General features: G+C 43.7%; 1 protein-coding gene and 1 non-coding gene across 5 annotated transcripts; one reads left to right on the forward strand and one right to left on the reverse strand.

Moving 5' to 3' along the window:
- Positions 1 to 221: 221 nt before the first annotated feature.
- RUBCNL (rubicon like autophagy enhancer) lies at positions 222 to 40749 on the reverse strand. 4 transcript variants are annotated; one of them, XM_057707822.1, is made up of 14 exons: positions 40220 to 40749; positions 24362 to 24964; positions 21450 to 21532; positions 20778 to 20988; positions 16265 to 16366; positions 15749 to 15809; positions 15044 to 15176; positions 13547 to 13692; positions 12010 to 12074; positions 7057 to 7295; positions 6026 to 6087; positions 3641 to 3794; positions 2607 to 2697; positions 222 to 1665 (listed from the first exon to the last, which is right to left on the reverse strand). In XM_057707822.1, the coding sequence occupies exons 2-14, from the start codon at positions 24870 to 24872 to the stop codon at positions 1553 to 1555; spliced, it is 1971 nt and encodes a 656-aa protein (XP_057563805.1). In that variant the 5' UTR covers positions 24873 to 24964; positions 40220 to 40749; the 3' UTR covers positions 222 to 1552. The 4 variants fall into 4 exon arrangements, with proteins under 4 accessions (XP_057563805.1, XP_057563807.1, XP_057563806.1 ...); XM_057707824.1 differs by lacking the exon at positions 40220 to 40749 and adding an exon at positions 39874 to 39981; XM_057707823.1 differs by lacking the exon at positions 40220 to 40749 and adding an exon at positions 26353 to 26500.
- A 25288-nt stretch (positions 40750 to 66037) lies between these two features.
- LOC130836045 (U6 spliceosomal RNA) lies at positions 66038 to 66140 on the forward strand. The gene has a single exon (XR_009049108.1). It is a non-coding gene; the product is annotated as a U6 spliceosomal RNA (small nuclear RNA).
- Positions 66141 to 72089: the final 5949 nt, after the last annotated feature.

Here is a 72089-nt window from a genome sequence, read left to right on the forward strand (position 1 = left end):
CACAAGCCACAATAACTGAGCCTGCGAGCCACAACTACTGAAGCCTGCGCGCCTAGAGCCCGTGCCCCACAAGAGAAGCCACCGCAATGAGAAGCCCGTGTACCACAATGAACAGTGGTCCCTGCTCGCCGCAACTGGAGAGAGCCCGTGTGCAGCACCAAAGACCCAACGCAGCCAATAAATAAATAAATAAATTTATTAAAAAAAATAAATTACACCAAGATTTTTTTTTTAGTTAAAAAAATAAAAAATAAAAGAGACCTAGCTTAAATAATGAATGGGGGCATAGCTCCAGCAGAGGCATCTGGGACAGGCAAACAATTGATAGGATGAGAAGACATCAGATTGATAGGAGACACTCATTTCTTGCAAGTACTCAATAGCATCCCACTGAATGAAACACATGCACACACACACACACACATGACTGGATGGGGTAAGGGAATGACCTGTCCTACTTTACTGCCTGCCTGTGCTGTCTGACAAGTTCATTCCGAGTAGGTTTACTTAGGACGTGAGAATCCCAGGGATATGACACCATGTTCCAGACTAAAGATGTGCCAAGAAGGGACCCAGTGCCTGGGCCCTTTCTCAAGGAAGAGAAAGTATATAGGAGGTAGAAGAAAAAGTAAGCTCACATGTTTCAAGAAAGCATGTAAATAGGAGAAATATTAGGAAAAAGAAATTCATAAAGGTTTAGTGATTCACTTAACCCTGTTAATGGGATATCTGTGATTTTAAAGTTATTACTAGAACCACATTGTTCATTAACAGCATTTCCCCACAGCGTATTTAAGTCTTCACATATCTTATGGTCGATTTTATATCTGTGAGACAAAAACCCTGATGGGCAGGGATAAAGTTCTATTCACTCATGCATCCCTTGACTTTGTGGAATAGAGATGACAAATACAGGTTTGATTTGTGCCGTCTGAAAGAGCACATCTAGAGGCAACTATTTCAAACGGCACCTCCATGCACAGCTAAGCAACTCAAACTCATCTTGACACATGTAACTAGAGGAGTAACACGTACCCTCTATACAAACCTTGGGATAAGTAAAATCTGTAAGACTGATACAATTACAAAATGGAATTTAAGTCAGAAAAAAAAGCCTGAGCACACAGATTTTTGGTTGCATTTTTGTTCATTGAAAGTACCAATCCCTTCCACAAAGCAAGCTTTACGGGAAGAGGAACTCAGTAATTCATCTTGTCAGTTACAATTCATAAAAAATAGGCTCCACCATTAGCTAAATACAACCATGCAAATACAATTTAAGAAGTATCAAAAAAAAAAACCCTTAAAAAAAAACCTGTAGCAGCAAAAACATTGAACAAGTGTAAACAAAATCACCAGTAACAACCCTATGCTTAATAACAAAGAATCTGCATTCTTTTAAAATATTAAATATATATAATAAAGAGAATATTGGCCATCTTTTTTCTTAATGGACAACAGTCAATAATAAAACAATGTTATCAATAGGAGACACAAAAACGACGTGATCATAACGCGTGTTTCACAGTCTTTCTCACGATGGTCAAGGGCATCACGTTGCCGCAGAGGGCAAACTTTCCAGAAGTCTTCTCCTTGCCGTGATCCTCGCACAGCGGGGGCACTCGGAGGACTGGAAGCACTGCTTGTGAAAGCAAGCTCTGCACACTGTGAGCAAGGAGGACAGCCGTCAGCAAACGGGTAGCTGCTTTTCTCAAACATATATAGGTGTTTACCCCCATCCTGGGGAGAGAGAGGATCTGAATCCAGAAATCGGAGTCTTCCAAAGAGAAATCAGGGAGGTTGAAACTCAGAGGGACTATAACGTCTCCAGGAGGCCACAAGGACCAGTGGAACGTGAGGCTCAGAGAGCTTGAAGTAGTGGATGCTGCAGTGCCTCCCGGATCCACCCAAAGACCACCACCCCAGGTGCTAAGAGTATGGGTGGCTCATGGCTCAGGAGGTGGCATCCCTTCTCTGGAAATGGCCCTAACTAAAGAGAGCTGCCTTGATCAAGGGCATGCCTCCTTACTGGCCCCAGCCCGCATCTGGTCAATATGAGGTTTAAAGGCCTGGCTTGCTCTCTGTCCCCAGTTTGGGAAAATACTGAAAAACCATCCCAGCTCCACAGTTCCCCCTGAGATGCACCGAGTCTTCATGGCAACCCCACCACAGTTCAACCTCTCCCTTTGCCCAACCCTGCTGCCTTCATACCCTTGTGGGTGTTGAGCCTGAGAGCATGCCCCAGTGAACTTGGGATTGACTGTGATTCAGTTATAAAACAGGGGCAGCTGTAACTTGCCCTGATGTAGAAGAATTGGAGGACAGGCCAAACAGGGGCCACTTCTTCTCCAAACCCTGTTCCATAAGATATCATCCTTTATCTCTGCCCCATTGAAATACTCCTCCCTGTGCACCCAAAACTTTACTGGCTCCAATTCAACATAGAAGCACACACCAGCATCATTATACTTTAAAGAAATAGTACCATGCTTTAGTTATTAAGCTGTTATTAAGCTTAAGTGAATTTTGTGCTTAAGTCATCAAACTTAACTTTGCACTTGTTATTAAACTACTACGACGCTTATGGTATTATGGTATTAAAATACCTGAACATCTTCTACATGTTGTGGTCTGAAACGGAAAGATGACAGCTGTACTCCGGCAAAATTCACAGATGAAGCCCTTTCCTTGACACAGCTGTAAGAACAGGAGTCAAAAAGTGAGAGTCCTCATCGGTAATGTTTCTCCTGATGGAGAAACTGTTACCCCTTTCACAGAACTTTATAAACACCAGTTTTTTTCCCCAGGCATTGAAATCTCTTATTCTAGCATCCCCCAAATCGACTGCGGAAGTAACACGTTTCTGCATTTAAAAAGTTTATGTAAATTTGTGAATTGTAATTTTCATAGAAGTCAAGAGGAAGTGTTTTGCATAGGACACAAGAGATGCCTAAGTAACCTATCATATTTGCACAAGGCCCCTGAACGTCATGGATGTACATAACAATTAAAAACATCATCTATGGCAAGGTGAAGCCAAGACTGTAGGCCACTCTCACTATACAAGAGTTCTACCGACATACAGTTTTGTAAACACCAATTTTTAAATGTCTACGATTCCAGCCTCTAGAAAGAACGGGATGCTATATCCTGCCACGATGGATAAATCAGAACAGTAAATGTGCGTTTCTTTTGCCTGGAGAAACTGGACATCAGGGCAGTTTGAGGCACCAGCGAAAGAGGCTGACATTAAACATGTGTTCTTAAATGCTCTCATTTGGTTTCTGGTAGCGTCCCTGCAATTCGTCAATCCGTGAAGACACCGAGCTCCGGTTCCACTGGACCTTGAGTCTACAGGGCTGTATTTGGCACGTCAAGGCAGATGGGAGTTGAGGGAGGCCCTGTGCAGGGCTGGGCACCCAGACTGCAAGTTGCTTGGCCCAGGCTTGCATCCCAGTAGGGTGCTCTTAGTCTGGAACGTAACAGCTCTGAACCTCGTTTTTCTTATCTGTAAATAGTGTTGCCATCACTTTCCTCAGAGTTTGTGAGGGTTAAACGAGGTGAGCACAGAACACTCAGCCCAGGCCCGGCCACGCAAGGGACAGCTCAGGGACGCACCTGCCAGGGAGATGAACCTCACCTCACAGCTGGCCACGTGCGCGAGGGAAACTTTCAGAATGTCCCTAAGCAAGGGCGCCAGCAGCCCTTTCTTGACCCGGACCAGGTCCTCCAGGGAGTACAGGTGGAGCTCATCTGTCAAGTGTTCCGGCACCTGCTCAAACTCCTTCAAGGTGCTGCCGGAGAGGAAACCAAGAGGAAATTAAAAACCCACCCACACAGGCTGAGGCAGAAACAGGGGGGTGTTTTTTTTCCTGGTACTCACACTGAATTTTTTGAACTCAACTTTTAAAAAAAATAGCCTCAAGAGCCAGTTAACCTTACTCCCCACTTTACATTTTGCACGTTTGCTTGGAAGCCAGGAAGCTAAAATTCCATAAATGCCGATTTCAAAAAGCTGAACAAGAAGAGAAAAGTGTCTCTGGCACCCTGCCCATGTGCATGTCAAGTGAAAGAAAACTGAAAATTTATTTTTCCAGTCCTGAAAACGTGTACTGAGATAAAAATTACCACTTGATTTATTTCTGCTAAATTTCAAGTCCATCAGCATCACTGAGTGATGTCTCAGGAGGGTAACCATGACTCCCAAACCACTGGTCCAGCGCTGAGATTAAGACTCAGGCATCCAACTGCAGGCTGGTCAAAGGCGCTTGGATGTCCCAAGGGCATTCAAAACTGAACATAATCTTCTCTGGGCCCTCCTGATCTCCTCCTGAATCCCCTAAATCGGTTAGCGGCATCACCACGCATTGCATTCCCAAGCCAGCCACTGCCTACACTGGACTTGACATTCTAGGGATGCCAAACCATGTTTAATTCTCCACCCAGCCTGAGGTCCGCGTTCACACTACTTCCTCAGCCAGAAGATCCCTGACCCTCTGTCTTCACTCTGACTTGCTCTTCAAGCTCCGGTTTTGTCCCCAGGAAGCCTTGTCTGCTCGCTCCCCTACTTTCTCCCATATGAACTACATGCTGCCCCCGCCCCCAGTGCCCACAGGGCACGTGCACAGTGACTGACACACACTCTGGCAAAGATCTCTCGGTGCCAACTTTCTCCCCAGACTCTCCCTTAACATGTGTCCTGTTGCTTGTTTATCTGAAGCAGAGCGGATATTCAAGAAATTTTTGTAGATGGTAAGGATTGTAAATGTGGTTATATGTTACAGAGAAAATTGAGGCCCAGAGAAGAAATTAACCTTTCACCCCAATGCCATGTGGTGAAGCTCAAGGCCAAACGACTGCAGAAGACAAGCTCCTCGCCAAGAAATGTAATTCAAAAGCAATGCAGCATCATTAAATAAAGATCAGAAATGGGAAGCAGCTTTAAAACACAACCAATTTTTTAAAAAACCTATGATCCCATCTATTATAACAAATAACCTTAACTCCTTGAGAAACCTACTCTTCCTCCACTTAAAAATATCTCTGCTAAATGAATTCATGCCTGTACCTTTATGGCCATAGATATTCATCCTCAGGCCATACCTATGGATGTCTCAGAGATTCAGCTGAAGCCTAGTGTTTTTTTTAAACAACAAAAGATATTTAAAGTGTATTAGGTGTTCAATAATAGGACAATACTTAAATTAATATCACATGATAATATAGAAAATTATGCAGCCAATAAAAGTTGACCTGCCTCTCTCTCAGGGGTTTTTAAAGGCCATTGGTACACCCATGAGGGTAGCAATACTAGTCATAATAACCAAGGGAAAGCAACCCACGATGGATGGATGGATCCACCAAATGTGGAATATACCTACGACGGAATGTCATTCAGCCTTTCAAAGGAAGGAAATCCTGACACAGCCCACAGTGTGGGCAAAGCTTGAAGACATGATGCTATGTGAAATAACCCAGTCACAAAATGACAAATACTGTATGATTGCACTCACATGAGGTACTTGGAATAGTCAAAATCATAGAGACAGAAAAGAGAATGGTAGTCCCCACGGGCTAGGGGAACAGAGCATGGGGAATCGTTGAATGGGTACAGAGTTTCAGTTTTACAAGATGAAAGAGCTCCATCCTGTGGATGGATGGTGGTGATGGTTGCCCAGCAACATGAATGTACCTAACACCTTAACTGAACACTTACAAAGGGTTAGGATGGTAAATCTTATGTGTATTTTATCACAATTTAATAATAAGAATAAGAATAGTAAAAGTCCACTGGCTAGTTTTTTCATCCTTATACTGGTCCATTCTTCTTAACATGTTAAATTCCCTGCGAGTGAGTTAGAAGGTTTAGCAACATTCAAGAGAGGGTCTGCATCCCCACGGAGAGACACGAGGTGACTGCTGGGTACTGGAAGAGCTGGACCAGGAGGCACAAAGGATCACCACGTGTGTGGAGGTTACCAGGCCTCCCCATTCACAGGCCACCCACCCCAGCCAGCACTAGTACCTTTCAGCAAACCTGCAGGTCTTCAACAGCTTCTTGATATGAAATAGCTGCTCCTGGATTTCCTGATGTGAGAAACCAAACAAGGGGAAAAGGTAAATGTGATGAATAACACTGGAAATGTATAAGTCAGAATTAAATATTATTTCTAACCCTGAAATACCACAACTCTAGAAAAATAAGCCTTTGAAATACACAGTCTATATAGCAGGGATTCATGACCAAGTCCAGAGAGCGACAGAGGGTCCAGGAGGGACCCAGGTATTGGGGAGCCTGAAGCTTATACAGTGTTGGGGGCCTCCTTTAAGAAAAATACCAAACTATGTACAAAAGAAGGCGATGCTGTGATTTGAGACACCATGGATAAACCTGGAGGTCATTATGCTAAGTGAGATATGCCAACACAGAAAGACAAACACTGCATGATCTCACGTATATGTGGAATCTAACACAGTCAAGGACATAAAAGCAGAGACTAGAAGGGTGACTCCCAGGGTGAGGACGTGGGGAAAATGGGGAGATGCCGAGTACACGGTACACCAGGGTACAGAGTTGCAGTCATGTAGGGTAAGTCTAGAGATCTCGTGTACAGCATGATGACTATAGTTGACAAGACTGTATTAAATACTGGAAATCTGCTGAGAGAGTAAATTTCAGGTGTTCTCACCACACACACCCAACAGGTAATTGTGTGAAGGGACGGACATGTTAACTAGCTTGACTAGTGTTTATGTACATCACCATGTATATGTACATCAAATCATCATGTTGTGTACCTTAAACACATACAATTTTTAATTAAAAGATAATAAAATTCAAAAGCTCTGTATACATGAAAACAATGCCTAAATGTAAAATTCGGTATGGGCCTTTGGAAAGAGCCCAAGCAGGCGAGGGTCTCTGAAGCTTAAGGTCCACCTGCTGGATGGTATATCTGCCCCTCAGCGGGTCTGTCTGGATCCCCTGAGCCGGGGAGATGCCCACAGGACCCTTTCAGCCGCTGGGCTCCCTTCCCGGGAAAGGCAGCTGCTCACCCTCACTCTGTCCAGCTCCTTGGCCTTCGTATACAGGCTGTGGCTGATGTGCAGCAGATTGAAGACGGGCTGGTACCATATGCTGTCCAGCAGCCATTTGGAGAAATTGCTGACGTAGTACTTCCTGAAGTCCCACATCCTGAGGATCCGGGCAGGGATGCAGGACTCTGCATATGAGTGGCAGCAGTCGCAGAAATACTTGCCCAGGTATTCGCAGTACCGGAGCCGCTTCACAAACTCTGCAGGGCGCAAAGGAGGATGAGCACGGATCACCTGACACCAGAAACCCATCCTCGCCCCCTCCCCACCTCCAATTCCCACCCAAGGTCAAGACTCAGATTGCTGTTTTCGTGCTGCTGAAGCTGTGCTGGGAAAGCTCTGGCAGACACTGGAGGCCTGAAATCATGGCCATTCGTGAGCTTTGCTTCCGTGGAACAAATGTTGGAAAATAGAACTCTCCCCAGACACTCCTAGATTTGGAAGATGGGCCTCTTAAGCTGACGTGTGGCCAAAAGAATATGAGATTCAGGGTCTGGGGATTTGGTGGGAGTCCAGACTCAAGCTCTTACTGGCAGGAAGACTCTTACAAGCCCAAACCTCTTCAGGCTAACTGTCCTGAGGCCAGAAAAACAGCTCAGATTGGATTCCGTGATATCACACGTCTGAAAAATGCTTTGTAAATGATGACGTACTCTACGTTCACTGTTAGGAGGTAGCACCTCAAAGCGTTCCTGGATAAATCAGTGAGGAAAAACACAGAAAAATGCACAAAGGATGGGAACACACCAGAAGAGGGGAAACAACCAGTACAGATGTGAAAAACACTGTCTCAGTAACAACGACATGCATGTAAAATGAGTGAAATCCTTGGCTTTGCCTCAGACTGTCACACACTTAGAAGATCCAGAGCCAGTGGGGTGTAGAGGGGTGGGCACTCACTCTTAGGGCTGACAGGAGGGCTACCTTTTAGGACATTTCCATGATATAGCTCAATTCTTAAACATGAGGCAGCAATCTTAATTCTGCAGCATTAGACAGAATGCTAACTTGCACTGGTGGAGATAGAGAAGCATGCTCATTACAGCACATTTATAATAGATGGGGGGTCAGGACAATCTAAATGCCCACTAAGAAGCAACCAGTTAAACAAGCATGGCGCACTCAACAGTGAGATGCCTGAGGGATTTCCCTGGTGGCGCAGTGGTTAAGAATCCACCTGCCAATGCAGGGGACACGGGTTCGAGCCCTGGTCCAGGAAGATCCCACATGCCGCAGAGCAACGAAGCCCGTGCACCACAACTACTGAGCCTGAGCTCTACAGCCCTTGAGCCACAACTACTGAGCCCATGTGCCACAACTGCTGAAGCCCACACACTTAGAGTCCGTGCTCTGCAACCAGAGAAAGCTCGCCTGCAGCAATGAAGACCCAAGGCAGCCTAAATAAATAAATAAACAAACAAACCTTAAAAAAAAAAAAAAAGACCCTTAGAATCAGGTGAACATTGTTTAAAAAAAAAAAAAAAAGGCTGAGATGCCCAAGAACTATGAAATACAGGGAAGAGAACGGGCAGTGGACGTCCAGTTACATGTTTGTACAATGTGGTCTTTTGTTTTTAAAAATAACCATATACAGTCCAAAAAAAAACCCCCACCAAAAGCCATCAATGAATGCTTCTAGAGGGTGGGGGAAAGAAAGGATTTTTGCTCCTTGTGCTTTTTAATTTGCTAAAATGAACATTCATTGCTTTTGGAAATACTGCTAATAAAATATATCGACAAAAATAGGTATAGAAATTAATGCGATCAATGCCTGGGTACCCACCACCCAGTTTAAGAAAGAAAATGGCAATTCAGTTCAGCCTCCTATGGGCTCCTCCCTCACCCCTAGGGTCTAAGATGAGCTGAGGCGGACATTTATCATTCAGAAGGAAGCTTCTCTAAGGCATATATTTTCTCCGTAAGGCATGTCCCAGCCTTCCTGTGCTTAGGAACACTGTCCAGCACTTCAGCACTATGCCTGGGGGACATTTTAAACAACTGAATCACCACCCAGAAGTGCAAAAATGTAAAAACACACGGCACTAAATAAACTGCGAACAGGACTTGTTTTCCAGTATGAGAGCTGAAACGGGAAGGCAGAGCTGCCTTGCTCAACCTCAGCTGGGAGCGTGTGCCTTGGGCAACTCATGTTTCAGGCCGCTTACATTTTTCGGTGCTTTGCACATACTTGTGAATGCCTGTGAAGACACCGTGAGTACTAATTTTGGAGTCACAAGTAAATTTTAGGGAGTAGGCAAAATTGCAAATATGGAATTCGTGAATGACGAGGGTCAATGGTAAGTACACATATACATACACTACTATCAAACTCCAAGTTCACATATGACATCTCTCTAGGGCTGACAAATTATTGTTAAGAACTTATTAATGATTATGTCTGAGCTCTCATATTTGAAACTTTGAAATGTCTATTGTACTGTGTCTGTTTCCCACCTTGGATTAAGATCTCTGATATGAAGAATAATGAGTATTATTTTGCATATGATAGGGTCTCAATACATTTTATATTAAATGGACAAAAAGGCCTGCGCTCTACTTTTCTGATCAAACTTAGCAAGATGCGAAGAGAGAGGAGGACGGAAGGCGCCAATACAGTTTCCTGAGAGAATTCATCTTTCCCTACCATCTAAAATCCTAACCTTTCACTATCCAGTCACTCATTCACCACATTTCATTGAATACATGCTAAGCATTCTGCTCTCAATCCACAATGAATTATGTCCATCTCTTTGGGTTTCCTCGGTCCTGTAATTAAAACAGAACAAAAGAAAGCCCCCTAGGCCAGTGGTTCTAGACCAGGAGTGATTTTCCCCCTAAAGGACATTTGGAAATGTCTAGAGACAGTTTTGGTTGTCGCAACTGGGGAGCTGCTAGAGGCGTCTAGTGTTGTTGCCAAACTTCCTACAACTCACAGGGTACTCTCCCCACTCCCCCCAACACACAACAAAGTCAACATCACTGAGGCTGAGAAACTCTGCTCTGAACTGTAGCTGTTCTCATCTCAGAAAAGTCATTGTCACAGACAAAAAATAAGCGGTAACAATTCTAGAACAGCACTGTACAATAGAACTTTCTGTGAGGACAGAAATGTTCTTGATCCGTGCTGTCTGATACAGTCGCCACTGGTCAGGGGTGGCTACTGAGCCCTTGAAATGTAGCTAGTGAGCCTGAGGAACTGGATTTTTAATGTTAATTAGTTTTAATTTTCAGCAGCCACAGGGGCTAGTGGCTACCAAACTGGACAGTGCGGTTCTAGAATAAAGCTGACTAAAGAGAAATAATGACGAAGGACTTCTTTGCAATAGCCTTGGGCCCCTTGCATGTGGTGACCCCCCGCCCCAACACACACACACATATTCCTTTGGGGACAATCACTTCCTTATGAAACCTTTCCCTCGCAGCCCCCAAGCCCAGATTAAGTTTCCTGGCTGTAGAACTCTTGACTTTCTCTTTCATTGCAGGCATCACCCTGTTATTTACTTGGCTGATGACTTCCTGTCTGCAAGCTCCATGAGGGAAGGGCCATGCTGTTATACATGGTGTAGGCATATGTCTCCACACTTGAATAAACTCTGGGAAGAGCTTTAAAAGTTGGTGGAATCATAGTCATGCATTCATAGTTTCTCACTCATGCATTCAATATTACTGAGGCACAGTGGTTAACCCAAGAGACATGGAGCCCGCTAGACTAGCTGGGAAGGTAGACTCATTCAAAGAAAATTAGGTACCACTGTGATGCATGCCAGGTGTTATCATTCAACACAGTAGAAGGAAGTTCAGATAGATTTCTGCTTCCTATTTTTATTTTTTGAGCTGGAGATACTCAAAGTCTTTTTGCTTCCAAGACTGCCTATCAAAGGCGCAGAGAACCCTTTCCCATAAAGGTCCTCTTCCCAGATGTCCTCAGGTCAGACCTATAGATGCCTTCACAGCACAACAAGTGATTCCCAGTCTCAAGTGAGCAACTTGCCTTTCTGACTGGGTGAAATCTGATTTTCTAGGCCCTGGCGCCACTCCCTCAAACCCTCTCAGAGGAGTCTGGCTAGCTCCTGGGTAAGCCATTCAATCATTCAACAAATATCCTTCTGAGTCCCAGCTGTGTGCCAGGCACGCTTGTAGGAGCAGGAGACAAAACAATGGATAAGAGACCACATATCTGTCCTCATGGAACTTAGAATCTTCTGAGGGAGACAGACAATAGGAAGAAAAATCAGTAAAACAGGAAAGAGTATTTTAGGGAGATAAGGGCTTGAATAAAAAATAAAAAGGAAGGGGAATATAAAGTGTGTTTGTGTATGTGTGTCTATGGCCAGGAGGGTGGTGAGATGGATGGTTTCAATGGGGCAGCCAGGGAGGCCCTGTGAATGAAGATGGGAAGGAGGGAAGGGAACCAGCCAGGGGGGTGTTGCGGGGAGGGCATTCCAGGGAGAGAGAAGCACAGATGCAAATCCCGGAGTCAGGAGTGAGCCTGCCACCTGCCAGGACCAGCAGGGAGGCTGTGTGGCGGCAGCTCAGAGCCCAGGAGAGCGTGAGGAGATAAGAGTCAGAGAGGTAACAGGCAGTCGCAGAGCCTTGCAGCTCACGGTGGCCTCTTCACAAAGGAGAGGGCCGCGTTATAAAGTGCCTACGACAACTTCTCATCAAAGGCATCTCTCACAAAAACGATGCACCGCCCAACTTTGGCTGTATAGAGGGATAAATAGGAAATACCAGAACTGGTTATTTAGGGGGCTTCATTCAATGCTTATGAATCCAATCATTGTTGAACAAAAGATTTGTTGCTGTGTAATTATTGTCTTGCATGCATTTGAGAGAAATAAATATACCCATACATATGTTTTCAGAAAAAAAAATCATCACATAATAAGCAGGCAACCCAATATCCATACGTACTAGGTTCTATCGGAGTTCCACAGCCAGCACAGAAAAAATTTTGGGCTGCTATCATGAGATCCCTCCTGAGGGCAGAAAAGGATAAGAGTTACATTTCAGAAAAGGCCAAGAGAGTATTTTTCACTGATTGGAAGACAAATTGACATCAGATACTTTTCTTGGCATGGCAGCTTAATTTTATCATTTTTCATTTGGGAAAGAAATAGAATTATTCAACAGGGTTTTCTAGTTGAAATCTCTGGGTCTTTTAAAAGCCCCTGCTACCACCAAAGCAGAAGTCAGTACCACAAGTAACTATTCTACCAAGGGGTCTTTAGAGACTTCTCACTGGGCATACACAGAATTCTCTCTCCAGAGAGAACTAGAGGCACGTAATACATGGGAGAAATTTCAGGGGAATAAGACACCAAGAGATGATGCACGTGGGAAGTTTACAGATGGATCCAGAGACATTAAGATGAATAAGAGGCAATATAAGACAACACTACCAAACATTTCTGATGAAAGATAGTCTATTGAAGTATTTGCTATTGAACTGTCAGTGTCACAGTTCCACATACGATGTGGAACTATGGAGAAAGTTGTAAAATTTTAATACCATTTAGGGTCAGCAGAAATGGCCGAAGTAAAAATATGTGGAACTCTACTCATGTGCCTTTGAGAGGACCCAGGGAAATCCCAGGGGAAAGATATCCCACGCCAAGGGAAGTGACCCCTCACAAGGCTTGGAGACGGGGCTCTTCTGGCCAAGCACCCCAGAGAACTTCCCAGCGTTCCCTCCAAAGAAAAAACTAAATAGTCTATAAGGCACCTCCACGGGGCACAGGCAATGACCCTCGCCAGTCCCTTCATATCTCTGCAGTTTGCACACTGTATTAAATGCCAACCAAGAGGAATGAAAAAAATTGTATCTGGTTAAAATATCCCTTTGTCTAACAATGTCATCTACTCTCAGAATAAATTAAACTACTACTTTAAATTATTATTTATAATTATATACAATATATTTATTTCCTTTTTTTCGTACCATCTTAGTTTTTTTGTCTTTTAGGATTTTGTTACTTCTTAGAGGACAAGGTATTTTTATTTGCATTCTGTTACATTTCTCAACTATAGGAGCTCTCCTCAAGGTTAAATTTTCTTTTAAAAAAAAAACTGATTCATTGATTTTTTTAACTTCACATTGCACTGGAAAATAGAGTGGTCTAATCTTAAAATTATTGTGTGTAATTTTTAAGGTTCAATATTAGCCACTTAATATGAATCCATTTACTTTTCAATTGTTATGTAATGTTCATAATTAAGGACACATAAATTGTGAACATCTCAAAACTTACAGAACCCCAAAGCCCATGATAAATGGGGTGCCAAGAAAGTTAACTCAGAAAAATATGCCCAACTTTACTTTTCCTAAAATAAATTTTTCTTGGTCCCTTTGTATGTTATTTTTTGTCTTTACCTATTTTCACGAGTCAGGTGGGACCTATCACAACTTGTTTTAACCAGATTGGAGGGCCAAGCAGCAACCCAGGCTTACTTGAGTGGTGGATGCATATTGAATATGATTTGAAACCTAGGGGGCGCCCAGTCTCCAGTCTCTCTGATCCTTGACTTCAATTTAATTTCCTGTACTACATCCGTGCTGGATTCAAAGTCTTTCTGGACACACTCTTCATTTACAACCTGCATAAATAACCCAGAAGAGGATTTAGGAGCAACTTAAACAAGCACATTTCAGGAACTGAAACAAAAAGAACATTCAAATGTGTTGCCAACATTAAAAGTTACCTTGAAAAATGAAAACTGCTTTCCACTGAAGGAAAGGACCTGGCCAGAGCCCTCCCTGTCTCTAAAACGCTCTGCAGGAGAATTGCTTAAGACACCACCCAGCTGAGATCACTTTGCTTGGTATTTTTAGTTCTTTTGTTTCCAGACTTCAAATTACTGTAAGTAGGTCAGTGTGACCTGGAATGCTTTCCTGCACAGCAGAAGCCTTGGCTGCTTAGTCAACAGTTGACAGATGCTGCCGATCAGAATCCGCTGTTGTAGTCGGACTTTTCCCGGAACAGCTCTCTGCAGACACTGCCCGGCTTCTACAGGTGCAGACTCCCACCCCACCCCACCCACCTCAGCCATTAAACGGTCCTCTTAGCATCAAAAAATCCACATTCCTCAGATGAGCATCTATGTCCTCCATAGTTTGGCCACTTTTGAGCCTTATCTCCCAGGAAGATGAAGATGAACTCTCCCCAAAACACACTCAGCTGCACGCAAACACACGTTTTCCAACCACACCAAATCACTCAGCTCAACAAACACACCATGGGGACTTCCCTGGTGGTCCAGTGATTAAGACTGAGCTTCCAGGGCACGGGGTGCCGGTTCAATCCCTGGTCGGGGAAGTAAGATCTCACATGCCTTGCAGCCAAAAAAAAAAAAAAAGAAAGAAAGAAAGAGAAAGGAAGCACACCTCGCACCACTCTGTTGCTTTTGCCCCAGATGCTCCTTTGCCAAGATTGCCCTTTCACGTGCCCCTACCTGCGACGGTTCTGCCTGGCCTGACACTTAGCTCGAGTTCTGAGATCTCCAGTCAGGCTTTCCAGGTTCTCCTGATGAAAAGGAACACGGCCTCCCCTGCACTTCCAGGGTGCTTTTCTCCTACCCCCACTGTAGCCTCTGCCACAGGGTCGTCTGCCCCCAGTGGGCTGCCTGCTTGGAGGGCAGTGAGCTCTACAAGGCAACCAGCCTGGACTTTCAGATGAGGCAGCCTGAGGCTCAACTCCCATTCTACCACAGACCAGCCCCACCGAGGGTCTGGAACTAACACTTTAAAATTAAAATAACAATAGCATCGACCTAATAGGAGATTTGTGAGGATTAAAACACACAGGCCCTGGTGCATCACAAGTACCCAATAAACATCAGATTTATCAACATCCAGCAACAAAGAAACACAGAAACATCTGATGTGAACAGTAGGCAAAATGAGAATTTAGAAACTTTCAATTCAAGGTCAACTTCTGTCGATACTTACTATGGAGCTAGCTGCATTCAGGGAGGCCGCCAACTGAGAATTAACTTCTGACAGCGTCCAGCACTTCTTGAATACGCGGTATAACTCTTTGGCTATTAGCTCAGCAGAATTAAAGTTTGGCTCATAAACGACACTGAAATGGACGAGGTGCAAAAATGGAAAACAATAATTTTACAAGTGTGTTAAGGGTCTTGTGCTTCCGCTTTTCAGCTATCCTTCCCTCTCTGAAAACCAGAGGAGGCATCATACAACAGACCCTGCATCAACCGCCCACCGTCGGTTATCTTACGCAACTCAATTCCTCCACGCTCAACAGAGCAGCTTGTACTTATTGAGGGTACCAAGGTGGGGAGGGGTGGTGAAAAGAGCACCAGATTTCAAGTCAGGAGACCTGAGTTCGAGTCCTACCTCTGCTACTTAACTGCATGGTGTCCTGAGGCACATCTCCTCCGAACCTCAGTTTCTGCATCCACAAAATGGGGTTTAAAAAACCCTGCCCATCCCACCCATGAGGCTTAAATGAGAATGTGTACAAAAGTCTGGTAAACACTCTAAAAACACTGGAGGAACTTTAGTGGTGATTGTTTCATTTCTAAGCAGTAATCTCTGTTATTGGAACTGGCTGAGTTTGGCCCAGGCTGTCAGAGGCCTGGGGTCCACAGTGCCTCAGAGGTGATGGCCCGGGGGTCTGTGTGCAGATGATACCTCTTAGAGGAGCCGGAGGAACACCCACACGTCTCTGTGGCATTGCTGAAATCTCCCAGTTCTGTGGGAACATCAAAGAAAGGGTCATGAGGCCTTTTAATCTATTTCATTTAATTGTAGTCAAGTTTATAAGAACACAAAAATAGCTTCCTGCATCTCAGAAAGGACCAATAATTCAGCATCTCCAAACTTCACGTTCTTTTGCGTTTCTATTATGAGACTATAGCTAATGACCAAAGATGGGATTTCAAAATATGCCCGTCTGAAATTTCACCAAAATATAATTGCGGGGCCAAACAGACATCAGACCATACTGAGTATCTGCTTTTGCATTCAGATCTATAAATGAGATGAGAGATTAATAGCAAGACATCTTATTTTTTATATCAGGGACACAATCTGATGTCGGGAGGAGTTTCTCTGAATGCCATTATGATGCTGTAATGTGTGTGAGGAGTGTCAGTATGTGTGGTGGGGAGGGTACCTAGTCACAGCTCACGAGTTTCCAGATCTTACCTACGATAACAAAGTCATCCAAGTCACATTTGCAGTCCTCTTTCATCCCATCACAGTAAGCAGGTGTTTCAACCACTGGGCTGACCTGTAACACAGCACAACCTAGAGGAAGAAAGGAAGGAGGTTTCAGCGACAAGAAGGGAAAGGACTGCCCAACCTGCACCACCCAGCTAAATCAAAATTGGGGAATGAAAGGGCTAAGAGTTGACTTTAAAAGAATTTTAAAATTCAGCTGCAAGAATTAAAAAGTGAGGGCAGCTATTTTTCTATATTCACATGATTAAGTGAAACAGACTGCTGAGTCTATTGGGGTCTGTAGGAGTATTCTGCCTACTTTTATGTAAGTTTGAAAATTTCCATAATACAAGTTTAACAAAATGAAAGAGGGGGAAAAACAGCCTTTTTTTTTTAATTATTTTATTCACAGTGAGGCAAAGAGTATAGGTGCATAAACATTGTACTGGGTTAAATATATCCCCGCAAAAGTCATGTCTACCCCGAACCTGTGAACGTGACCTCATTTGGAAATAGGGTCATTGCACAGTAATCAAGTTAGGCTGAAGTCATACTGGATCAGGGTGAGCCCTAGCTCCAACATGACTGGTGTCATAAAAAGAGGGGGATTTGGACACAGGAGCAGATATTCAGAGAAAGAACATCCTGCAAAGATGGAGGCAGAGATTGGAGAGATGAGCCTACACACCAACGAACATCAAGGATCAGCAGGAACTGCCAGAAGCCAGGGGAGGGGTGTGGACCAGCTTTTCCCTCAGAGCCTCCAGAAGGAACCAAGCCTTCCAACAACTTCATGGCTGACCTCTGGCCTCCACGACTGCGAGAGGATACATTTCTGTTGTCTTACGCCACCCAGTTTGTCGTATTTTGCTACAGGAGCCCCAGGAAAATAATACAAATATGTTCATGCTTTTCTATCCCTAATACCAGTTTGGGGAATTATCCTAAGAATGTCATTAAACAGAGGGGAAAACAGTGAAAGAGGAAGGTTTTGATTGCAAAGGAGCTATTTGTAGTCCATTTAAAGTTTTAAAATATTGAAAGCTACCTAAATGCCGAATAATTGGGAAACGATTTTGCAAATCATGCTGTTACCTCGAGAAATACCCTCACTGAAAAATATGGGGACTTCCCTGGTGGTCCAGTGGTAAAGAATCCACCTTGCAATGCAGGAGACGCGGGTTCAATCCCTGGTCAGGGAACTAAGATCCCACATGCCGAGGGGCAACTAAACCCTTGTGGCCCAACTACTGAGCTCACACGCCCTGGAGCCCACATGCCACATCTAAAGATAGAAAACCCTCATGCCACAACTAGAGAGAAGCTGGAGCACCACAACGAAACAGCCTGCATGCCTCAACAAAGATCCCACGTACTGCAACTAAGACCTGATGCAGCCAAACCCCCCCCACAAAAAAAAGTAAATAAATAAGAAAAAGAAAAATGTGATCACTGAAAAACCATTCTAGCCGGGGCACAATCAACTTCTCAGCTTTGGTTTCCTCATGGGTGACATGGGGGCAATTTTACCCGCCTTTGTGTTTCTGACACTCTTTGGATCATGATTGGCGGTAACAAACAATTTACAATGCGATCTAGTACAGGCACAAAATATACTTAACGGATAAAGTTCCAGGAAGCACGGTTCACCCTACGTGAGGTGCATATTGATATCGTCTACTTTTGTTTTTTTTTTTAATGCTACCTTGATCAACCTGCAATTTGCTAAACGCTGCCCTACCCCATACAGTAACGTCTATGACCATAAATGTCACAAGAGTGGAACTTGACAAAAGATAAATATTTTTATCTGGGTGTTAGAAATATTTTAAAATTTCATTTAACATATTCATATTTTTTTCAAATTTCAGGGGACCTCCCTAGTGGTCCAGTGATAAAGAATCCATCCTGCAATGCAGAGGACTTGGGTTTGATCCCCGATAGGGGAACTAAGATGCCACATGCCGCAGGGCAACTAAGCCTGCACACCACAACTACTGAGCCTGTGCACCTCAACTAGAGAGCCTGTGTGCCACAAACTGCAGAGGTACCCTGCAGCCTGCGCACCCACAATTGGAGAAGAGAAAAACCCACATGCCACAACTAGAGAGAAGCCCACGCACCACAACAAAAGATCCCACATGCTACAACTAAGACCCAATGCAGGCAAAAAAAAAAAAAAAAAATCAGCTAAGCATGAGCTTCCAGTCAACCATTCAACAAATACTTATAAAATATTTTAGGCCAGGCACTATACTGAATGCAAATATAAATAAGACACATTCTCATCCGTCAAAGAGTTTAAGACCTCATGAGGGGGCTGAGACACCCACATACTTAACCACAAGAAAACACAAGGTGTGTGCTATGGGCCTTCAGAAGTTCAGAGCCAGGGGAGCCATGCTCATAGATCATCATAGAGCATCCTGGAGCAAAGCTTATAATTCACCCCGTGAATGGTTCCCCTGCCCTATAATGCAAATCAGGGAGCATGTCACAGAGCTGGTGGTGGGAGATTGCTTTTGAAGAATGGGAAGCAGGAAGGAACTAGCGTGCTGTTCCTGGGAAACTGGCAACACAGGTGAGCCCAGGGAAGCAAAAGGAGGGAGGCAGGGGCTTATGAGAAATGTCTGCCAGTGAGTGAAACAGGCTAGTAAAACTGGAGCCCATGGTACAGCACAGGGAAGCAAATGGCAGGAGAGGCCTGTTGGAGAGGCAGGGAGCAGGTGGACCCGACAAGGCTGAAATCCCAGTGTAAAATGTGGAACAAACTTGGCAGGCCATTTAAGAGGATTAGAAGTTGTGTTCTAGAACAGATGCGTGTAGGATCAACGAGAGGAAAGAGGTAGAGAGTAAAGAGAGAAAATCAAAGGCAGCAAATATACATGGAAGATCTAGATGTTGTTACAGATTGACTCGCCAGAAAGCTGGTGGATGGTCCAGGTAAAAGGTGGGACTGGGGTGCAGGTGGTAGGATGTTGTATTACTGTGAAGTCAGGACTGATTTATTCCCTAACTAGAAACAGGATGGAGCACGGGCACAAGGAAGAAGAAAGAGTCAAAGGTAGAGCACAGCATACAGGAATATGAATCCCTTCTTTTCCACTCCTGTGCCTTTTCTCCCCACAGGTGGCCTCAAGGGAAACAATGGTCCACATGACATTCCCTGGCTCCCCTGGCCACCGCTGGCTGACCGGTTGTCAACACCCAGTCAAAGCAGGCCCAACCATGTGCTCTTTCCTGGGAACATGGACTTGAGGTCCTTCAGGACTACGTTGAGTTGTGAGACCCTGGCTGAGCCATCAGGAGGACAGCAGAACTGAAACCAGATGCTAGGGAGTGGGAGAAGTCAGGCTGCAGGAAAAGGAGAATGAAACAACTGCATGAAGAGAAGTGATAAGAAGCTACAAAGCCCTAGAAAAGACAGATGCCAGAGCTGCCTTGCTACTGGTCAGTTCTGTATTGGCCACCACTGGGTTCAATGAGGATGTTTCACATCCTTTTTAAAAAATCCCTTTAAATTTGGGTGAGGTAGAACGTTCAACTTCTATTGATTGTGCACTCATTTTGTGCCAGGCATTGTGCTACATGTGGTACCACATGGAGTCAGTGCTTCCCTCACCACTGAAACTTTCTGATTAAGATGCTAAGTAAAGGCAGTCCCAAGGAAAAGTAAGCTTTAGTTTTTACCCCTTTTTTTTTCTGGTAAGGAGGGATGTTGTAAGGGAGTGATAGGTGACTGGTTTAGACATGTTAAGTTAGTTACCTGCTCACCAGGTAAACTTGTTCAACAGGTTCCAGCCATGTGAAGCAAGCACTTAAAAGAGAGGTGCAGGACTGGAAACAAACTGGGGAGATGTCAAGGGAGAAGAAATAATAGAAAAGCATGGCAGTGGATAAAATCTCCCAGGAAGCCAATATAGAGAAAGAATCTAGGATTGAAGCAGGACTCACATTTAGGAAATAGGGAGAAAATGGCAAGTCCTAACTTCAGTTTTCAGCTTAGATCCCCTCTGGTCCAGGAAGGCTCCCTGGATCCCAGAATACAGAGAGATGCTCCGACCCCATGACCCACTGCACCGGGCCCTCGTTTCTATCAGCCCAGGGACCCCGCATCCCTCCCTCAGTCTCTGCTCCAGTGAGACAGCTCCCTGGTGGAAGCAGCACATCTTGTCGCCTGTGGATTCCCAGCACCCAGCGCCTCACGGTCTCCTCATTCATTGGAAGGAAGGAAGCCTGAGGAAGAAGAGGGATGCTGGGTGACAAGACAGAGGAAAGGGGGCAACACTGCACCTGCCAAGAGGAAAAGCAGGACGGAGCCCAAGGAAAAAGCACATCGATTTCACAGCTGATTGGAGCACAATGACCAACTCCAAGCCCAGTGGCAGAAATGGTGGGGATCGTACAGGTTACTCCAGAAGCTTTAGACAAAGGGTTTGACGGAGGAGATGCACATGGAGAACACAGCAGAAAGCGTCCTCATGTTTGCCCCACTCGCCTTCATAGCCACTGTCCGACGACGTGGAAGACCCAGACTCCTGCTTTGTGTGGGAATAAAAGGTCACTTCCGAGTCCATCTGCTCGTTTCCGGGCGACCCACTGGCCTCTCCCGTACTCCAGGTCTCTGCGTGCTGTTGACTCAGAATATTACACTTCATATTCTCCATGACTGATATAATCATATCTGCAAAGTAAAAGTGGGCATTTTCCTGCAGAAGAAAAGACGATCCGTTAAAATTCTCACAAGCATAATCAACTTTTTTTTTCCCACTGAGGGTGTATTAGACTGAAAAATCAAGACGTTGTATTTAAGTGGAGTTAATGCGTAGACGTATAAATGTTTATTTAACTGAGTTATCATAGGTCATTACATCTAGCATAGCCCATATCTTCCAGAGACAGAAGATTTAGCCCAATGCAACCAAAAGATGACCCACGTGGAATTTCTTACGATATATAAAACCCTAGACTGGTGGTGCCTCCGTGGGAGACGTCACTCATCCATCATGGAGAACTTCCCAGCTGAGTGCAGACACTACCCATCAAATGCTGAAATGGAACGTATCTGCGTGCCTCATCGAGTGACGTTTCCAAATTGAAATCAGAACAGCACACTCTAAAGGATTAAAACTCTCGGTGGTTTTAAAAAGAAAAAAGAAGCTATGTTCACCTTTTCTACATCCACAGGGAGCACGAATGCCTCTGGTGAGAAGGCATTTGAAGAAACGGTTCTTCCGCCGACTTGAATAGCACCTGTCAATACAGCAAGTTATTAAAAATGGAGAAGAAATTCAAAGATTATCTGAGAGATCAATTCTAGGGAGTGGCTTTTAAATGTTGTTTTAAACATCGGCAGAATTCGAGAATAAATTAGGATGACACAAGAAGAAAGACCCTTCTGATGAGGGAAGGCCTTGCAGATGGCAGAGGGGTCATCATTTCTGCAAGAAGCGACCGGAGTCACTTGGGAGGAATCCTCAGAGAAGGCAGGGGAGAGCCACGGGAATGGAGGAGACCCGCGAGGACAGAGGGCGGAAAGAGAAGAGGGTCATGGAATCTACCTACAGGCGATGGAGGGTGAGAAGGCACAGTCTAGAAGTAGGGCCGTAAGAAGTATGGGATCATTCCTCCAAAGTACTGCAATTGACCTAAAACTTCCTGTTTACAGAAACAAAACCTATCTGCAAAAGGTCAGCACTGCTTCTCTAAAATGTTCTTCCTCCCATCAAAAACAAGAAGCTGTAAAGGATGTATTCGGCTGACTCATCCATTCCGCATCCTTATTAAGCCATTTCATTACTGGCAATGAATGCCACCAAGACAAAAATGAGGTCTGTCATGTGATATCTTACTGCAGCATGTGAGGAAAAACATTTCTGTGAGAGCCGTAAGTGGTGGTGTCCCAACCTGTTGAATCAGAACAAAATGCTACAGATGTCTTAACGGCTTAAAGCTCTTGGAGGTGGCAAACAGAATCCTTCCAACCCCTCTGCCTCATCTTCAAGAACTCTGCTGTTCTCTGCTCCACTCTACCATGGAAAACTTTGCACCTCTTAGCTTCAGAAGCCATCTGGGGTGGGCAAACTTGTTCCGAAAAGGACTAGGCAGTAAATATTGTAGGATCTGAGGGCCACGTGGCATCTGTTGTAATTACTACTCAGTTCTGCTGCTGTCCTGAGAAAGCGGCTATAGACAAAACAAACACAGCTGTATTTGTGAAAGGAGTCTGGTGGGGTTTGGCTACACGTCATAGCTTTGAGACCCTGAGGACAGAAGAAAAGGCAGAGAAGAATCAGACAGTGGATTCCAGTTCCAGCCCTCCGTGCACCAGCTATGCCTCGGCAGTAAAATTTCCTCACCCCCGGAACTGGGATATTTATCTTATCTACTGAAGGCGATCAGGAATGTGAAAGCACTTTGTAAAAGTGCAGACCCTATGCAGACAAAAAGAATTGTTTCTTCCAGCCTCAGGAAACGCTGACAGGTTCAGATTGTCTTTCCCTCCTACATAATCTAAGAAAGTAAAACCCTGATGCTGCCATTTGAGATGCAGCAGATCCAGGAACATTCCAGGTCTTAGTGGCAAATGCCTGCTCTCCCCATCGCTGCCCCCACACCAAAGAAAGAAAGACCCAGATCACGCGGGACTTCCTTTTCTTGAGCCCATGGAATGAATCCCCTTACCAAGTTTAAGAGATACTCTCAAAAGACAGAGTGGTTTTTAAAGGTACTTAGATTGCTGGGAGTCACTGTTTTTGGACAAAGAGGCTGGGGTGCCTCTTTTCTTTCTGGGAGAAAGGATAATTTTAAATTGCAGAACCACTTCCTGTACAGGAACACAAAAAATGATTTGGGGCAGGGGTACACTAGGCCCTGAAGATCATCTTCTGTCCGTCTGTTTATAACTTGTCATGGTGGTGGTCGGTGGGAGAGAGGGCTTTCAATTTTCCCTGTTTTCTCCTCACTCTCCTCTGAGACAAGCTAGTAGGAGATGCATTTCTCACTTTGCAACCACTAAATTTGCAAGTCACTCTTTTCCTGAGAACTATCCAGGCAGGTGAGGGAAAAGAGAGAAAAAGGTCTGCAATCAGACTCTGCCATTTTGCTCAAATTTGTTTATTATCTTAAAGTTAGCCCATGGAAAGATTGTCCAAAATCTGCTCTTCTTAAACTATTAAAAATATGTTATAGATTGTCACCATCTTTGACTTTTCAAAAGTTTCAATAGAACAAATAAACCCCGTATTTTAGGAAAGGGGGAGAAGTGGTTCCTGCTATTGAGAAATAAACACACACACACACACACACACACACACACAGAGCATAGAGGCAGGCAGCTTTTAAAACTGTTTTGAAAGGAAAATTTTCATTGACCATTTGAACTAGGATTCCAGCAGAAATATACATCAATGCAAAGTGTGAAAATAGCATAATGAATATTTAAAAACAAGCAGGCTACAAATTATAACAACAAGAATTGCTGGTTTATTGACTCCTGAGTGGCATTTGGCATGGATTATCTCATTTTAGGAAGTTCAGTATTTTAGGAATATACATGTGACCTCATAGCAATGGGAGCCCTGGTTTTAACAGGAAAAGGTTTTGTCCAGTTTGGAGGAATTGTGGCCACTGTTTTTAAATCGTACTATTTTTCTAGCCACGCCCTGTCCAGGTAAATCTATATAGCAGGTGGGGCGAGTTCCTCTCCTATGTCAGCCCTGATGTGAACAGGAGCTCACTCTGTCTGGACCACATTTCACCACCAAGCTGAGTAACAGAGCACTTCTGGTGCCTTTCTGCAGGGCACATACCTGCCCCAAGATGGCAGGTGACACTGATTGTCGACTAAGTTGAGCTAAGGTGACTTTCCCCTGCAGTCGAAGGAGAAGGGGAATCCTTGACTCCACCTGTAATGACCGACCAGGTCGCTGGGCTGAAGGTAACATGAACTGATCTCTCGCCCTGGCTGGCGGGCAACGTGGGAACCCAGAAGCTTCTCCCTCAGGAGGAACACTTGGCTTCAGCCCCAGGCGCAGCACGTGTGAAAACAGACAGGAAGGGGGAAGTTCCGACTAGAGTTACCTGCATCAGCGGAAGCTGTCAGCTGGGAAGGCTTGAAAAAAGCACGGTCAGCCTTAGGACACGGGGGAGCAGCCACAGTCTTGGAGGCTGTGAACAGAGACGTCCGAGGACAGCATCCTGGCAGCCCTGCCCCCTCTTCCGTTGAGGTAAGAGAAAAGTCACTGCCCTTGTCAGCTGAGCCCCGGGCAGAGGAGCTGCCTGTGGAGTCCACAGCGCCCTTCGACAATGACGTCTCTGCCACAGAGTCCCCGAGAGAGAGTGGTGAAGGGCCCAAGGGAGAGGCAGTGTCCCCCGCAATGTGGCTCTGGGGGGGCGAGTCCTGCAGCTGCGGCTGCACACACTGGAGGTTAATCCAGGCAGCTCTGTGCCTCGTGAACCTGATGTCTGATGGGCAGGAGGGGTGGTCCGCGTCCAGGAGGCTGGGTGAACCATCGATGTCGCCGGGGTCATCGCTGACCCCTTCCCAGGGGTCCACAGGAGAGTCCTGCCGGCCCGCAGACTGTGACACCATCTTCGAGGCTCAGGGCTGGTGTGACTTCCCTTGTGCTATTGGATTAGGACTTGAACTCACCACGTGGTCAGCTGGAGGGCTGGGAAGCTTATCTGCAATGACCAAGAGTTGTTCACAATAAACAGGGGCTCAATCATATTTTTAACTCCCAATTCTTTTGAGGAAGCAAAGAAACGAGAGATAAAGCTTGTACTTTGCCCTATACAACACAGTAAATTCTGTTTGGATTTAAAAGTAAAAAATGAATAAATAAATCAGCCACAAAACTAGCGGCAAATATAAGGGATGTGACATTGGGATAGGAAAGGAGTTTCAAAGCATAAAATAATTATTTTTATACAAGGATAAAGTTGTATAAGGATACTGCTGATAAAAAAAAAAAAAAACAGGTAAAAATGTCAAACCTCCATGCATTATTCCAGTAAAATTAACTATCACACTCAAATTAGGAAAGCCATCTGGAAGTAACGGCGCATTTTCATAGTTTCTTATTTTTATTTAGTTTGTATTTCAACAAAGTAGGCACGTGGCATGTTGAACAGAGAACAACCAACAGCACTAAAAACTTTGTCTTGTATAACTTTACATGAGCTTATGATACTTAGATTATAACAGCAGTATAAATTTATGATTAGCTTATAATATCTAAAGACCACACTGTGAATCTAGACTCTGTCTTTACAATGGTGCACTCACTTTTCCGCTCAGTTTTTAGCTTTAGTAAGTTAGGCAGTGGTTACAATGCTGAGTGACACAAAGGAGAAGCTCTCTCATCTCTAATTACAGACCCAGCACACGTGTCTTCCTAATGTTCTCCCACCGTCCCTCACGTTGTAAAGCTCCAAGCAGCCTTCAACAGCCAAAACAAGGTGGGCAAGGGGAAGGTTTAGAGATGGAGGCGTCTGCTTGGGCGCTGAGCCTAAAGGAAGGGTGGGGTCCACAGGCACACTGCCGCGAGCCTGAGACTTTGCTCCTCATAAAGTTCCAGGGCTTTAAACACCATCATGATGTATAGGCAGCTCCCACATGGCTCTCTGTTACTGACCTCCCCTGAACTCTGGGCTAGCATATCTTACTGCTTATTTGACATTCATTTATCACAACCTGATATATCCAAAACAGACACTGATTTTTCCCCCCCAAGTCCGCTCCTGCCTGGTTTTCCCCATCTCAGGAAACATCCCCCTCAGTTGCTGAAGCCCCAAATCTGGGAGTCAGCACGGACCCTACCTTCCCGATCTCCCCATCTTTAACCCACCAGCAAGCTTATACCTATAGCCACCACCCTAGTCTACGTCACCATCTTCTCCCACTGGACTTCCTGCCATCTTCCCAAAGGTCTCCCTGTTTCCACTCTCACCTGTTTATCATCAAGTTATTCAGAGACATCTTTTATAAACCTAAATCGTTCCCCTAATCGACCCCTGCTCCCCCCACCATAGCATCCCATCACATCTGGAATAAAATCCAAAGTCCTTACCTGGTCCTTAAGGTGTGACGTGATCTTGTCCTGCAGACCTCTCTCACCTGTCCACCCTCTGGAGGTCCCAACCACGCAGCAAGCTCTTGAGTCCCTCAAGCTCTTCCCCACTCTCTGGGCCCCGTTCTAGTCTCTCTGCGTGGACCGCTCTTCCCTCAAATGATCACACATCTGGCTCCTTCCTGTTTTATACATGCCTGGGTTTATGAATGACTTCCTCAAAGAAGTCTTTCCTAACCACCTCTCTTAAGGTAGCTCCCTGGTTACCCCCATCCCATAATCTTGCTTAATTTTCATCACAGTAGTTCTCACTTCCTGATATTTACTGTCATCTCGGCCCATCCCCCTGACGACAAGCTCCAGGAGAGCAAGGGCTTTGTCTCAGAGTGGCAGCTGGGGGCTCGGTAAAAGTTACAGACTGAGTGAGCGAATCCAACAAAGTGGACATAAAGTCACAGGCTAGAGGAAAGACTCCTGTGGTCAATACAACTGCTCTATTATGGTAGCCCACTTACCCAGGGATGGAAGAGAATCAGTGTTTCCTAAAGACACAAAATTTTTCTCACCCAGTGCTTACAAAGGGACCGAAAGAAGGTAATGTGAAAATTGTACTAAAGATCTTTGGTTTTTCTTGATTTGGGGGACTTCCATTCTAGGTCATAGCTTTTGGAGTGATGCAGGAGATTATATATATATTGGCTGTATTACAGGATGATATACACATCACCCTGAGAACATGGCATAAGCTCCAAATCACCAGTCACAAAATATCACAGGATTTGGTGATAACTGCCAGCACTCACTACCTGAAGTGTTTCATCATCCTTCTCCTGACCTCAAATCTCACCTTGTACCCCAATTTCTCTTTGTCAAACATCTTTTCCACTCCAGTAATTTTGAGTGCTATAATTACAAAGCAAAAACAAAAACAAAACCCTACCCATGACCATAGTTTTATAAAATGCCCCACAGAAGCCTAGAGTAAAAAGTGAAGGACTCCCATTGCACCAAGCCCCACCAATCCTAATTCTTTCCCAGAAATAGCACTGTCAACCATTTCATTCCTTCCAGACCTTTTCCTATGAATTAACATGCATATGACAGATCAGAAGATATCTTTTATTTTCTTTTTTATAGAGATCATACTAGACATACTCTAAACATACTTTCTTTTTCTCTCAAAATGTCTTGAGGGTGTATATCCTTTATCTTAACTATCTTACCACTTTCAATGGCATAAATGTATCATAATTCCTTAGCCAGACTCTTATTGATGAAAATTTTCAGTTTTTCACTATTATAAAATATACAGCAATGAACATCTTCATTCATGTTGCTTTTGATTGACTTTCTTTTAGTAAATCTTTTCTTATATTAGTGCCAATTTTAGTTCTGAGTCCAAAGCCCAAGATAATCTCACTATTTCCAAGAGAATGAAGCTATGTCAGTCATATTTTAGTCTCAGCTTTCTACATGTCATATCCGGTTTTGTGTGTGCGAGGTGATTACAGATGTGAAATCATATGAAAAATACACAACCTCCAACAAATGGTAAGAGTAGCGATCCTTGTGTTTTATAAACAAAGTTAATAATTCAAAGAGAATGACGTTATTTGTGAGGCTCCCAGATATGGAATCAACTGCACTGAGCAAAGTCAGACTTCCTTACAAAAAGTCATTTTCAGAAGCAGGTGCTTGTTCTACTTCCTTCTAGAAAGGTGTTCACGCTTCACACAAATAGCCAGCAGGTGTTGGCTTTGCCAGGTTTTAAAATAAGAACATTTTAGAGCTGGAACAGGCCCAGGGAAATTCAAAGCCGTATCTAAAGTCACAGCTGGGTAGTGGCAGAGAAAGGACGACAAGCCAGGTTGGATATTCATTAGAAGCGTGAGTTCCTCTGAGAGGCAGACTGACACAGAGGAGAGAGCAATGACCGGAAATAAAGTCTGGATCCTGGTGATAAGAGATCACCTCCATTTCTTGATCTTTGGGGCAATGGATAATTCATGAGATACCAAGATATGGTTGCCGGTTGTGTTGCTTTTTGTCACATTGCTTGTAGCCTGTTACTCAATTAAACAAATATTTATTGAGCATCTACTACATGACTGGCGGTGTTTTTATTTTGGTAGCACTGAGATAATATGACTAAAATAAGCTTCCTTCCCTCCAGTCGCATACATTCTGATGGAGAGGAGACAGGGACTAAACATGTACATTCATACATTTCAGGCACTGATTGGCAGGAGGTAATGTGAATCTAAGGAACGCTTGGCATCTTCTCAAAGTCATTCCCACTGTCATAAATGAGCTCTTTTGAATCAGAGATGCTTGGGTGCAATGATAAAGTCAATTTCCAAACACATCGGAAAGGAAGAGAAATCCAGTTGCAAAACTTACTGTCATTTCTGTTGAGACTTTCCATTGAGGGTAAACACAGGCCAGATTACTAGTTAACACATGTGCAGCAGCAAAGGCCCTAGACAAAAGAGAGACTCCAGGACGTCCCCCTGCCCTACTCCCGCCCCACCCCCCGCTCAAGTCATTCTGGAAGGTCCCTGTGCATTGGAGTCAGTGGTCCCGTTGAGAATGACTGCATTACTAGGACCACTGCTGTGGTACAGTGTCCGCTGCAAAGATGCAAGCTTTGCAAGAGGAGCCGATGACTCACCGTGAGCCACCATGACCTCTATAGGGACCTCACAAAAGCCTTGCAGACCATAAGCAGCCAGCAATTGATGGTAGATCAACAGCTTTAGCTCCTAATACCCCTAACAACCCTAAAGATACCCCCATGAATAGGTGTAAGAATGTCAGGTTTAGGATTCAGGATTTTCTCTGCCTCAGTACTAACTAGTACCTGCATACATAACTGGGAGCATCAGAGTAAAGACTCATCTTAAATGTTACCTTCTCGGTGAGGTCACCCTGCTCACCCTATAAATAATAGCAGCCGCCCCTCCCCAATAGTTCCTCTCCCCCTTTGCAACTCCGTTTTTCTCTCCTTACTTCTCAGCACTGATCCTCATTTTATTTAACCTCAATGACTAACACCCACTAGAATGTAAAATCTTTGAGGGCAATTTAAAAAATTTTGTATTTCGATCACTGCTCTGTCCCTTAGTATCTAGAACAGGGGCACATAATAGGTGCTCAATAAATATATTGAGTATATGAATAAAAGGATGAACAAGCTAGCCAATAGTACCTAAGCGTGGTTATATTGGTTATTTCTGTTGCCTGAGAGAGGAAGCCAAGAACAGATATCACCTTGTAGAAGAAACTGGAGATCACGACCGAAAATGTCTGCCAACCATTTCCTTAGGATACAGGATGTTAGAGAAATCACAAACAGGAGTTGAGGGTGAAAGGTCAAATTCATGTCTCTCAGTTTTATGGTGCCTTACTGAGCATGCCTGGTAAGAGACAAAAGCACGCAGAGACTGAAATGATCTTTAACCATAGCGTGTGAGCTCTTTGGTTAACACAGTTCCCCAGAATCTCTTCCCATCTTTCTGTATCCACTTCCCTTCATGCTTTGACTGTAAAGAAAGGCTCACATCCCTCAAGGATGCCTCCAAACTCAAGCAATCACAGATCACACAAAAACCATTAAGATGCCCAATAATACACCTCCACTTATCCCATAACAGTGGCCAAGGGTCAGAGTAAAGTGCAATTTTCAGACAGCTGCACCTCCACTGCGCATGTGCTGAATGCTGTGTTCTCATCCGAAAAGCACCAGGAAGGAAACAGTACCATATCACCATGGTGGCTGGTGGCATCACACGACTCCTCTCCGGTCAACTTAACCTTTGGCAATGACCCTTGCTTTTTTTTTTGTTGTTGTTGTTGTTTTCAGCTCTTGTTTTAAAACCAACTTTATTGAGATAAATTTACGTACAATAAAATGCTCCCATTTTAAGTGTACATTTTGATGAGTTTTGATAAATGTATACACCCTTATAACCATCACCACAGTCATGATACAGAACATTTCCATCACCCAAGAGTTCCTTTGTGTTCCTTTGCTGGCAATTTTCTGCCCCAGCCCCAGGCAACCATTGATCTGCCCCCTGTCATTACAGATTAGTTTTGCTTTTTCTAGAATTTCATATAAATTGAATCATGCAGTATGTACTCTTTTTATATGTTTTTTTTCCCCTCAGTATGACGTTTTTGAGATCCCTTCCTGCTGTTGTGTACAGTAGTTTGTTCCTTTCTATTGCTAGGTAGAATTCCATCATATAGATGTACCACAAATTGCTCATCCACTCATCTAGTGCTGGACATTTGAGTTGTTTCCAGTTTGGGGCTGTTATAAATAGCTCCAAAAGCTGCTACGTTATTTTTTTTTAAGAACTTTTATTGAGATACAGTTAACATACAATAAACTGCATAGAGTGTACAATATGGTATCCCAATCTCCCAGTTCATTCCCCCCCAACCCTCCCCGCTTTCCCCCCTTGGTGTCCACATGTTTGTTCTCTACATCTGTGCCTCCATTTCTGCCTTGCAAAGCAGTTCATTTGTACCATTTTTCTATATTCCACCTATATGTGTTTATATACGATATTTGTTTTACTCTGACTCACTTCACTCTGTATGACAGTCTCTAGGTCCATCCATGTCTCTACAAATGTCCCAGTTTCATTCCTTTTTACAGCTGAATAATATTCCATTGTATATATGTACGACATCTTTTTTATCCATTCATCTGTTGATGGACATTTAGGTTGCTTCTATGTCCTGGCTATTGTAAATAGTGCTGCAATGAATGCTGGAGTGCATGTGTCTTTTTGAACGATGGTGTTCTCTGGGTATATGCCCAGCAGTGGGACCGCTGGGTCATATGGGAACTCAATTTTTAGTTTTGCAAGGAACCTCCATACTGTTCTCCATAGTGGCTGTATCAATTTACATTCCCACCAGCAGTGCAAGAGCATTCCCTTTTCTCCACACCCTCTCCAGCATTTACTGTTTGTAGACTTTCTGATGGTGCCCAGCAATGACCCTTACTTTTGAAGGTCTGTTGTCAGAAGAACACAGAAGAAGGACAGAAAGCAGGGTGGGGTGGGAAGGGGAAAACCCCACCAGGGCAAAGATCAAGGAACCCCAGACATTTGCCTAAGAAAACTGCAGGGTTGCCCAAGATGCACAAATGACTAACTTCCTGTGGTCACTGCATATGTCACACTGACACTCTCATTCTGCGCAATGAAAGCTTATGATATTTCAGGTGTTATTAGGCCAATTTGGGAACTGAAATGCAGACCTCTATGGGACTTGCCCCAAGTCTCACCGTTAATAATCAGCAGAAGTCAAATAAAAAGTCCGACACCTGCTCCAAATCTCCTTCCACCGGTATTTACCTGTTCCATCTGGGCTGAAATTAGCAGGTATTTCCAATTTCATTAGAAAAGTAATTTTGAGAATTCCCCATCAGATTTGTCACAAAGCATGGGATTAAGAACCACACAGCTACGTATACTAGACTCCACGCCTTTAGAACAGTTGTCCCCAGAATTTTCTGATTATGACGTCCTATTTAAAAAAAAAAAAAACATTTTGCACTTATTTATAGTCTTTTTACATTAATTTAATTAGATAACTAAATAAGACTTAGAAAAATATTAATACAAAAATTTACCCAAAGTAACGGTAGGAACCTGAACTTGAAAGATGGCTGGATTCCCATGTTTGGGCAAAATAAAATGGGGAGACGTATTAGAAAACAGTCTGACAGTTCCTCAAATGGCTCAACATACAGTTTCCATTTGACCAAGCAATTCCACGCCTGGTTATATACCCAAGAGAAATGAAAAACTTGTATCACAAAAACTTGTACATGAATTTTAAAAAATCGAGATATAACTGACATACAGCCCTGGATAAGTTTAAGATTTACAGCATAATGATTTGATTTCAATGCATCATGAAGCCATTACCACAATAAGTTTAGTGAACACCCATGCTCTCATATGGATACAAAATTAAAGAAAAAAAACAAACCTTTTTTTTCTTGTGATGAAAACTCATAGGATTTACTCTCTTAACAATTTTCATATATAATATACAGCACTGTTAACTATATTTCTCATGTTATACGTTACATCCCTAGTACTTATTTATCTTATAGCTGGAATTTTGTACCTTTTGACGGACTGCATGCAATCCCCCTATCCCCACCCTCCACCTTCATCACTAGCAACCACAAGTCTGATCTCTTTTTCTATAAGTTTGTTTGTTTTTGAAGTATAATTGACCTACAACACTATGTTAGTTCCTATTACAAAACAGTGATTTGATGTTTCTATACCTACATGAATGTTAATGGCAGTATTATTCATAATAGCTAAAAAGTGGAAACAATCCAAATGTCCATTAATTGATAAATGGATAAACAAAGTATACTACAGCCATAAAATGTAATACTATTCAGCCATAGTAAGAAGGGAAGTACTAATACATATTACAACATAGATGAGTCCTGAAAACACCCTACTAGGTGAAAGAAGACAAAAATATTGCTCTTTATTTATGAATGAATAAAATATCCGGAATAGGCAAATCCGTAGAGACAGAAAGTAGATTAGCAGTTGCTTTGGGGGATGAGAAGATAGGGGGTAAAAGGTATCTTTCTGAGGTTCTAAATGTTCTCAAACCAACTGTGGTAAGGCTGGCACATATCTGTGAAGACACTAAAGCCACTGGATTGTACACTTTAATTGGGTGAATTGTCTGCTGTGTCAATTCTATCTCAATCTCCATAATGCTGTCGAAAAAATGAAATGGGCCAAGTATCCATTTCCCTTCACAAAGGTCTGGGAAGACTAGAGTGCGTATTTCATGGGCCACGGGGATCAAAGGAGTACAAGCTGTAAGTCAGGCTGAGAACAAAAGCACTGAAAGCTAAAAGGGGAAGTAGAGGTAGATAAAGGGAGTAGAGAATAAACGTGCCTAAAGTAGGTACGGAGAAGGGAGAGAGTAAGTAGAAGTGAAAATGCCACGACTGAACTATGTATGGAAAAAAAAAAAAAAAAAAAACAAGGGCTGGTAAAGACCAACAGCACCAGCATGGTGGCTGAGTAACTGGGCACCAACAGTCTACACTGAGGGTTCCAGGTGTCCACCCTTATCTTTACACAAGCACTTCAGGGCAGTTCTGCTGGTCCAGATTTAGGATGGGAAAACAAAGTCAAAGAGGTTAAGTATCAGGTCACGTTTGGTTAAGTGCCTATCTTTTAGAAATACATACAGAAGTATTTAGAAACAATTAATAGAATTTCTTGAATGTGCTTTAAAGTAAAACGTGGGAAGTGCCAGGGGGTCATACAGATGAAACAATTGGCCACACTGATCATTGCTGAAGGTGGGAGAAGGGCACATGGGCTGTTCTCTCTACTTAATGGTTGAAATTTTCCGTGAGAAAATTCCCAAGTTACAAACAAAAACAAAAAACCTTCAACATGTGCTACATCTGTCCATGTGTCCCTAAGTTACCTCTCTGACATCCTTATCAAACTACCTCTGTACCCCTGTCTTCTTCAAATTTACCTTTGGGTTGAGCATTTCACCATTTTCCTGTTAAAAACTGCGTTCCTAGAAGTATACACTATCCCCATTTACTGCCCAATTTCTTTTTTAATTAATTAATTTATTTATTTATTTTTGCTGCACTGCACAGCAGGTGGGATCTTAGTTCCCTGACCAGGGCTCGAACCCGTGCTCACTGCAGTGGAAGCATGGAGTCTTAACCACTACCAGGGAAGTCCCTGCCCTTTTTTGTTCCATAGCACTCATCCTCTGATAACTTATTCATCATCACCAATTCATTACTAACACTTAGGTGGCATTTACTATTTGCCTGACACTGTTCTAAGCTTTCCACACCACACACATACACACACACACACTCGATCCTCCTAACAACCTATGAGGTAGATATGACAACACCATCTTTATGTAACAGATGAGAAACGGAGTCATGGTTAGTCAATGGAGTCAGTCTCCCACCCAGGCAGTCTTGCTCCAAGTCCACATTCTTACCTACAACAGCACAGGGGTGAAGGGAAGACCTTTAAATAGCACAGATCCAAACATCTCTCCAGACCATCAAAAGTCACCAAGCGTGGAGTGGCTGCTGTGAGCCTGGCAACACCAGTAACCCTGACATGGGTACCTCCCTCAGCCCAAATCTCCATAGAGACCACAGTCTAAAGGAAGAGTGAGAACCGCTCCCATCCCCCCAACCCCCCCAAAAAAAGAAAGATTTTTACATAGGTCATAGGACAGTTTAAATAATCTGACAATTGAACCATATTGTTTAAAATACCCTTAAAAGAAGCATATACAGAAGTTCGTTTCCTCTCCTACCTGATTTAAAGTGGGCATCCCAAAAGCCGTCTTCTAAGAACAATTTCCAAAGAAAAAGAGAACAGCTAAGTAACTTACATATATTTTCAGGACTCGGTTGTTCTCTGACCCACTATAGCTTGTTGGAATAAAAGGATGTAGAAGAATGTAAGGGTAAAAAAAAATGCTCCACCCTCCAATTTTCATCACCTGAACTCAAGCAGAGACAAGCATTTGCTGTCAGTGGGTGCTATTCAATATTACCTGCCAGAAAAACTTTGAGGTCTAATTTGCATTTATCTCTTTTCATAAACGTGATGCTAAGGATCCAAGAACAGAACAAAAGAATTTTTTAAAACCATTTTCAAACATAATTGTTGGGCAAATCGCATTGTGTGTAGTTTCCTCCAGCTTTTACTCATTTGCTATCTGCCAGCCTACTGTTACAGATGACAGAAACACTTGACTCTGAAACTTCCCTTTACATGCCGAGAAGTGTTTCTTTCACAGTTCACACTCCAAGTTCCAGTGAGAAATAAAGCATTCACTTAATTTGGGATTATTATCACTATTTTGTGGATGAGAAAATTGAGGCTCAGAAAAAAAAAGAAGGAAAGATCACACAGCAATTCAGTGGCAAGTTCAGGGTCCTGGATTCCTGCTCCGGAGCCCTCAGTCTCACTCCTGCTGCCTGTTTGTGTGGGAGAAAACCCAGTGTAGAAGTTAAGAAAAAAAGAACACAATGAGCACTTCCCAGAACCCCTGCTGCCAGTGCCCCTGTCTCCTCTGTGAGTCACAGCTGCCCCCCACCTCTACAGGCAACCCTCCAACACCAGCAGTTTTCTTCCCTCAGGGTTGCAGAGTTCAGTGAGGAAAGAGGTTTGGAGGAAAGCAATGTGATTTAATGCATTCAGAAATGTAAGTGACGGACAAGAGGACAGACAGCAGTATCAAGCAGTATCAGCAGTATTTCGTTTTGCGGAACTGAAAACCACAGCCACAGAAAGATAGAGAAAAGGAAAAAGCAGAGGACTTTGTACCAGAGGAAGGGACAGGATAAAACCCCAGAAAAATAACTAAATGAAGAGGACATAGGCACACTTACAGAAAAAGAATTCAGAATAATGATGGTGAAGATGATCCAGGACTTTGAAAAAAGACTGGATGCAAAGATCAAAAAGTTTACCAAAGACCTGGAAGAACTAAAGAGCAAACAAACAGAGATATGCAACACAATAACTGAAATGAAAAATACACTAGAAGGAACAAATAGCAGATTAACTGAGGCAGAAGGACGAATAAGTGACCTGGAAGACAGAATGGTGAAAATCACTGATGTGGAAAAGAACAAGGAAAAAAGAGTGAAAAGAACTGAAGACAGCCTAAGAGACCTCTGGGACAATTTTAAACGCACCAACATTTGCATTATACGGGTCCCAGAAGGAGAAGAGAGAGAGAAAGGACCTGAGAAGATATTGAAAGAGATTCTAGTTGAAAACTTCCCTAACATGGGAAAGGAAACAGCTACCCAAGTCTGGGAAGCACAGAGAGTCCCAGGCAGGATAAATCCAAGGAGAAACACACCAAGACACATAGTAGTCAAATTGACAAAAATGAAAGACAGAGAAAAGTTATTAAAAGCAACAGGGGAAAAACGACAAATAACATACAAGGGAACTCCCATAAGGGTAACAGCTGATTTCTCAGCAGAAACTTTGCAAGCCAGAAGGGAGTGGCACAATATTTTTAAAGTGATGAAAGGGAAGAATCTACAACCAAGAATACTCTACCCAGCAAGGATCTCATTCAGATTTGACAGAGAAATCAAAAGCTTTCCAGACAAGCAACAGCTAAGAGAATTCAGCACCACCAAACCAGCCCTACAACAAATGCTAAAGGTACTTCTCTGAGCGGGAAACATAAGAGAAGAAAAGGACCTACAAAAACAAAAACAAAACAATTAAGAAAATGGTAATAGGAACATACATGTCGATAATTACCTTGAATGTAAATGGACTAAATGCACCAACCAAAAGACACAGACTGCCTGAATGGATACAAAAACAAGACCCATATATATGCTGTCTACAAGAGACCCACTTCAGACCTAGGGACACATACAGACTTAAAGTGAGGGGATGGAAAAACATATTCCATGCAAATCAAAATCAAAAGAAAGCTGGAGTAGCAATAGTCATATCAGATAAAATAGACTTTAAAATAAAAAATGTTACAAGAAAAAAAAAAAGAAATGTAAGTGACGAATAGTTATTTCCTAGAAGTAACTGCAAGAGTATACTTTGTTAAAGCATATGGCTTTTCAGTTCCTAGACTTTCTGATTGTGTGACAAAATGAAGTGAAAACAATAACAATGGAACAGTGTGGGAGAGGATATTTTTGGTTCAGGGTATAACCAGAGGCAATCTTGCCTGGGAGTGGGCACCAGTCTACTCCCTTAAGCTATTTCTGCTTTTCATAACTTCTTCCTTTCTTTTCTTCTTGTTCTGACTTAGGAACTTACAGATTCCCCCAAAGCAGTCAGATTTTCAAAAGAACAATGGAAAGGAGGGAGCCTCCAGTAGGGTGACAAGGGGCTAGGACAATTCCACTCAGAGTTGTGTATATTTCAGTCTAAATCAGGGTCTTTAGTAAACAAGGTGTGAAAATTAGGGACTGCTACAGTGTCTGATGGACAATAGGCTTCTGAGTAACTGGGTTGGAAGACTTGGGCTGAGTTGAATGTCCCAGGAGGTTATTTTAGGGGTGGGGAGTAGCTATTGTTGCAGGGCTTCTTTTCTTTTCTTTCTTTCCTTTTTTTTTTTTTTTTTTTTTTTTTGTGGACCATTTAAAAAAAAACTTTATTGAATTAAAAAAAAAAAGAGCACAAGAGTACCAATCAAATGTAATTGTTATGCCAATCTGAGAGAAATTCCTCACTACTAGCTGTGTGACCTTGGGCAAGGCACTCAACATCTCTGTGCTTCAGTTTCTTTACAGACTGTTGTGAGAACTAAATGCATTGTAACACGCACATCTGAGCCTGGCACACTAGCCTCTATAAAAGTTAGCTTTATTATCACCATTTGTGTTATTTTATAAAGATTTACAATTCTGTATAAGACAGTCTAGTTTTATTACCCAACCTCTTAAATGAGTCATCCTTCAACTCCTTTGAGTTAAAATGGAAAAGCGAATCAGAAGTCTTGTTTGGTATCATGAAAAGACACAATATGACATACAGGCATAACCTCTGGAAGGCTGGACGTGCTTATCCAAAAAGGACTGCTTACATTTTAACAATACAACCAACCGTGCGAATCTCTCCTTTCAGTATGAGATATATGAATCTAAATTTAGTAATAAGAGAAACTATTCAAATTTGTCCCTGCTACTATAATGTGCTATGATTTCTGTGGGAAACATTTCCGGAGCTCTTTACTTATCTTCCTCTAAAGACATTCGAATTAAAGTGCTTATTCTTGGATGTCTGTCCTTGGCTCTGACAGAACCTTCCCCACGTCAGAAAACAAGAACTCCAGCTTCAGAAAGCCAACAATGTTTTCGGAGCCAACGGTCTCCCAAAGAAAACGTCCAATCAAATCTCACCCCCAGCCGCCACGACAACCACTTTCAACTTTCTCCAGCTCTCAGGGCACCTCCCCCGCTTTGTACACGCCCTAGAAAAGTTGACAAGCAAAGTTCCTGTCCCCTGATGTCACACTGTGCTGGGCAGCTTCACGGTGGCTGTACCGCGAAGAGGAACTGCAGCAAGAGATTGAGAAACAGACACATCTCGCCCCTCTGACAGGTAACGAGGAAAACGCCAGCACTGCAGCCAAGTTCCTGCCTTAACTCGGCTACGAGCAGGGTTCCGTTGGTGGCCAGGAAAAAGGTGTGGGCAGCAATGCTTAATTTGTAGAAACCACACTTGATACGTTTCAAAACACCACCCTCCCTCCAGTTCTCTTCCAAACTACCCAGTGAGGTGGGGCAGGAACTATTCTCCCACTTCTCACACAAGCGAACTGAGGTTCAACGAGGTTTCCTGACTTGCCAGGACCTCACTGCTATTCGACCTCAGGACAGGGTCTAAGAACGCAAGTTTGCCGACCCTCAGTCCTTTGCACTTTGCCTGCACATCTTCAATTAAAAGATCCTTCCAAATTCCACTGGAACAACACCGGGCAGCTCTTGAATATCCCCTTTCCTTTGACTCTTCATTCCCATTAAGGCTAAATAACCCCTCTTCGGAAGCTTCTCTGCATTCTCCAAGCTGACAGCATCAACTTCGCAGAAGGTCAGTGGCAAACCTCCCGCGAGCTCACGGGCAGGCGGGGTGAGGGTGAAACGCAGCATCCGCTTTCTCGGCTGCAATCTCAGCAGGTGGATGTCACACCTGGCGCTCGGACGAAACCTCCTGCGGCGCTTTCCCATTCTAACCTAGTTTAGTTAAGCAGCAAAAAGTTGTTTGCCACCAGGTGTGGACGTATCAGGGAGACGCTTTTATGGAACCGAGAAAAGCCACCGAGTCCGGAACCCAGCGTCCGGGACCGCTTAGGGCGCAGGCTTTGCGGTCACTGAGAGTCGCCCTGAGCAAAGATGCCCTGCGCAAAGATGCCCTGCGGTCCGGCTCCCGCGCCCCTCCGGACCCAAGCCGAGCACAGCCCCCTCCCCCCCCCGCCCCCTTGCAAGTCAACTCCATAAAGACCCGCCACCTCTGCCGAGAAGCTCCATCCTACCTTCTCCCCGGGTGGGGGGTCGGGGCGGGGGGTGGACTCGGCACTGCCCTGACCTACCTTGGGGTACCCCCAAGTCTCCGCTCCGCGCGCGCCTCTCTGGGGTCCCTCCCACCCACCCCCTCCAGCGGCCTCCCCCTCTCCCCCCACCTCCCGCAGCTCCCGCGTCCCCGGCCCCGCCCGGCTCACCCAAGCGGCGGAAAGCCAGGTGGGCGCCGCGCGTCGGCTGCTCTCTGGCGCGGCTCCGAGCAGCGTGGCGAGGTCGCTGCGCGCCCCCCCAGCGGCCGAGAGAGGGAGCGAGGAGGGGGAAGCGGGGCCCTGACGCCGCCATCCCCATCTCCCCACGCCAACCAAAAAATCCAGCGTTCCCCAAGCAATCCGAGAAGCTCCCCGGGGAAGCAAAGCGCTACTCCCCGGCCTGCTACTCACGGAGGGACGCCGAGGAGGCGAGCTGGAAGGAACTCGGGCCCCTTGCGTTCCCCCGGACCCTGGGCCTGGGTGACGCGGTTTGGGGACCGCCGGAGCAGCTGCGCTCCCCTTTCCCCCGGTTCGCTCCGGAAATCCCGCCCTACCCCTCGCTGGGGGCCCAGATGGAACCGCGCTTTCCGGGGTCGAAACGAGACCATCACAGACCTGGCGGACTTAAGTGCCCAACCCCCAAAGCTCCAAGCTGCGGTCTTTGGCATCAGTGCAATTGCCTGAAATTATCTTCCTTAGTAATTTGGATTCAAGGCTGCACTGCAATCAGTGGGCCCAGGGGGGACCTGCAACTTACCCGGAGCTCGAGCCTCAGCGGGCTGCTCCCCGCGGAACCCCCACTCCGAGAACGCCACTAATCGTCCTCGTCCGCTTGCAGCGAGGGTTTGCAATCCCATCATAGCTGTGCCGCAGAGAGCACGCAGATCGCGGTGGAAGCTGGGGAGAAGCTGCCAACCAATACAGAAAGTTCTCGCAAAGGGAAACCTAAGCCCTGACAGTTCGTACGGCTGAATGCACGGCGTCTCTCGGCCCCTAGGGAGCTTCAGCGCGCTCCAGCAGCACCCTAACGCCTCTTGGGCAAAGAATCTCCCGGTTACCTGCCCCGGTAACAACACGCAGGTGAGCCAGTCCTGGCTTGCTTAGAGGAGGCCCTTGTGTTCCGTAAAACCAAACCCGCATCGCGCTCCTTTTGGTTCCTTGGCTTTGTCCTTTGTCACTTCCAGGTTGTGGAACCACGTCACGGGTATTTGGGGCTTTATTTGCCGGGGTCTTTCTGAAACATCCCCCTCCTTGGCGCAGCCAGGCGTGGAGTAGTTAAGGGGAGGCGCCGCGTAGTCGCTGCTTCTTCAGATGAAGAGCTCGGTGTGAACTAGGATCACAAGCCAGGTGAATGATGTCAATCACCCCCTTGCGTTGAGGGCAGTCGGTGTGGAGCCTAGATTGGCTTAGACTTGAAAGAACTCTGGACATTTGGGGTTCTGTCTCAGGAATTCAAGTGCACTGAAGGCCGACTGAGAAGGTCTTACATTAAACTAAATCAAGAAAGAAAGGGCATGGGATGTGTGCTAACATTTGTGGAGTCTCTGCTATGTGCCAGCTACTTTTCCTAATTATTTTCGGCAGTCCTATCAGTATCCCCAAGAATAGCAAATCATTTCTTCTCATTTCACAGAGGAGGGATCTGTGGCTTAGAGAGGTTAAGTTACTTGCCCAAGGTCACACAGCCAGGGAGTAGCACAGTCGGGCTTGGAAAGCAGATGTATCTAAAACAAAACCCTATGTCCAGTTGCCAGCATGCCACTAGCAAGACACAGAAGAAGAATGAAATGAAGGCGCCAAACCAAAGCCTTTTTTAGGAATATTTAAAGGAGGGGAGGAATCAGGAAGAGACTGGGAGAAAGAATCTTAAAACAAGGGCAAATGTGCAAAATAAATCAGAATCTACTAGTCAAACAAATAAACAACAAACAAACAAAAAAAACAGAGTAGGCGGTAGACTGGACAGTCCAAGGCAAAAACAGCATTCTTGTAGGGAGACTAGGAGATTTTGGGCCAAGACAGTAAGATTTGTTCAGTTCCCTCTGAAGCCACTTTGAAATCATCTTTAATAACAGGTAAAGAGATAAATAGGCTGGCCTATGCACTGTTGTGTGGGGCATCCTATAAATTTGAGTATACACATTCCACATCTAGTCACAAATAAAGAAAGCCCACATTCTGGAGGAGTATCTCTAGAATTAAGAGAATTCGAGGACAGATTTTTCAAAGTGTGAACACCCACTGGAAGTCTGCCTTGTTCACCCCAGGGATCTGGAAGTAGAATTTCCCAGGCACTAAATGCTGAGGGATAGGCTTTCCAAGACTGCCTCATCAATTGGTCAATCCTGAGAAAGTCACAGATAATTACAAACCAAGAACCACGTGGGATAAGCAGAGGAAGGTTTTGTTTTATTTTTCATGGGCAAGGTCATCTGCCAGGTCACAGTGCCCTCCAGGCCCTGGGTCTCAAGGGCAGTGAGAGCAAGTACCAGGAACAACTTACTACTTCAACCAGTGAGGCTCTTGCCCAGCTCACATTGGTCACACACAAAGCTCCTTTGTGGCCAGGATGGCCTTCTAGGAGATTAGAAGCCTGGCAGCTGCCTGCCCAAACCCAGCGAGGCTGCACAAGAAGTGATTTGTGCCAGAAGCAGAGATGCGACCCTGTTTTTGAGCTCAGCTGACAGAGCCAGCAAAGGGCAAATCAGCCTCTGTACAGAACAGGAAGGAAATGAGCTGAGATGAACGGCAGAAGCAGCTTCAAGAAGGAGCCTAATGGCATCACTGCCACGCAGACATGCAGGGAAGGAGGGACCCTCCTGTGTGGGAGGGAAGCCAGGACATGCGCCAGGGAGTGGAAAAGCCAAGGGAAGCTGCATCTGGCTTGTCTCTGTTTCTTTTCCTCCTGTCTGTCTGTCTGTCTGTCTGAAAGATACCCACTTTTTTTAAACCCACAAAACCCCAAATTTGTACGATTCTGTTTACATGAGGAAGCTAGAATAGGCAAATTCATGGAGGCAGAAAATAGAATAGAGGGTACCAGGTCCTGGAGGGGGAAATGGGGAGGTGTTTATCCATACAGAGTATTTGTTAAGGATGCTGAGAAAGTTCTGGATATGGATAGTGGTGATGGTTATCCATTATTGCAAATGTACTAAATGCCACTGAATTATATTCTTAAAAAATCGTTAAAATAGTGTTATGTATATTTACCATAATAAAATATATATGAATTTTACTATAATAAATACATATGTTTGTATTGAAAATCTACTATCACATTGTGATACTTCTTTAGGGTAAAAGCCCAAGGGAAAGCAGTATGCTGAGAGGGGCCCCTACCCCTGGGGATTAGTTTCTTAAATTTTAATAAATCTTGCTCTCTCTTGCTTTCCTTTTGGGGTGCCAGAGCCCAGCTTTTGGGTTGTTGCACTTCTCCCATTTGGAAGGAAGAAGAGTCCTAGCACTTTACTATTGACTTCTGCTGTGATAGGGAGTCTGGGGTTTGTGAGTGGCTCACTCAGAGACGTCACGCCCTGAAAGAGCCTCTTTACCTTTAAGAGACAGAGGCAGTTAAAACAAAAGGATTGTGGACCCAGGTGAAAATACTCTTTGTTTCAAGGAATCCCCAGAGTCAGCCTGTTCCGTGGAGATGTTAGGATGGGGGGCCCATGCCCTTGGCCTGACAAATAATGAGTAAATCTTGTCCCCTAGTCCTCCTCCTCTCTCTCTTCATTACACAGTCCCTGCTTTTCCTCTTTGACGATGCCCTCAGCTGGAGGAACAGAACCGGAAGCTGCATCTGTTCTCTGGTCTATTTTCATGATGAAAAATGTGGTATACATAACAATCTGAGGTCTCGCATGAGTGCAGTGGGAAAGAGTTATCTGCGTTAGAACTAAAAATATTAAGTTGTTTGTATTCTGTCTTACCCACTAGATTGTGGACCCAGAGGACCTTACTCATTTCTGAAATCCTTCCCCTACAACGCCTCCTCCCCAGGACCTAGTCCTGTATGTCATGTGATAGGTGTTTCATGAAAATTTTAACTCTTCACGTGGCTTGTGGGGTGTGATTTGAATGCCATCCTACAAAAGAGGAAGACATTCAGCTAAAATTATCCCATGTTTGGGGACAGTTAGTACGTCCAAAGTTCAGTGTCTTAGTCAACATGAAAGTGTTCTTTACTGTGATCTCAACCCAATTTTCAGTCTCTTCTTTCACTCCTGCCCCAGTTACCCTAAGATCCACAATGGCCCACCAATTGCTCTGGAAGAATTCTTCATGTTTTCCTACCTCTGTACCTCAAGCCATAAACCACGTCGTATATTTTTCACATCTGTTTCCCAGAGCTGACCCTTCAGTGTTTCACGCCTGACATTTCATGAGTTTCTATGGGAGCCTTCTAGCCCAGTGTAGACAATTCCCCAAGTCATTTTCACGGGGACTGTTTGATAAGGAAAGGCTGAAACACCTAGATAAAATCCTGCATGGCTGGTATTGAATTTTTCTCCGTAATTCTGTTACCATAACAAAGTTACTTTATTTTTCTAAATTTTTTTCTAAATTAAATTAAGTTGACTTGGTATGCCTAACTTGAATAAGTGGCAAGAAAAATCTGCCATGGGTTGGAGAGCCTTGCTCCTTCCCTAGAACTTCTCAAGAGCCCAGATGCTTATGTAACATCCGAGGAAAGATTTCTGGTCTTGTTCCATCATGGTCATTGCATATTTATTCTTGCATGTTTTGAAGCCTATTAATTTGGGAAGTTCCATCATTCTGTGCCAAATGTGGGCACAGTATCCTTCACCAGGCTCTTAGGAATGCATTTACTCAGCATCCAAATGCCCCTTCAGAAAGTCTGACCCTCTCACAGGCCCTCTAGGTCCTTACCATCAAAAAAAAAAAAAAAAGAATCTCTCTCCCTTAACTCCTTCTTGAAGAAGCTACTTCCCACTCAGGCAGCTCCTGCCTTTCCACTTATCATACGACAAAACCACAATTCCGCCAAATACAAAAATCTCTTCATTCTGCCCTGGGGGACTCAAAGCCCTGCTGGCCCTTTTCAGGGAGGTAAGAAAAAAGCAATCTCATTCATTCAGACTTTTCTGCAAAGCAGTAAGAACAAAACAAGTGAATTTCTCAAGAAATTATTTTGCTACATGAAATGTAAAAATTAAAAAATTTAATGTGCCAGTACAATGGATGCCAATGGATGAATGGAAGTTACATCTTCATAACATAGATGGACTGAACCAATGGCTTCTCTCTCACTGATTCATTTCACCAGACATTAAAATCATTCACCATTGATTTGATGTTCTGATTTCATGCTCTCCAAGCTATCTTCTATTTAAAAGTTGATCTTCTGTGTCAATTTGCCTGCAGGGAAAGGAGATGCTGACCAGTCAATATGAGCATTCCAACCTACTCCACTCCCCCAAAGTTATATGTCTCATAGTCAATAGTAATAAATTATCATTCTTGCTTATATATGAATCCCCAGCGAGTTCCATCAGATTAAATCAGATCCTGTAATAGGGAGAATGATGGTCCCCCAAAGATGTCCACATCCTAATCCCCAGAACCTGTGGTTATGTTGCACAGCAAGGGGGATTTGGGTTGCAGATAGAAATAAGGCTGCTGACCAACTAACCCAGATGATGCTCAAGGGCCCAGTGTAATGACAAGGGTCCTTATAAGTAAAAGAGGGAGGCGGGGAACTCAAAGTGATGCAAGTGATGAAGCTTCAACCAGCCATCATTGGCTTTCAAGATGAAAGGAGGCCATGAGCCAAAGAACTGCAGACAAGATCTGGAAGCTGGGGGACTTCCCCACCGGTCTAGTGGTAAAGAATCTGCCTTCCGACGCAGGGGACGTGGGTTCAACTAAGATCCCACACACTGAGGGGCAGCTAAGCCCACGTGCCACAACTACTGAGTTCATGAGCTACAAACTACAGAGCCCATGCACCCTGGAGCCTGTGTGCCACAACGAGAGAGAGAAAACCCGCATGCCACAACTAGAGAGAAGCCTATGTGCCACAACGAAGATCCCGCGTGCCGCAGCTAAGACCTTATGCAGCCAAAAGAATAATAATAATAATAATTAATAAATATTTTTTAAATGTCTTTAAAAAAAAAGATCTAGAAGCTGGGAGAGACACGGGAATGGATTCTTCCCTGGAGCTCCCAGAAGGAACGTAGCCCAGGGGACACCTTGATTGTAACCCCGTGAGACCCAATTTAGATTTCTGACCCTCAAAACTGTACAGTGACAAATGTATACGGTTTTAAGCCACTAAATTCTTAATATTGTAAATCAGCAATAGGAGACTGCTACAGCTCTGTGATAGGAAACTATTACTATTTATAGCAATAGGAAACTGGTACAGACCCGGAGAGACTGACTGACTTTGGTTGCACTGATGAAATGCAGTTCCTGGAGCTGCAGTGTGGTATCCCTGACAAATGGGTTCCTGGACTCCCCTGATGAGATCTCAGTGTTTTTTTTCCCTCCCTCTGATCAACAAAGTACTCTGAATATAATATAGGCTCTTAAAACTATTTGTTGAATCAATGAGCTTTTGGCAAAATATAGAGCCTGTGAGCCATAACTGGTGTAGTATTGATCGTCAGAAAAATTTGAGGCTGAATCATCTCTCTCTCTCTATGACTAGTTGTGAGGGAATGCCTCTATTACCAAGAAATTGGTAGTTAAATTAAATGGACTTGAAGTAACAGAGAATTTGTGATGATCATAGCCAGCTGTCTTTTCCACTTACAGGGAAAATGTCGATTCAATTAAAAAAATCAGTGCCTAGTCTTAGCCTCCAGTAGTAACTTCCCTCCTGCAAGAGGAAGCTTCATTTCTATTCTGAGGCATGTGAAGGCCCTTTAGGCTGGCTGGTGGAAGAGCTTGTGACATTCCTGTCAACACAGCTGAAACCCATACCATGTCCAACACTAAACACTAGGCGTACTTGAAGAAGGAAAGGCAAGTAGAGCACATCAATGAATCATAACAACATTTGGTCAGCTAAGAAGGGCTCCCAAGAGTCCCGTTGTCATTCTCTGGTGTTGGAGCTGCTGTCAGAGAGTCAAACCAAGTGTAAATAAAAAGGTCCCTTGGAAAATGCCATCAGTTGAAAGTTGCTGACTCAAGAACCCTCCTGGGAAGAGATGTGCATCTCAAATCAAGCTGTGTGCAGAGCTGATGCCCTGACCTGGCCACATTCACACTCACTGGGCTCCTATAGGCCAGGAGACCTCTTTTGCATGTTCATTGTTCCTAACTGGTGCTATATTTCTTTGGCTTTAGGACACTCCTATTTCAGTTCACAGAAATATATGCAACACATAGAGCAAAAAGAAAGCCTGGCTGGTTCCCACAGCTGCTCTAAGTTGAATTTGGCTAGACTATAAGAGGGGAGAGTAGGGAGAGGTGGCTGGAGACTGAGTCTAAAGCCACATTAAGGAGTTGGAGCCTTATCCTGATGGCAGTGGGAGCTACTAAAGGGTTCTGAACAGTGGGACTGATGTTTGCATTTTCCTTCCTTGGTGATCTAATATTTCTTAAGTTCTCAAACTTTGATGTACATAGGAATTACCTTGAATCTTTGTAAAATGCAGATTTGGATCCAGTAGCTCTCGGGTGGGGCCCCAGATGCTACAACAAGCTCATGGGTGATGCCAGAGCTGCTGAGCCGTGGACCACGCTTTCAGTAGCAAAGGCCTAACAGTATCACTTGTCTGCATCCACCACTGATTTTTTTCAGAGCCTGCAGGAAGGCAAGGGAGCAGCTGGATGGCACACACAAAGCTCTTTTCCATCCTCAAAATAGCTGTGTGTTTTCCCGGGGTGACCTAATAGCCCAGGCAAGAACATTGTGACAATGTCCTTGGCCATTCATTCTGTGCACTTCATTTGTTCCGGACTATTACTCAGGCTCTCTGCACTTTCGGCTCAGAACTCTCTGTCTCATCTTGCTCTCCATGTGCTTAGTTACCAAATAGGCATTGAAATTCCTTTTTCCTGCTGTCTTTAGCAGGATAAATTTCTCTGATTCTTGAGGATGATACCAAGCCAAGAACATCACATTCTTCAAAAGTACCACTGTGCTGTGCTTTGGATAATTTAGGGAAGCAAAGGAAGGCTGCAGATAAATAAATTAGCTTCCTTTAAACTGATATTACAGAGAGAAACACAGGACTCGTATAGCCTTTGTTCTGGCAATATAGCATACATATACACCATTGTATACTATAAATGAAGTGATAAATGTAAAGTATTTAGCACAGCGTCTATCTAGCACACAGGAAGCATCCAATAGATGGTAGCTATTATTATCGAAATACATACTTTATAGACAGGTCGTGAGAGTGAAGTAAGGTAACGTGAAAAGCACTTAGACTAGCACATGGTAGACGCTGATCACACTATAGCCATCACGTGGTGATGATGGTGACAATAAGGGAAGGAAGAGGGTACGATGATGATAAGCTTACCTTCCCTCTTCTGCCAATAGAATTACCTTCCTACGATGAGACTTTGGGAAGATTAAGGAGATGAGGTAATTTGCTTAAACACATCTCAACAACCAGCAATAGTTACAACGCAACCGAAACCCTTTCTTGGCATTTCTTGAGCATCATCAAAGGTGATCTCACGGGTAACTCTCCCTCCCTCCCCCCGCCTGCTTCGTTGCATTCCTTTGCCCCTCCCCCCCCAACTCATTTACACTCAGAATCGACTCTCAAGCATCCCTCTCTCTCTCCAAATGCCACCTTCTGCATTGGGTTACTCAACTCACCGTGGCTTCCACAGCATTTGACACAGAGCCCATCACACAGGGAGGGGTCAGTGAACATTTGCAAAATTGAATTGAGTTTTATCAGAATATAGAGTTCTCACTCCAAAAGTACTAGAGTAAATGGCTATTTCTTTTTTTTTTTTTTTTTTAAACCTTCAACTTCAGCCACCTCTCTCACCCACCCAAGACAGAAAGGAGCACAAGGAACAGGATGTGGGTGTCTCCTTGACAAAATGACACATCGCTCCTTCCCCATCCTATTGGATTAATTCAGTAGGATGGTGCCAGGGAGTGACCTCAATGAAAGTCAGGGTGCTGTGTGATCCTCTCCAGCTCTGGAGTGCTCCTAACTCCTTAGCGCGTAATGAGATGTTCTTCCACCCAGTGCACAGCCTAGTTTTTCAGGGGTATCCAAGTAACCACAATGATCTTTTTAACTCACTACCAAGGGGAATTGAATCGCGTTGTGCAAATTAACCTCTCCTCTTCACCTCTATCAACCCAGATACACATGTACATCCACTCTCGCTATACGGATGAGAGAAAGCTCCTATCATTGCTTCCTCAGATCACATTACAGCAGCAGAATCCTCAGAGGCATCTGTCCCTAAGGCAAATATAGTAGCCTATGAGGTAACACTTCTATAAAAAAAAAAAAGAAGAAGAAAAAAGCTTATTCTGGAGTTCAAGAGAGTTTTGCAATCCCTTTAAATATCACGATAACAAAAATCAAGATACAGTCATAAAGACAACATTTTCTTATTTGTAATTACAGAATTCATAAAGTTATAAAAATTGTGCTAAACAAACATTTACTAATTTGCTTTTATTGGAAAGAAAACAATAGAATTGAATCACACTTGCCTGGCGAATCCATGAAAGAAGGCTACCTTGCCCATGTGGGTTTGGTTGAAGTGCCCAGGGGCGTAATTCTAAAAGCAACTCAAATTCCCTAAATTAGTTATATGCTTGTGACTATTTTTTTCTTTCTTGTCAAGTTTAAATGGCTTCAAAATTTACTTCAACACATTTCAACAACCAGCAAAAGTTACAACGCAACCAAAACCCTTTCTTTGCATTTCTTGAGGATCATCAAAGATGATCAACTGGGCTTCCCTGGTGGTGAAGTGGTTAAGAGTCCGCCTACCAATGCAGGGGACACGGGTTCGATCCCTGGTCTGGGAAGATCCCACATGCCGCGGAGCAACTAAGCCCATGTGCCACAACTACTAAGCCCACGCGCCACAGCTACTGAGCCCATGTGCCACAACTACTGATGCCCATGTGCCTAGAGCCTGTGCTCCACAACAAGAGAAGCCACTGCAATGAGAAGCCAGCGCACCACAATGAAGAGTAGCCCCTGCTCTCCACAACTAGAGAAAGCCCACGTGCAGCAACGAAGACCCAACACAGCCAATAAATAAATTAATTTTTTTAAAAAAGATGATCAACTCATTAACTATCCACCCACTTCATTGCTTTCCTTCACCCTCCCCAATTCATTTATGCCCAGAATCTACTCCTAAGCATCCCTCTCTCTCTCCAAATGCCACCTACACTCTCTCTCAACACACAAGCCAAACTACTTTTGGCTTCTCTCTTTTATATTATATAAACATTTTAGACCCTTTCCAAACAAGCAAGACTCGTTATATAAGTGACAAAGTGGGAGAAACTAAATGGGCAAATACCGGATTTGTTTTATTGGGTGCATATGGTGAGGAAAGACCGGAATACTTACTCGCTGATAATTTTTTGGTCCATCAGATATAATTGTATGCAATATACCTTTTCACCTCCCAGGAACTTTAAAATTTTATGTGGCTTTATAATCTAGTTACTATATTAAACTGTATGAAACTTGGGTCTTCTTTTCCTTCCAATCTCAGAAAGACAGTATAACTCACTAGTGAATGCAAAAGGCTTCCACTGATTAATTGATTAAGGGAACAAAAGAGAAAGTCCAAACACAGACTCAGAGATCTATGGTCACTTGATTGACAACAAAGATGCCACTGCAGTTCAGTGGGGGCAAGTACGGTCCTTTCAGACAAATATAAATGGTGCCGGGGCAATTTGATTGCATGTGGAATAAAACTGAACATTGACCTCCACCTCACACAACACACAAAAATTCGCTCGAGATGGATCATAGATCTTAATGGAAAAGGTAGAACAATAAGCCTTCTTTTAAAAAACATATAGGAGAATGAATACCTTCATGATTTGAAACTAAACAAGAGGGACTTCCTAGGTGGCACAGTGGTTAAGAATCCGCCTGCCATTGCAGGGGACACGGGTTCAATCCCTGCTCCCGGAAGATCCCACATGCCTCAGGGCAACTATGCCGGTGCGCCACAACTACTGAGCCCATGTGCCGCAATTACTGAAGCCCGAGCACCTACAGCCCGTGCTCTGCAACAAGAGAAGCCACCACAACAAGGAGCCCATGCACCACCATGAAGAGTAGCCCCTGCTCGCAGCAACTAGAGGAAGCCCACGTGCAGCAACAAAGACCCAAAGCAGCCAATAAATAAATTAATTTAAAAAAAAGAGAAAGTGAATAAGTATTACATAATCAGGAACAAAGAAGCACTCATCATTAAAGATACGACTGCTATTTGAAATAATGTATTCAATAATACCTATAGTTCAGCTGTCTTTTGTACTAGCTGTGGTTTGTATTTATTAGAGAATCACAATGGATGGTGAATGACTGCTCAGATGGACCCAGATGCTCACACACACAAAGCCTTACATTTGACATTGATTTTGTAGCTGCATTACAGTTGCAAAATACCAGACCCTTGCCCAACTCATGATTTACAAGAGAGAACAAAAAAGAGGAATCAATTGTGCTTTTAGAATCCCCCTAAAAAGGCCATAGGACAGCAAGGAAACAGGGGCTCAGTGCATAGAGCTCTTGATGAAGGTGTCAGCATAACTTGAGTCATGGGACCCTCCCAGTTACTGGAGTGATGATCTGGTTTTTCTCAAACTTTTTTCAGCAGGTGATTCACCATCAGACTTAAGGATGAACTTGCTGACATTAAAGATTGGTGGTTCTGAGGAAGTCTTGAAATAAAATGCGAGGTCATCATCTGTGCAGTGGTACACTGGATTCCTCTATTAGAAAAAGAGAACAAAAAGGTAGATGATTTCTGAAAGCCCTGTGACACCATGATTCTTTATTATTATTATTATTTTTTTTGGCTGCACTCTTCACCATGCAGAACTTCCCTGACTAGGGATCAAACCAGTGTCCCCTGCAGTGTAAGCGTGGAGTCTTAGCCACTGGACCACCAGGGAAGTCCTAGTCTTTATTACTTTAACTGTTTTATCCCCAAGCTAAAAATGTATGTCACACATGATTCATTGACTTCATTTACCATCTTATCCATTTTAGTTTCTTCCATAAATCCTCATCTTCCTCTTACGGTTTCTGGTTCCCTCCTCAAATCTTTTCAAAGTGAAATGAGAACAAGCTGAAACAGGATGGGTATAGAATCCCAGCCTCTCCTCCGCAGCCAGGAGTCTTCCCCTCAGTTCCGTTTCCGAAAGGTTGAGCTGGGCGTTTAGTGCTGGGGCTCAGAGACAGACATCTGTAGGTTCCCATCCTCCTTGCCATTTACCAGCTACATGCCTTGAGCAAGATGCTTCTCTCTGAGCCTTACTTCCCTTCTTTGCAAAATGGACATGACACCAATACCACGTAGCATGTAACATTAGACATCCAGATCTTTGCATAGCGTCTGGCATGGGGAAGGTAACTATTCGTACGGTGATCACCCCTCCTTCGTGCACCAGAGCTATGCTCTATTCTTGCCCTACAATCATACTCCTTAAGATTCAACCCCCAAATGCCTCATGTTCCTTCCGACTCCCCTTAACTCCTAGAATCTACGCTTCCCAGTGTCCCAAACACTAGTGTATATCACATGACTATGGACACTAAGAAAAAATGGGCACCCTTGATAGCCTGAGATGCAAGTTTGAAGATGTGGGGTCCTCTTTATCCCACCCTTTTGCTGAATATCATGAATGGAAAAGTATAATAACTTGCCTAAATTTGTCTATCACTATCGGAATGCATTTCTCAGAGATAGGCTAAGGACTAATGGGGACTACTTTTTTCCTGTCAAGAACACAGAGCAATAAATGGTATAAATGATGTATGTTTATTAGACATCAGGCATGACATTCAAGGGCTCTAAGCCTCCGTTTGTTTCTTTGTAAAGCATGCTGCATGAGAAGAGTATCTAGTTCAGTAGGGTGATTGTGAATATTAAAATAGATCTATGAATATTTAGTATAGCCTATCAGACCATAAGCACTCGAAACATTATTGATTCCTAATGATGATAATCTCATTATAACTTAATTTCCCCATCTGTAAAAGAGGATGATATTACCTGTTATATAGTTTTTTATGAATATTAGATAATATTTTAAAGTATGTGTGGTACAGAATTTCTGATACACTGTAAGACCTTAATAAATGTTAGTTTTTTAAAACATACGTTTGCTAGTCATTTGCTTCAGTAGCCATGTAGACACACACACATCTGCACACACATTTCCCCTGGTCAGCACTGATACTGTTAAACAAGGAAAATCTATATCTTGTTTCATGAATCTGTGCAGACGCTTGAGGTCTTTGGAAAGGCTCGGGCCCAGTCGTAGAGATATGTGCCGTCACACTCATTGGATAGATAAAAAAATGAGTATTCTTTTTCATGTATTCTGTTCCTTGAATAAAATTATACTAGGAGTTTTGTAATAACCTACAAGAGAGAATAATCTGAAAGAGAATAGATATATACATATAACTGGATCACTTTGCTGTGCACCTGAAACTAACACAACATTGTAACTACATCAACTATACCTCAATAAAAAAAAAAATACATACATAAATAAATAAATTCCTGGAACCACCAAAAAAATTATACTTGGTGGGAAAAAGAGCAGTTTCTATTATCCTGTGTCCCTTGATTTTTCTTCTTTAATCCAGATGGAAATCATACACCACATAATCTGTTTGAAGCACAGATTTCTCTGTAATGTTGTTCTCTCTCCTCGAGTCTTTGTCATAAAAAGCCATTCACTTTCCATCTAATTTCTCATAAAGCCCAACTGGTGTGGTCTTTGTCCCAGTCCACCAGACCTCAGGTCATTCCCCTCTTAGTGAATCAACATCACCCTTTTTCTGCAGACTTTTATGTTTAGATTTATGACTAACTTGGTGATGTGGTAATGTGTCCCAAAATGCCTTTTTTTTTTTAAACAAAGAAGCATTTGTTTAAGCAGCTAAATATAGTAACTACTCAATACATTTTCCCTCATCCACATACTTTTAGGAAAGGAACTGTGTTCTGTGTTAACGACACAAAGCAATGGAATATAAATGATGTTTATTTGATCTTGGGCAAGATGGTTAAGGTCTCTAAACCTCAATTAAAAACAAAGATTTTTTTTTTTAATGTTTATGCTCTTTATTAGAATATAATTGCTTTACACTCTTGTACCAGCTTTTGAGGTACACCAGAGTGAATCAGCTGTATTTATACATATATCCCCATATCCCCTCCCTCCCACGTCTCCCTACCTCCCTCCCTGTCCTGGCCCTCCAAGGCATCACGCATCATCGAGTTGATCTCCCTTTGTTATACAGCAACTTCCCACTAGCTATCTATTTTACAGTTGGTAGTATATATATGTCTGTGCTACTCTCTCACTTCGTCCCAGCTTCCCCTTCGCCCCTCCCAACTCCGTGTCCTCCTCAATTTGAAAATCAAAATAGACAGTATGAATATTTAGTACAGTTCTGTTTTTGCTTTAGACAACTAATTAAATATTCAAGGCATCTGAATCATAGGAAAGAAAGTCTTCCTGTTTCCCGTATAGTTACCACGCATTTATTCATGTGGTCACCATTTCCAGTGCTCTGCATTCCTCTGCGTAGATCCAGGTAGAGCTGAAGTAGAGCGTAGGGCCACCACGTCCCCACAGTTCCCGTCTCAGCCCACACTGTGAGTGCAAGTCCGAGGAAATCTCTAGACTTCCTGGGAGGAATCCCCTCAACGCCAGCACATGGTTGTTCCCCAGTTAAGGAGGGTGTTCGATGGAGTTGTAAGCAAATGAGCACCTTCGAGTTATTCTTGGGCATCAGTTACCTTCTGGCAATGATGATGCCATTGACCCACTAAAGGAAAGGGACTTCGAGCTGCTTCTCCAACAGTTACCGGTGTCTTTCCTTCTTTCTTCCTTCTTTCCTTCTTCCTTCCTTCTTTCCTTCCTTCCTTCCTTCCTTTCCTTCTTTCTTTCTTTGTTTTTGGCTGCGAGGCACGCAGGATCTTAGTTCCTGGACCAGGAATCACACCTGCACCCCCTGCAGTAGAAGCTCAGAGTCTTAACCACTGGACAACCCGGGAAGTCCTGGCTTTTCTTTTACAGATGGCTGTGTAGATTTGGGGTAGCATGTGGCCAAGAAATCAAAGTGAACAGTTTGCAAAAAACGATCAAAGATATCTTCCCGGCCTTATCAACATCTACGTTCCTCACCTTCACTAGTGTTCTAGAAAATAGATTAGATGCTTTGGGAGTGACAATTCTTTGAAATGTTAAAATGTGGATTTTTTTCCTGATTTTAAGTAAAATATATCCATGGTAGGATAGCTAGAATGGAAAAATATTCTAAATTTCTAAATCATATGTAATCCTACAACTTATAGACAACCACTCAATATAAGTGGTTGTCTATATTTTATATTTTTACACAAAATTTTATACAAAAATTTTATATTTTTGTATATATATGTACAAATATGTTATATTGTATAGGCATATGTATACACGCATATGTACAAATATGTTATATTGTATAGGCATATGTATACACGCATATTACAAAATGGGAAATCACCTTGTATATACAGTATTATCCAGTTTTTAAAAATAATATTATAGCACCAGCATTTCTACATTTCATGAAATATCTTTAAAAATACCTGATTTTGAGTGACTGCGTAATAGTCCGTCACATGATTGATCCAAGATTTATTTAACCAACACTCACTGCTTCAGACAATAAAATTATCATTCCACTGCAGGGAATCTTAGAGAAAGAAAAAAGGCATCTCGGGTACTGCCTAATGTATATTCTCTTCCAGGGGATATGATTTGCTCTCTTGATGTATAGCGTGGGTCAAGCTCTGTTTATATAGTTAGAGACCAAAGGATACCTTAATGGTTTAAATACCTGAAGTGGAAGATGTACAAGAAATGACAGCAAATAGGTAATTTGACTGGGTCTCCACTTTTTTCACAACCCCTAAATTTTGCCTTGAATGGGGTCACACGATAACTGATGTGTTTGCCTATGGAGATGAACACTTGGTAAGTTTTTACATTGATTCTCATATCTAGTTTTTCCGTTCACATATTCCCGGAGGACCCTAAAGAATAAAAGCCCTGTCAGTGAATGAACTGTCTGTTTATTTGATAAACTAACTCCTACCATGTGTTGCTATTCCTCTTGGCCATGCTGAGTTGTAGACGAATGAACTCTAATGTGAGAAGAGATTCGTATTTACAGTTGAATGAAAGTTGAAATACATTTAAACTAAATGTATTTTTTAGATTCTACATGTAAGTAATATCATACAGTATTTATCTTTCTCTGTCTCATATCACTTAGCATAATTCCCTCCAAGTCCATCCATGGTGCTGCAAATGACAAAATTTCATCCTTTTTTATGGCTGACTAGTATTCCATTGTATATATGTACCACATCTTCTTAAACTAGTGGTTACCAATGAGGGGAGGGGGGAGAGGCAATACGGGGTGGGAGTGGGAGGTACAAACTATTGGGTGTAAGATCGGCTCAAGGATGCACAACATGGAGAACACAGCCAATATTTTGTAATAGTTGTACATGGAGAGTAACCTTTAAAAACTGTATAAGAAATTTTAAAAGACTCAAAAATAAAGCAATACAAAACACAAAAAAATAAGCTAAAGGTAAACTCTTCCCAATAATCTTAAACATACCTAGCTCATCCTTTTATTTTCAAAGGTGAGGTGCTGATTGATTTTCTTCCACCAAAAGTCTTTTCCTGGCATTGCCAAGCTTTGCCCTGAGCCAGCCACACGCTCTGGCCCCTGCCAACCCCTCATACCTGCCACCCCCAGCTGTGAGCTCTGCCTGGCCCTCTGGGGATAGGTTTATGAGGAACCTTCTGCTCACTGCTAGCCTCACTTTAATAACAGTCTCTTATTAATAGAGCAGCTGAGGATGAGAATAATTGACTATAAAACACTAATAACTGCAAACATCTCAGTATCCTTATCCAGAACCCTCAAAGGAAGCCATATACCAAGCTGCACACTTTTGAAACCTGTAAAGCACTGTAGAAGTTAAAGACTCTTTCATTCAATTAAAAAAAAAAAAAGCTGTACTACATTCTGGTGGAGCAGGCATGTACATGGACTAGATTTTATCCAGGGCAAATGGAAATGAAGTGGAACTTTGCTGGAGGGGTGAGAGAGAGGCAGGAGGAGGCGGGAAGGACATCTAACCACTTCACTTCTTTGTGCTGGGATTTTTTTTTTTTCCCCTGCACCCAGCAGCATGCAGGATCTTCATTCCCTGAGGAGGGATGAAACCCGGGCCCCCTGCATTGGGAGCGCAGAGTCTTAACTACTGGACCACCAGGGAAATCCAAGATTTTTCTTTTTCGAATCTGATGGCAGCCAAAGAGAGGACAGAGAAAACACACCTCCCAGCCCCACTTGGGTATGTTCCTGGGTTGCACAGGTAAAATCAGCCCCAAAATTGAACTCCCAGCCCTGACTCTTTGAAGGGTATTTTTACATTAAATTCAGCTGTGTGTAGTTTCCAGAAGCCATGGGACTCTGTCTCTGTGGCTGCTGCAAGCAGCTTTCAGCTGCTTTTGGCAGTCACCCAACCTCCCTCCGAATGGAGCTACCCAACTTGCCTTCGTTCCAGGGAGGAGAGGGCTTGACATGACGTTTGGCTGAGCACAAGAGGTCATTGTAAACTTCATGTTTCGTTTCCTCTTTTTTCCTATATTTGATATCCCGCAAATGGCAACGTGAAACCTCATCTCGCCCATTCCTCATCTTATTGGCAAGAGAATGTTTAGCTGTGCGAGGGGTAGAAACACGAAGGCATCCCGGCTGCATGGCTGTGTTTGAGGATGCTGAGCTGCAGGTTCTTACTCCTGAAAGTAAGAGCATTTTGCTAAGAACGCTTAAATCCAGCCCCTCTTCAGCAGCTGGGAGCCTGGGTAAGAAATAGAACTCGCTGATGCAGCCCTTTGTAACCACCACACACTGGCCAGATTACCAGTGTGCAGAGCACGAATGAGCTCAGAGCAGTGGGTGGATTTACGCAGCGGTTTCTTGGAACCACAATGGAAGCGTCTGACTTGATGGCCAACGTAAGAGGTTTTTATTTTTCATATTATTTTTATTTCATTCTTTGCCTCAGAATGATCACACTCAGAGCTTAAGTCAGTTTTGGGTGACACCACTGATACAGAAAGCCATGTTTGGAACAAGGACAAGAGGCGTGACTTTCATGACTCGTGGCAACTCAGAGAATACTCTCAGACCCTGTTTACAAAATCGTGTGACAGAAACACAACTACACAAACAGGCTTCCCAAGAGACTTCGCTTGAATCAAAAAACTCACATCACTACTTTAGAAAAATTGTTATGTTCTAGAATTAGATGATCTCAATATTCTTTAAGTGATATGAATGTACTCTAGAATTAGGGTACTTCAAAATGCAGTGTGTTCCCTTTGAAAGCCCTAGAGAGAAGCTTCTCTTTATAAGAGATTGATCATTAGTTTCTCCACATTGATTGTTTTTATCCAAGATGGGCCAACTCTTCGATATTCTTTTCCTACCTCAGGACAATGGCCTCTTTGTCTATAGAATAAGAGCTTGTATGTTTACATACTAGGCGCCAATGCACGTCATTAAGCATTTGGGTCTCTATTACAAATGTACAGATGTAGAAAGAAGAAAGCATCTTACATTCTTTGTTTGGTTGAAGCGGTGGGTAGGAGGCAGCTAGGAGGGAGTCAGAGTCTGCGAGACAGAACTGGGTTTACTACCAAGCCATCTGGAAAACATAGCATAAACCCCGCCTGGAAACTGCAAGTCACATTCCAAGGAAGCCTGGACTGAAAAAAGGATGACTTAGCAATAGTGATTCTTGCTAGATCCTGCTAGTACAGGCAGAATGGTAAAAAAGGAGAATGTGTTTTAAGAACAACTTTCTCAGGAAAAAGTGTGACCATCAAAGAAGTAGACATTAAAAAATACATGTTTTGTTTCCATTCATATAAAGTTCAAAATAGACAAAATTCAACTTTATTTTTTAGGGATACATACAGAAGTGGTACCACTACAAAGGAAAATGATGAAATAAACGCAAAAGTCAGGGTGGTGGTTCCCGCTAGGACTTTGGGTGGGGACAGCTTACAACTGGATTGAAGCATCAGGGAGATGCTTGACTGCTCATCATATTCTGTTTTTTAATCTGGATGGTAGCCATATAGGTGCTTCCTATATAATTATTATTTTTTAAATATGTATTTATTTACTTATTTGGTTGCCCTGGGTCTTAGTTGCAGCAGGTGGGCTCCTTAGTTGTGGCATGTGAACTCTTAGTTGCGACATGCATGTGGGATCTAGTTCCCTGACCAGGGATTGAACCTGGGCCCCCTGCATTGGGAACATGGAGTCTTAACCACCCTGCCACCAGCGAAGTTCCTATAATTATTATTAAATGACGTGCTTTATACATTTTTTTCTGAGTGCATGTTTTATTTCACGATTTTAAAAAAAAGAATATGAAACAAATGGCTACTTTAATCATCCCGAGGAAGCTAAACACTCTCTCAAGGACCAGACTATTGACTATTCAGTGACTGGCATACTCTGGGTTGTACCAGAGGGAAGCTCTCACTTGGAGACCTCTGAAAGCCCTTCATATTTAGGACGAGAGGCTGAGAGTGACATTGACCTTGATGTTGTCTTCTCTGTGGCCATCCTGGGACCCCAGGCAGTGAGGGCTGGAGCTGGAATGAGGAGGATTGGCCAGAAGGTGGGGGAGTAAGATAAGGGAGGCAGAAGGCACAGTGCAGCCGGGGAGACCAGAGATCCAGTGGGGGCTGAAGGTCCAGCAGGCAGAGCTATTGGTGGTAAGAACAAGGCTATGCAGGCAAGCAGAGGTCTGGACATCTCTGAATATTGGCAAGTTGTCAGAATGGAAACTTAGTGCTCAGGAGATGTGATGCTGAGTCTCCTGGCATGGGGCCAACTGAGCTGGCGAGGAAGAGAGAGGTGGGAACTGGAAATTACACACCTACTGTGATGACAGCAGCACTTGGGATCCCAGATGCAGGCTCTGTAAGAAATGACACAGTAAGTGACAGGCAGTTTAGCCTGATTCATTAAAATACATACATGTATATATGTGTGTGTATATATATATATTTTGGCCACATGGTTTGTGAGATCTTAGTTCCCCAAACAGGGACTGAACCCAGGCCGTGACAGTGAAAGTGCCAAGTCCTAACCACTGGACCGCCAGGGAATTCATTCCTGAGCATGCTTATTGAGAGCCTACTATGGACCAGATGCTATCCTCGGAATTGGAAATCTAGTGTAAACAAAATATTCCATGCCTTCTGGGAACTTATATTCTAGGACGTAGTGAAGGAGCAAAAGAGGCAGATGATAAATAGTAACTCTACAACTAAGCAGGTAATTCCACAGATTTTACTATCAAGAAAATAAGACAGGATGGTAGAGAATGGCTTGGGGAGGGGCAGGACTCAAGAACGATGAGAAATGCTCTGCTGGAGCCAGAGCAAGTGGAAAGACTACAAGATGAGATGTCACTCGCGTTCAGAAAGGAATTGTTAAGTACAGTAAAGAAGCAGAGATGAGGCCTGGGAGTGAGGCCAGTTGTTGAACTTGGCTCAGGGCCAGGACTCTAACTACCTGGGAACATTGAAAAGATCAGGAATAGCCTGGTCCTTAAGGGGCTGCAGTTACCGGACCCATTATCAAAGCAGGGGCCCAGGCTAGGCAGAGCCCATCAGAGAATGTGGCTCCAAGGGGGGCTGACCTGGAGCTTGATCCCAGGGACGTGTCCGAAGTCAGAGCCAGGCCACACAGCCAGAAAATTCTCCACTTGAAGTCACACGATTCCATTTCCTGAGCCAATCGCCTTTTCCCCAAGGAAACCTCAGACATCTGGCACTGTGACGTAGCACATACCCCTTGAAGCACATGAAAGCTGGAGAATGCTACCGGATTCTCTCTTCTCAGCTTAGGATGGCTGTCAGACTCCAACTGTCCTGAGGCTGGAGCACACAGAGACAGACAAGGCAGCGAACAGCCCCTGAGCCTCCAGAGAAGTTCAGAAAACATTCTGTCAGTAGTCTACTTTTAGAGTCTCCTGATAAGATCTTCTTAGAACACTGATCTTGGAAAGCCATGGAGTCAAGCAGGGTAGGGTTGGTGATCTCTTGCAGCCTGTCTACCTCATGGCCTGCTTCTTCACATATTTAAAATGAGCCCTTAGCCATTCAAGCATGCATTCTGGGAGAGTCACTTAGCCTAACGCAGCAGCCAGTTCTGGTCCTTAGACACTGAAAGCTAAAAACAGTTGAGAAAAAGGGCAAAGAGGGGTGATTCCAGGTGAATGGCCAGGACTGCTCGGTGAGAGGTGGGGAGAAATTCTTTCCTGTTCCTCCTAGCAGGCTGCCCTGGAGATTTCTCCTTCTTGTGAGGGTTAATTCAACTCGTCACACCCCTGGCAAGATTGCCGCTAAGGCAGATGGCTCGATAATCTTCTGGCCCACCTCACAGTTTTGTAGAGAGGTCAAATGAGAAAAGCTATAGATTAACTGTAGGGCATTATGGAAATGTCAGCAGTCATCACTGTCATTATTTTATAATAGGGCTACTTTATAACCTATCGCAGGCCCACAAGCCCAAGGGTTCAATGGGAAAAATAAGCTCCTTATGTCGAAGAGGAGAGGGAATTGGCCACTCTACTGTCTGTGGCAAATGTTTAACAAACAACTCTCCAGGGAAAAAAGCCCTCATTGGTAGCACTTGCCAATTCTGTGATGCCAACACCGCCACCATGGCTGATATCAAGCTACCAATGTGATGCCGCGGAATGCAGAACTGGGAAGAGATGTAAACAATGGTGCAAGCTGTCCCAGCGCACCACTGGCCATGCTAAGAACTAGGGGTTCAGAGGTAAATTAAACACAGTTTATGCCCTCACAGGTTAATGTGTGGACTGGTTAAGGAGACAGACAATCAAGTAAAGAACCATGAGCAGATACATGTGTTTCTTCCCCCAGTGGGATCTGTGTCCTTACAGGAAACAAAACCTTAGGCTAAGGATGAAGCGTTGAGAGTGGAATTCAGGCATCAGCGACAAGTCAAGGACTGTGAAGGGAAATTCCACCTCTACTAGAGGGCTGCCTGCTTCTCTATGAAGACTGGCCCTGAATACCACGACACTGTAACATATGTTCAACGATTTCAGCTAGGTTACGGACAAGGATCAGAGGAGCTGAGTCGAAGGGTAACAAATCTCAGGTATCTGTGGGCTAGGAGACCACATCCCATCCTCTTCACATCTGCTGGTTTCTGTGGTGACGTGCCTACACCTTGGCTGGGGAAGGAGCAGGAAGGGGAGGGGCAGGGAAGACACTGGAGAAGCTTAAAAACCAAGGGGAAGAAGAAGTAGACCCCACCAGCATCTCTTATCCTCCTGCTCGTTTGAAGTCGATGATGTGTACGAGGACCACACCCTCCTTCTGGGCAACTCTACTGTCTGTCAAGGTTCAAAACTCAGTCACATCTTATTCAGGTATTTCAGCATTCCATGGTCCTTCTCCTTCACGTGGTGCTTCTTCTTCACATGCTCCTTCTGGATGCTTCTTCTCACTCTCTGTACCTTTTCTCTCTCTTCCCCTTCTGGCTCTTTACGTATATAACTGCTTCAAGTTTCAGTCATTTGTTACTTCTTTTTTTCTTTCCCTATTTTCTCATTTAATACTGACATCAGCTCCCTTATTCTTCCTTTGTGCAAATCACGTCCCGATTTGCTTATCAAGATCTTCCTTTTCTCCTGAGCACCAGCATCTTATTTCAATCACCAGGTGCACAACTGTCCCCTAGATACCTCTGGGGCATCAATTCAGATTGTATGTCTGGAGCCACCTTCCTGCTTTTCCTTCAGACCAGTGCCTCTCTTTCTTCTTTCAGTTTTTTTGTTTGTTTTTGTTTGTTTTCGGCCACACTGAGCAGCTTGCAGGATCTTATTTCCCTGACCAGGGATTGAACTTGGGCCTCGGCAGTGAAAGCGCTGAGTCCTAACCACTGGACCACCAGGGAATTCCCAGACCCGTTCCTCTCTTGAAGTCTGCATTTCTCATTCTTCCAGTCACCAAATTCAAGGTATTTTTCAAGGCTTCCCTTTCTCCAGTAACTCTTGCACAATGAACTGCCGAGATTCTCTTTTGTACACCGATTGGCACCAGTGTCACCCAGGCTTTAATGATCTCCCTTGGGGATCACCTTTCTTTTGGAAGCTGTTTCTCACTGCTCCAGTCCTGACCCTGTGGACAGGGTACCAATCACAGTGCCCCATCCATCCTCTGTCGCAACGCCACGCAACCCAAGCTTGGCCAATTAGAGTCCTTCCTCAGAGGTTTTCCAAACTGAAGCCCAAAGGAAGTTTTATATTCTCTTTAGTTTATAGATGGAACTATAATCGTGTGTCCCCCTAACCACGAAGCCATTAACCCTGATGCTTGGAGAAGCCCAAGAGAAAACAGCTGATACCCAAAGAAGCAGCAGCTGTGAAGTCAGGGCTTTGACCCCATTCTAATTACATTCAGCCCTTAAGGGTTGTTCTAACCCTGCCTCCTTTCAAAAAACTATTCCCTTATCTTACAGCTCTATAAGTTTTTTTCCTTACAAAGCTGTTTGCAGGTGCAAGGAAATGGAGTCATATACACATTTAAGAAATGTTAAGTTAAGATATATATTCTTGGGCAAGAGGGAGGGCATACAATTTAAATAGTAAGGAAAATCGTACTCACATGTGACTTGAGGGGAAAGCAGAGCTGGGATTAACCAGTCAGCTCTTCCCCTCAGTGGATCTCAGGTCCTGTAGGCCTTTCTTAGAGAGAGCTTCTTCTCAAACGGAATGCAACTCTAGTGTTTGAAGACATGGATCTTGCAGTCAACACGATTCCGAAAGACAAAGTCGTCACTGCATTTGGTGTTCAACTGAAGAAGCATCCATCACTTCTATGATCTCGGGAGAGCACTGCATACGTACGCCCTTTTTTGGCCAGAACGGTCTCTGGCGATGTTGAGCAGCTCTTCCTGTGCTTCAGTGGCCAGTCCAGTCTATCTCAGGACATCCGGTTCCTGCAATTCTGCCTTGTTTTCGAGAGCCTTTCGATGACTTACGCCCAAGGCACACATTCGCGTGCCTTTCGATGACTTACTGCCCTTTTTGAGGGCAGGTATCATTTCCAACCCTGCAGGCCTTGGGAATTGCCATACCCTGAGCCCCAGTTTTTAACTTGCAGTTCTTAGAAGCAGTCACAAGGTGGCAGCATTAGTTTGATCCTCACTCTGGTTACTGGGGCAACCTGAGCCTTCCACAAGTCCTCTGCTTTTTGGGAAGGAGAGTGGCTTCTTCCTGTCCAAACACACCAAGGCTTGTGTCTCTTTCCTTCCCCCGCTTCCTGTGCATCCCCCAGAGAAATTCCAAGCCATTCAGAACCAGTTTCTGAGGGCGCTGTCTTCCCACTGTGGGGAGACTCTGAGGAAGAGGCTGGAGGGAGGAGATGTGGAGATAAGGTGACTTTTCCAAGCACTTCCCGTCCAGACAGTCCACCTTTTTTGGGGTGTCCCAGGCATGTCTGAGCTGTAGGTTGTCTCCCCTGGGCCAGAAAATGTGGGACCTAAGTAGTGGGGACCAGGCAGTCCAAATCTAGGGCTCAGCTGATCTGATTTCATTCATTGCACGCCTGAGTAACTACTCCATTGTCCATGTGCAGCACATCTTTTTGATCCACCTTTTAATTCCAAGGACATTTAGGTTGCTTCCAGGGAACAAAGGGGAAGCTGGGATGAAGTCAGAGAGTAGCATAGACATAGATACACTACCAACTGTAAAATAGATAGCTAGTGGGAAGTTGCTGTATAACAAAGGGAGATCAACTCAATGATGGGTGATGCTTTAGAGGGTCAGGACAGGGACGATGGGAGGGAGTCTTGGGAGGGAGGGTATATGGGGATATATGCCTAAATACAGCTGATTCCCTTTGGTGTACCTCAAAAACTGGTACAAGAGTGTAAAGCAATTATATTCCAATAAAGAGCTTAAAAAAAAAATAATCCACCTGCCAACGCAGGGGACACGGGTTCGATCCCTGGTCCGGGAAGATCCCACGTGCCGTGGAGCAACTAAGCCCATGCGCCACAACTACTGAGTCTGCACTCTAGAGCCCACGAGCCACAACTACTGAAGCCTAGAGACTGTGCTCCACAACAAGAGAAGTCACTGCAATAAGAAGCCTGCGCACCACCACAGAGTATCCCCCACGCACCACAACTAGAGAAAGCCTGCACGCAACAGACCCAACACAGCCAATAAATAAATAAATAATTTTTTAAAAGAATATATAAAAAATATCATACCCCTCAAGACTGAGGGGTGAAATATCTCAAGGGGGGATCTTTTAAGCAGATAGAGTAAGATGTCCCCAGAGGAAGAAAACCAGTCATGACTTTCTTGAGAGAAGAGAAGCCATTTTGTCCCAAGCCTTTTTGTGATCTTAGCCTGGTCACAATGCTTGCCCTTGAACAGGTCTCAGTAATTAATATCTTAAAGAAACAAAAGAATGCAGAAACAAATGACTATTCCTCAGACAAGAGAAGTAACAATAGCAAAGATAACGTATCTGTTGTAAAGACTCCCAGTTCTCTTTCAGTGTAAAGATTAGCCTGAAGTGCTCAATCACCAGGTCAGCTAGAGCCTAAGGGACGACGCGGACCTTTTTTTACCCTCCTGACTTCAAGCAGCTGAAGTTTGGACTCTACAGACTGCCCAAGCCCTTTCATGAATGTGCACATATCCTCAGTTTATAACTTTCCCAATTTTCCTTTTCAGGGAGACACTGCTTTGGGAAAGATCCCATGTTCTCCTCACGTGCCGTAAGTAATAAATCCTTCCTTTTCTCCATCGTTTGGCTCGGTTGTGTCCTCTGGCTTGGCACCCACCAAGAGGGGAACCCAGTTTTCAGGTAACAGTTCTAATAGGTGAACAGTGATGTATCATTGCTGTATTAATTTGTAATTCCTGATGGTATATGATGTTGAGCATATTTGTGTGTACTGTCTGTTTATCTTTTTTAGACAGGTATCTGTTTAGTTCTTTACCTAATTTTAACGGGGTTATTGGTGTTAGAGGCCTTTGTGTATTTGCGACAAATCCATTAATAGATAAGTGTTTGCAAATATCTTTCTCCCAGTTTGTGACTTGTCTTTTGATTTTCTGAATAAGGTCTTTCACAGAGTAGAACTCTTTAATTTTATAAAGTTCACCATATTACTTATTTTTCTTGGTGGATGGCCCTTTCTGTGTTGTGTGTTAACTCTCCGTGCTCATGCTGCTTGTTTCAGCAGCACGTATGCTAAAATTGGAACAATTCAGAGAGCATGAACATGGCCCCTGCGCAAGGCACTCAAATTTGTGAAGCATTCCATATTTTAGAAATATTGTAAGAAATTCAATAGAGACTTTAAAAATGGTCCATATCAAAAAATCTAAAAAAATTAAGATGTGTAACTGTATAAAAAAAAGACAAAACTGAGTGCTCATGATCTACATGACCAAACCCAAGCTCATGTGTTTTTCTATGTTTTCTCCTATAATTTTGAATCATTTTGCATTTAAAAGTCTATGAATAATTTTTTTTAAGTTTATTCTTTTTTTTTAAGCTCTTTATTGGAATATAATTGCTTTACACTGCTGTGCCAATTTTTGAGGTACAGCAAAGTGAATCAGCTGTATTTATACACATATCCCCACCCTCCCGCGACTCCCTCCCATCCTCCCCATCCTGTCCCTCTAAGTCATCACCCATCATTGAGTTTATCTCCTTATGTTATGCAGGAACTTCCCACGAGCTATCTATTTTACATTTGATAGTGTATATATGTCAGTGCTACTCTCTCACTTTGTCCCAGCTTCCCCTTCGCCCCCCGCCCAATGTCCTCAAGTCCGTTCTCTACATCTGCAGCTTTATTCTTGCCCTATCACTAGGTTCATCAGTACCAGTTTTTTAGATTCCATATATATGAGTTAGCATATGGTATCTGTTTTTCTCTTTCTGGCTTACTTCGCTCTGTATGACAGACTCTAGGTTCATCCACCTCACTACAAATAATTCAATTTCATCCCTTTTTATGGCGAATATTCCATTGTATACATGTGCCACATCTTTATCCATTTATGAATAATTTTTGAGTGAATTTGGTGTAAGTTGTAAACTTCTCATCTGCATTCATTTCACGCTAAATGGTTTCCAGTTAACTGTTCATTAACTCCTTTTGGAGAAGTTTTGGGATATAGTCTCCATTTCAGTTTGAATTTCCAGAGGTTAATGGGTTCAGCGTTCTGCAAGTGGGAAAGCTGTCTCCAGTCACCTGTGAGTGGGGAGCGGCCTGCACTTCCCGCACTGACCACAGGGGGGCCGAACCCGCGTCTCTGACCCGCAGCAGAGCGATTTCCAGGAGGCCTGGGCTCTGGGGGTTACAGGGAAGAGCTATATCGGACTCCATGTTAGATCTGTTTGTTTTACATTAACCTTTGTATTCTATTGCTTTTGCTACAAGTTTAGAATGTTGCTTTATAGCCTAAAATATTCAGGATAGCCCATTCTCAAACCTCTGACCTTTAAAGGTATAACACTTTTCCATTCATTAAAGTTGCAGAACAGAGAATAACATTTGCCTTGTTGGAGGTTTACAGGAACACCATGACCTGACCTACGTGGACAGCTGCAAGAACAAAGGATCCTGGCACCAGGAAGTCTGCAATAACCTCCAACACCCCCTTCCCTTTTTAGTATAAAATAAGCCTGAATTCTAACTCAGGCAAGATGGTTTTTTGACAGACACCAGTCTGCCATCTTCTTGGTCTGCCGGCTTTCCAAATAAAGTCGTATTCCGTGCCTCAGCCCCTCGTCTCTGATTCACTGGCCTGTCATGTGTAGCAAGCAGAGCGCGCTTGGACGCAGTAACATGAGCACAGGTGAGAGGAGTGAGTCTCCTCAGGAACCACGGGGGCTTCGGCTGGGACGCCCAGGTCAGCGTCTCTGCTGACAGGAGCTCAGTGGACTCGCTGGGGTTTTGGCTTCAGAACAACATGGGGCCACGTCCACACTGACAGAAGTTGGGTTTCTGTGGGCAACTGACTGCTGAGGGGGTCCTCTGTTTACAAGTCTCATTTCACCAGCCACTCCCTACACTGCCCTCCCCCAGAGCTATTATTAGTCTTATTTCACAGGTTAGATGCTCAATACCTTACCCCAGGTTATACGGCCATCAGGTGTCAGAGCCAGTTCTTTGTGATGCTAGGGCTCGAGGTCCGGACGGTTGTGGTTGCACAGGCGGCATCCTGAGGATGTGAGGGGAAGGGGGAGAGTGAGGGCTGAGCCGTTTAGGGCTCATGCATGCGGGGCGCCGCAGCTCTTCCTGCAGCCCTGCAGCTGCCCTCCTGCACGTCGGAGGCTGGCTCAGAGCGCCACATCTCCCACCGCCCTGCAGCCTCCCTGCCAAGCGTAACCCCCACCTCCACCCCCGTTACCCCTGCTGTTGGGGAAGGCCCGCTCCTCCCACTCTGCTGGGCTGCCCCTGATGTGCGGCCCCCACACCAGCTTCCAGACCTGGAGATGCACAGGGAGCTGAGTGTGGTCTCTCTCCCCAGAGGGCCTCTGGGCTAGAGGGTGGGGTAGAGAAGTAGGGGTGGTAAGGGAGGGAACTTGAGGTGTGGTGCAGGCAGGGTGGAGGTGAAATGGGTGAAACTGCTGTGGATGGGGTGTGTGGGGGCTGAGAGACAGGGAGGAGCCTGACTGGGATGAGGAGGTGGATGGTGATAACACTGATTGAAATAAGGAAGAGGACACTTTACAGGTGCTGGTAGAGTATTTTTATATCATGCACGTATTAGGGATTATTGATTTGATGGAATTGTTTTTCTGAAAAAAAAAATCACCCAATTCCTTTATGTGATAGGAAGGTATTACTATATATAACTTTCCAGAATACAGAGAGCAGAAATAGTATTATTTGGCTCATATATTCATGTTACCTTCCTGCCTGTTTCAATATATTACTTTTCCTACCTTCCCATCACTCTTTTACACTTTTCTTCTCACTAGGGTAAGAAAACACACTTCTTGCTCTCTGTATGATTGGCTTGGCAGGTTTTTTTGAGTTCTTTGCACCCCAGGTGGAGGGTCACGCTTATTTCTCATTGGCGATATCCTACAAGCCTAGTAGAATGAAACCTCACCATTGGCAAAGCATTTCACTCGCACTCTTGTTGGAGCTGCCCTATTAGGCAGACCCAGCTGGATTGTATCTTGGTTAATTCACAGATGAAGGAGTTGTCCTTTCGAGATGACACAGCAGTCACACAGAGAGCTGGAGGTCACTCTGATTTCTTTACCCAGCACCGTGCTCTGTGACTGTCATAAAGCACAGCATTTCCTCGGGCCCAACTCTGGCTAAATCGGCAAACAGAACCTTCGGGGAAATCCTCTTTGGGGCTTGTAAATTAGAGAAGAATGTGACAGAACGAACACCCAAAACCTTGTCTCATTACCACTTTTTAAATTAGATTTTTTTGGTTTTTTTCAGCGTACCATTGGTATACAATGGTGTGTATGTTGTAGGTGTACAGAATCATTTTCATTTCTACATAATCATGTACCTGTGCACGTTTGGCTTCTTTTCCCATATAGGTTATTAGGGAGGTATATGTGGATCCATGCTGAGTATCTGTTTTCTAAGAAATTGTTTCTGTTTGTTAATCCCACCCTCCTAATTGATCCCTTGACTCCTCTTGTTCCCTTTTATAAACATGTGATTGTGTTTATGTCCCTAAGTCAGTTTATGTTTTCTCAGTTATTTCAATGGTGTGTATTTTTATTTATTTTATTTTATTTTTTATTTATTTATTATTATTTTTTGGGGGGTACACCAAGTTCAATCATCTGTTTTTATACACATATCCCCCTATTCCCTCCCTCCCTCGACTCCCCCCCGGTGTGTATTTTTAGATTCAACCTAGAAGTGGTATTAGCTAATGTTTGACTTTCTGATTCTAACTTGACAGTGTTATTTACTCTAGGTTGATCTCTGTTCCTACCAGTGGCATTGTTTCATTCTTGTCCATAGTGGAATCATGTGCAGTGAGTGCATGTACCTCTTCTTTACTCTCTGCTCATCTGTCCGAGGATATTTTGTACATCTCCACATTTCAGGTCTTGTATGTGGTGCTGCAGTGCATGCTTGGGTGTCTGTGTTTTCGAATTCTTGTTTCAACACATATACTCTTAGGTGTGGGATTCTCAGATCAATCAGTGCTTCAGTGAGTACGTTTTGAAGGCACTTCCATACTGTTCTCTGTAGTGGCTTTAAGATTTCCATCCCGCCAGCATGAAAGGCGGGTATCCTTTTTCTCACCCTGACTCTAGAATATATGGGCAATTCACTTGGTGATAATGGCCTTTTTGACTGGTGGCAGTTGATAGTTTGTTGTAGTTTTGATTTGCCTTGTCTCCAATAGTTCACCGTAAAGAACATCTTTTGGTGATTTTTTTTAATCTTTATTCTTAAACAGTATATGTAGAATTTACCTGTTGAAATTATCTTCTTGAAAGTCTGCCCTGTTTTTCTTTATTTTTGATTACCTTAACCTGGAAAATTTTTGAGGCACGGTATCATTTCCCTCCCAACCGTCCTTGTGATTATTAAGTAACCTTAAGCAATTGTTATCAGGTTGTTGTTGTGAGAACACGCCACAAGGGGGCAGGCTTTCTTTATGCCCGACTCGTTACCGTGGTAACCAGAGCCCTCAGGGTCACTGATTGTAGACTAGCGTGAAATGCGTTAGGAAAAGACAGCAAGACGTTGTGTTTCGTTCCTCCTTGTGGTTTTTTTTTTTTAATTTAATGTTAGTTTTTATTGGAATAAAGCTGATTTACAATGTTGTCTTCGTTAGGTGTACAAAATCTTGTTCAGTTATATACATATATATATTCAACGTCAGTGTCTTTTCACATGTAAGTTATTCTAGAGGGTTTTGTACACCTCCCTTGCTGCAGAGTAAGGCCTTGTTGGTCATCCCTTTCATATGTATTCCTGCGTACAAGCTAATCGAAACGCCAGATATCTCCCCTTCACACACGTTTCCTCTTCGTAAAACTGTGTGTTGACTAATTTTGTGTCTGTTTCCCTGTTCTTAACCAGTTCATTTGTGTCTATTGCTCTATTCTACCTGAAAGTGATATCACACGATGTGTGTCTATTTCTGACTCACTTCACCTATAGGGTAACGTCAAGGGCCAAAGTTTACGGCAAAGGTGATCTCATTCTTTCCCCTGGAAGAGTCACATTTCGATGCGTACACGTCTCACGTCCATATCCACGCGTCTACAGATTTACACTTTGTGTGCTTGCACGTGTTGGCTCTTGTAAATTGTGCTGCAGTGCATGCTTGGGTGTCTGTGCATTTCTGAATTCTGGTTTCAATGCATATACTCAGGTGTAGCACTGCCTGATCAAGCAGACAATTTACAGAGGTCAATTTTACTCACACTTTGTTTTCAAAAAGGACATGAAAACATGTTCAACATCACCAGTTATTACACTTATGCAAATCCAAACTACAATAAGGCATCCGCTCACACCACTCAGTATGGCTTTCAGCATAAGCCTACTAACCGTACATGCTGAAGGGGTTGTGGAGAAGTGTGTACCCTCTCTTCCGTAGCTGGGGTGTAAATTGGTAAGAACCACTAATAAGAATAGAAGACAGGTGCCTTTAGAAGGTAAACATTGAGCTACAACATGATCTGGCAGACCCAGTACTTGACCTATAACCTGAGAATAGCGGAATGAAAATGACACAGGCACCCAAACATGGACTGAAGCAATATTTACAATAGCCAGGACATGGAAGTAAACAAAATGTCCATCAGAAGATGAATATACACAGAGGAAGTGGTATATGTTCACAAAGGAACATTATCCACAAAGTAACAATAAAACATACCCTTTGCAGCACCATAAATGAGCCTAGACGTCATCAGACTATGTGAAGTAAGTAGGAAAGTGAAACACAAACTATGATATCACTTACAGATGTTATCTAAAAATTAAAGCCAATGAACACATTTCCACAGAGAAAGACACCCACAGATTTACAAAGCAAACATATGGTTAACCAAATGGAAGATTTGGAGGAATGGATAAGTTAGCATATTGGGCTTAAGACATATATAATACTACATATAAAATATATAATCACCAGAGACCACCCTATAGCAAAAGATGTCTACACAGCAACCTGTAATACACTATATGACAATAGGATCCTTAGATGAATATAAATATATATATACACACACATACAAAAATGAAACAGATTCT

The sequence above is a fragment of the Hippopotamus amphibius genome, chromosome 14, assembly GCF_030028045.1.
Source record: "Hippopotamus amphibius kiboko isolate mHipAmp2 chromosome 14, mHipAmp2.hap2, whole genome shotgun sequence".
In the NCBI taxonomy this organism is placed as follows: domain Eukaryota; kingdom Metazoa; phylum Chordata; class Mammalia; order Artiodactyla; family Hippopotamidae; genus Hippopotamus; species Hippopotamus amphibius.

What these genes read in the sequence shown, in the direction of transcription:
- RUBCNL (XM_057707822.1), bottom strand. Translation starts at nt 24,872, where the DNA reads ATGGTGTCACAGTCTGCGGGCCGGCAGGACTCTCCTGTGGACCCCTGG. An exon ending in TGAATGCAGCTAGCTCCATA is followed by an intron (nt 13,693 to 15,043) that starts GTAAGTATCGAC and finishes TTATTTATGCAG; the next exon opens with GTTGTAAATGAAGAGTGTGT. An exon ending in ACCTGCAGGTTTGCTGAAAG is followed by an intron (nt 3,795 to 6,025) that starts GTACTAGTGCTG and finishes CCTCTCCGGCAG; the next exon opens with CACCTTGAAGGAGTTTGAGC.